At 38.9% G+C, this 72,089-nt stretch overlaps 2 protein-coding genes across 2 annotated transcripts in view; one reads left to right on the plus strand and one right to left on the minus strand.

Annotated features, from left to right (window-relative positions):
• Window positions 1-943: 943 nt before the first annotated feature.
• On the plus strand, window positions 944-38,168 carry LOC106091908 (myotubularin-related protein 9). Its single transcript, XM_013258611.2, has 8 exons — window positions 944-1,550; window positions 1,607-1,857; window positions 1,911-2,208; window positions 36,442-36,688; window positions 36,748-36,976; window positions 37,050-37,462; window positions 37,522-37,619; window positions 37,678-38,168. Exons 1-8 carry the CDS (start codon window positions 1,401-1,403, stop codon window positions 37,747-37,749), a joined length of 1,758 nt encoding a protein of 585 aa, XP_013114065.1. The 5' UTR covers window positions 944-1,400; the 3' UTR covers window positions 37,750-38,168.
• A 32,941-nt stretch (window positions 38,169-71,109) lies between these two features.
• The window catches only part of LOC106094486 (signal recognition particle subunit SRP68), a 2,163-nt gene continuing 1,183 nt past the window's right edge, over window positions 71,110-72,089 (minus strand). Inside the window, exon 3 of the mRNA XM_013261713.2 lies at window positions 71,110-72,089. This exon is cut by the window's right edge and continues 473 nt beyond it. Coding sequence (XP_013117167.1) covers window positions 71,204-72,089 — 886 coding nt within the window. The 3' untranslated portion in view covers window positions 71,110-71,203.

Genomic DNA, 72,089 nt, shown 5'->3' on the forward strand with positions numbered 1-72,089 from the left:
AATTTCTAACTGTCAAAAAAATGTTGAGTTCCCGAACACAGCTTATGTCATGGTATATATCCATGACATATTTAACAGGTAGTGTGTTGTAAACAGCTGAGTACAATTTTTCTCGCGAAGTGCACTATACATATTTCAAAGATTTTTGGTTGTGTGTGTATTTTAGTTAAAGACCATTACACACAAACAACGAAAAATGGCGCGGACTAGTAACATACACAAAATCAGAGTTGCACTAATCACTGATTTTGACAGATAGTGCACTCAATATTTTGTTGTTGGGCACTGCCACTGTAGATGAATATATCTTGCATGCACGGTTGAATTATCAAGATTGGCTCACTTGTCCCACAACAATGAAATCAACTATACAACCCTGTGGTGATGGTGGCGCAAATTCCTTTTAGGATGTCAAATTTCTTGGCACTTCCTAATTGGCGTTCTAATAGTTTTTATTTGCATATGTAGCAGCCACAGCGTCAACAGATTTATAATTATGAACGTGTAAAATAAAAATCAAGCCAATTGAAATGTGAAAAAAGGAACAAGGTATGAAAAAATTTTAAATTCAAACAATGCGTTTGACATTCTAGTGGGATTTGCATACAACTCTAAAATTGGAAAATTTCATCAATACTGGTAAATTTATACAAGATACTATATACCCTGTGGGAATGGTGGCTCAAATTCCCACTAAACTGTCAAATTTCTTGACACTTCCTAATTCACATTCTAGTTTTTATTTATTTGCATAATGTAGCACCCACAAATTATAAATTAAGCCAATTTAAATGTGAAAAAATGTAAGATCCGAACAAAGCATTTGACGTTCTAGTGGGATTTGGGAACAAATCTGGAATTGGAAAATTCTATCAGCTGGGCTAATGACTTTACCTTGTATAAATTTGCCTAGGTGCTTACCTTTAAATTTTGAAATCAGAAACATACGTCAAAAGTCAAAACAATTGATGTCAACAATATTTTTTTTGTTTGAGTAGTGTTTGAACTAAATTGCAATTCGACTGTATGCGACTTTGTAGCCAAATCCTGTTGGCAGTCTTACACTTTCATATTTGATATGAAATATTACTAATATCTCGCAAAAAGTTTTTGAACTTGTGACCGTGAGCTCCCCATTGTCAATTTTGGTTTTGTATATATGTTCATGTGATACGTACTTACAAAGAGGACAAACCAACATTGATATCAGAAATAGAAATCTCTGCCTCCTCATTCTTCGCGCATATAGCATAAAATGTATAAATAAAGTAGCAGCATGAATGGTAGGTTTAATTAAAGCACAAGGATCATCAAGCGAGACGCTTGATTGTTGCTATTAACAAATATCAAGCCCTTCTTCATTCGCCCTAATTGATAAGAGTGGAATACCACATGAAAAAATGGATTTTGTCGAGTTAATACTGACGCCCAAGTTGGATGGGGTTTGTCTACACGACCACACAAATGCCGCCATTGAGGGGCGTTTATGCATCACCGGTCACCACTTGCTGCTCAGCAGTTCTCGGCAGGAGAATAGCCAAGAACTTTGGGTATGTTTTATTGTAACAAAATAGCGCTGTTAAAAACATTGCAATACATATTTCAGTTGATGCACAAAAATATAGACTTCGTCGAAAAGAAGCCGTTTTTGGTACAGAATAATGTGGTCGGTGGAATAATAACATTGAAATGCAAGGATCTACGTATAATCTCACTGCGTATAAAATTAGCAAAGGACTTTTTTAACGTTGCCTCTTCATTGGAGGCTTTGAGCACACTGAACAAGCCGGAATCGGAGTATCCCTTTTTCTATAGGCCCATGTACACAATTTTGGAAGATGGTTATACGATGTTTAGGTCTTTATAATGGCCTAGTGTTGGATAAGCTTTTTGACAAGTATTTTTTGTAGGCCAGAATTGGAGTTCTCTAAACTGATATCCTCCGTGTCGGGTGCCAATAACTGTGGAAATGCCGAAAGTTGTTATAATACAAGTGCGGTTTCGCCAGTATCTCCAAATGGACATGACAACACTGATGGCTCCTGTGAGTGGCGAATTACTCACATTAACAAAGACTTCAAGATATGTCCCTCTTATGGTTCCATATTAGTAGTGCCTAAAACTATAACGGACGAGCAAATCTCACAATCGGCAGCTTTTCGAGATGGCGGCAGATTTCCAGTGCTCAGCTACAGACATGAAAACGGGGTAAGTTTTTGTTATTCAATAAAATGAAAAAGCTAATTTGATAATTAGTTTCCGCTCAAAGTTAGCTCTTTGCTGCATATTAGGATAAATGTAGCGTAACTGTAAAGGGGCAATTATGTTTATTACAAAACGTGGCATTTGGCATTAAACCGCGTTTACACTGTTCTTTAAATCCGAATTTAATAGCTCGATCATCTGTTTTCCATTTATAAAATCATCTGTCGAGAGCCTTAAATACGGATTTAATGAGCAGAAATATTGAAGAATAAATGAAAATTTAAATAAAAACAAAGACCTTGAGCTTGAATTAAAACAAATATTTTAATAAATTAAAAAGGTCGCATACAAATATACTGTGAATAAACATTCTGACTTACTATTATCATTGAGCTTCAAATTTGAATCGGATGGCACTCATTGATATGTGAAGTTTGCCCCAATGTTGTTGTATATTATAAGTTGAGACCTCTTGAAAACTTGGAAACTCCCGGCACGGGATAGCTGTGAGAACCACACAGGCTGGAACATTGAGGACCGATCTGTGTTCATTGAAGCTTAGCTGCGAGCCACCGGGCGCGTTCACAGGTTGCGGATAGTGGAATGCTCCATACGGAGTAGCTATAACGGCAGTCGCGGACAATCAGCGGTATCGAGCAAAGAGTCTCAGTGAGAGGCTATGTGCCTATGATGCTCGATATGACAAGGTGAGTTATTGGCGCCTTTAAAAAAATAACCAATGGATACCCTGTTTCTTTGGACCAGAACAAGCTTGCTCAGGATCGCCACCTCCACATAAAAATGTGGCTATATCCCTTAGAGTGCTGGGAAAATTTTCCTAACCGCAATTGCCACGTCATCAGCATACGCGATCACTTTTACGCCTTTTTCTTCCAGAGACAATAATATATTGTTAATGGAGTAGAGGAGACAGTACACTTCCTAGAAGTGTTCCTCTGCTTACCCATCTTTTTAGATCCACAGATCGATCACAAGCCTGCCGTAATACATCTTTTTGTAAGTAAGCTATTAAAAAACGTTCTTACGGTAGAGTTGATGCCTAGAAACTCCAACTCCTTCATGACTGATGTCCGTTTTACAATATTGAAAGCACCTTCAATGTCAAGAAATGCTACCATTGTATATTCCTTGACAGCGAGAGAACCCTCTATGTAGCCGACTAGGTCGTGAAGGGCTGTTTCAGTGGATTTGCCTTTACTATATGCATGCTGCTGCCGCGGGATCTTTGCCCTAAGATATGTTTCCATCAACCTCTCAAGAGTCTCCAGCATAAATGATGATAGACTAATAGGACGAAAATCTTTCGCCTTCGTGTGGAAGGGTTTTCCTGCTTTCGGAACGAAGATAAACCTCGTGTCCCTCCATCCCACAGGTATATATGACATTCTGTTACAAGCAGAGTATATCTCCCTAAGCCAGGCAACCAGTCTATCAGATACAGCTTGTAATTCAACCGGTAATACATCAGTTAAAACTTCTTATCGCCCAAAAGATTTTCGATTCAGACACAATTTCCATAACGGCCTCTGACGAATGCATATCAGTAACAACCCCTTCTGGCGCCACGTTGTCCATTGCAGAATTTCCCGAGAAATGTGTATCAACGAGTAGTTCTAGTGTTTCCTCACTAGACATTGTCCATACATTCTCCGACTTCTGAATATACCCCACCGTAATAGGTCTCGAGGACAGAATCTTCCTTAGCCTAGATGCCTCAGATGTATCCTCCACGGAGCTGACGAATTCTACCCAGGATTTGTTCTGAGCCTTTCTCAGCTCGCCCTTATATGTTCTTAAATCAGCCTTATAGATGTCCCTATCTATCGTGTGGTGCTCTTGTGGCTTTTGCTCTGTTGAAGAGTTTTCTGCAGTCCTTCCTTAGACCAACCAGCTCCGGGGTCCACAAGGCGGTCGCTGTTTGCCCCTTGGCTTGGCACTAGGGCATGCAGACACAAGCGAGTCATTCAGGGCCTTCGTGATCCGCTTGACCACTATATCTATATCCTCCGTAGTTTCCGCTTCCTTTTCTGTTCTAGAAGCGATAGACGTGCAGAATTTGTGCCGGAATTGATCCCAATCCGCCTTTATTCTGTTTAGCCGAGGCACCACTCATTCAGTATTTTCTCCAAGGCTGAAACTAATATAACGATGATCAGGAAAGCTGTGGTCATGCAACATTCAGTCGCATTTTTCCACTTATATCTTCCGATACAAAGGTAATATCTAGTACCTCCTGCCTGTTCCTGGTAATAAAGGTCGGTTTGTCCCCTTTATTGCAAATCGCCAGATAGCAACTTATAATATATTCAATAAACAGCTCACCCCTTTCGTTTGCCATATATAGGGAAGCCAGCCAGTGATGAGAGTTGTTTATTTCAACGCTGGCTACTACTAAATCTTCAGTGGTTAGCGAAGGAAGAAGAAAAACATTTTGACTACTCTTTGCAAGAATACAGGCGTTGTATCTCCCGTACCCGGAATTCTTAGTCCACGAACCATTCCTCTACACACCCATGGTTCCTGGATAAGAACCACGCCAAATCCCTCTGCCATCAGGAGGACCCTTAATGCCGCCGAAGCCTTACAATGGTGGAGATTTATCTGTAGAAACCGGACTATAGTCAGGATTCAGAACTTCCACCATCCTCACAAGATTCGTTAGAACTTGTCATGATGAGCTTCCGTACGCATCCAGGGGCAGGTGACTAAACTGTGGAACACTCTTCCTCAGCACACTGGGCACTCGCTGTGTGGACGATTCCTCCTTAGATGCTTCACTATCTGCTGCACTCGAAGTACTTTTTGGGCTCCGTGCTTCCCCGCTGGCGCACACCTTGAGCCCAGTCCAACCGGATAAGCCACCCACACAGGGCTTGTCGGGTCCCGTTTCGATGCCATTCCCTTCTGTCTCGATTGTGGCAGGGGGATTTTCAGTCTCCTGCAAATCCGCCAGAGTTTAGCGATGTGGTCGATAGTTCCTCAGTCAAGTGTTCAACAACAACTGCTGAGTCTTCTCCTGATTCGCCAACCCCACCGCTTCTATAAACCTTCACTTTCAACTTGTTGAATCCGTAGGATACAACACCTTCAGACTTGTTGAGGTCTGCGAGGCAGCCGGAGTTTAATTCGAATACTGCATGTCTCCGGTCACCATCAGCCTCATCCAATCTTCCAGTCGGTGGTTGAAAAATTGGTATTACATTCCTTTAGCCAAGTATCGCTTCAGGATCTGAGGGAATCCTTGGTATCCAAGCAGGCGCCATTGGTCGACAAGAAATATCTTCGTTCTTGACTAAATCTAGTGCAGAACCTGGCCAGTTCTCACGATGGCCTAGGCATTATAGGCATGCGAAGAAAGAATAGGTTCGGCCTTGTCCTTGAGACTCGAACCAGGTGTCTTCTATGTTATTGTTGTAGCAGTTTATTGTGTTCTATCTTTCGTCTGCTTGATTCTGTTGAGTGTCAAGACCCAGGAACTCTGCTACTAAGATGGGGTACGTCCGCAGGGATCTGGGTCTGAGTCGAGTGGGTCTGGCCGGGCAGTTAAACAGGTGACGTGTATCGTGCGGTCCCTGGTTACAATCGGGACATACATCTTGCACGTCGGCATCAATCCTAGCTCTGTAGGAATTGAGGCGGCTGCATCTGCCGAAACGTAATTGAGCCAGAACTACTCTGGTTTGCCGGGGGAGGTCGATTTCTTCAGGTGCAATTGGTTGCTGTCGCTCTTCAAGGACTACATTCACCCGGTAGCCAATTACCGCATCTGCTACCGTGTCTGCATGAATGTTGTTTAAACTTGCTTGATATGCCGCTTGATCTAGAGGTTCTCTCTTGTAGCGCTAAAGATCGTGTAGATTTACCTTAAGGTGATCGCAGTTCGGAAGGCGGCATTCTAACAGGCGAATATTATTCCACTGAGTGTCACAAAGTTGATGAGACCACACTGGCGCTGCATAACTTACCACAGACCGGCCAATTGCTTTGTACGTGGTCAACAAGGTTTCTTTGTCTGCACCCCAAGTGCTGCCAGCAAGTGACTTGAGGACCTTGTTTCTACTTTTGACTTTATTGCAGATTGCTGTGGCATGTGAGGAGAATGTGTAAGAGCTGTCAAATGTGACGTCAAGTATTTTGGGACACTTGATGGTCGGAATCATTTCTCCATCGACCATCACAGTCACCTCTGTATTCACCTCACGCGTATTTGTAGTGAACACTGAAGATTTGGTGGCGGATATCTTCAGATTTCTTACAGCGAAATATGAGGCAAGCTCGTTGAGGTAGACGTTCAACCTATCGCAGATGTCATCGTCCGCATATGATACGAACTCTATGCCGTCGGAAGGGGGTGGAATGGAGGATAGGTAAAGGTTAAACAGTGCCGGAGATATCACCCCACCTTGGGGAACTCCTTGTTTCACTCTACGGTGTTTCGACTTCTTATCCCTAAATTCTACAAATGACTGGCGACCACACAGATAATTCGCGACCCATCGTTTCAGGCCTGACTGGAGGGATGTGTTGGCGATGTCCTCAAATAATTTGTCATGGCTGATCGTGTCGAATGCCTTCGATAGGTCCAGTGCCACGAGGGCCGTCCTATCACATGGCCTGGTCTAATTGAAGCCACGGCAAATGTATGCGGTGATGGCATGCAATTCTCCTACGAGGCTCGGGAGGAGTAATGCCTCAAGCGTCTTTGCCACTGGTGAGAGAAGGGATATCGGTCTGTACGACTCCCCCAAACTCGCATTGGATGATTTGGCGCCACGGATGACATTCGTAACTTCGCCGCGGTAAATTGTAATGGCTGTTCATCGGCTCGGAGACCACGAATACGGCGAATGGCTCCCCTCCTGGCCCTGTCTCTCTCGGGATGCACAATAATTTGACGGTTGAACAACCTGGCGCATCTCTTCGGATCAGTTACGGTTATCTCGCCAAAAGTGACTGAGGTCCTGTCATCCCGTCTACCGGGGTTCGAGAGAGACTTAACAGTGGCCCACAGTTTGCCTACACCGGTGCTCAAGTTACATTGCTCCAAGTGTTCTAGCCACAAATTCCGCTTATGTTCGTGGACTACTTTTTTTATTTACAGATTTAGCTCGCTGATTCTGGGTTTAGCGGGGTCCATAGCTTGCGACGGGAAATTGGGCCGCACTTGGGGTATTCGACCGGCTGGTATAAAGCGAGCGGCTGCTGCGTTAATGATGTCTCGGAATTTCCCCTCGGCCACAAGCACATCGGAGGGGGTGGAAGTTCACTGAAGCGGCGATTGGTATACTCTCTGAAGCCAGTCCAATCGGCCTTCTTATAATTGATGAACGTGCGGCGCTCAGAGGTTATGAAGTCGGGTGGTCCGTTGATGGTGAGAATTATGGGGAGGTGGGCTGACCCCAAAGAGATGACGGCTTGGCAGGATACGTCACTCAAGAGATCAGGGGATGCAATGGAGATTTCTGGCGAGCTGCTGCACCTCCTCGTAATCCTAGTGGGGTCATCCTCATTCACCGTGCAAAACGTGGAGCTTTCAATCTGCTCTGCCAAAACTATGCCACGCTGGTCGTTACCTATGGGAGAAAGTCATGACGTGTGATGCGCCTAGAACCAGACGATTATGGCCAGATAGCAACCCACTTATGTCGGGATTGTAAGCCTGGCCATGAATCGGGACACAGCTACCAACCGGCGGTATGTACACGTTGTATAGCTCTATCTCGGCAGTACCCGACCTGACTGCTATCCCCATGCATTCCATATAGGGGTCACTAGCGCCTTGCGAAGGCGCGATAGGTCTATATTGCACGGAATGGTGTATTACGAAGGCCAATCTCCCGTGACAACTGTGCAAGCTGCAGGTGTTGGTCAGCTTTGTCTCCTGGATCGCTGCGACCAATATGCTCCTCCGACTCATAAAGTCCACAATCTCATCGATCTTGCCACCAAGTCCGTTGCAGTTTAACTGCAAGAACGATACACTGGCCTGGCAAAATTTGGGCTGGGATGCTGCCGTTGCGTAAATTGCCGTACGGGAGAGGTCGGGGGGGTCACATAGTCCGACGACGAGGACGCAGAAGGCGACGACGACGCTTGTGACCCACTGCTGGTTATGTTCGCACAGCACCTTGCGACATAGCCAGTATGACTATACTCCCGTAGTGAAGTGAGGCCAGAGCAAGATCGGAAATGTACCCACTCCATTGGCGCCTTTAAATAACCAATGGCCAACATCAGCGCCTTTTCCCAGGTTAAGGGCGGCTGAAGGCGAGCGTCGGATCTTGAAACAAGCTGCTCGCGATACATGTGCGACCCCACAAAACCCATGCGGTTGGGGCGCTGGGCTCGTCACCCGCACACGTAAATTTACAATTACTCTGAGAAACAAAAGAATAGAAAAAACGGACCCCCAACTTTGACGACCCACGCAAACGCAAAAAGTACCATGATTTACGGATCTGCACCCGGAATGTCCGGACTCATTATAGAGAAGGTGCAGTATACGCACTGGCTGATGTATTGGAAAAGTACAAAGCAGATATTATCGCCTTACAAGAAGTGCGATGGACCGGGAATGGCGTCACAACAACACTAAATGGTGACGAAATATACTATAGCTGCCATAACACGAGGCATCAATTTGGCTGTGAATTTGTGGTTAATCAGAGACTGAAATACCTTTTCCTCGGTGGATAAGAGGCTAACCACAATCCGCATAAAAGCCAAATTCTTGCACATCAGCCTTATCTGTGCCCATGTCCCGACGGAAGACAAGGACGAGCATACCAAGCAAATTTTAGGTGAGCGCCTAGTGAGAGAATACGACCGCTGCCCCGCCCATGATATTAAATGTAAAGATAGTCAAGGAAAATATCTTTGGTCCAACATTAGGAAAATTTAGCCTACACGAATAAACTTCCAATAATGGATTGGGGCTAATAGATTTCGCCGCGGCAAAGAACATTGAAGTTAGCAGCACCAAATTTCAACATCGAAGGATTCACACAGCCACATGGTTGTCATCCGATCATCCAGTGTGTTAGATGTACGATCGATCCGAGGAACAAACATAGATTCGGAGCATGGCGAGAAAAATACGATCCGACACTGCACGGAAGCAGGACATTGAAAGCTGCAAACACAACAGATGGCAACGGCATACTCCACACGACCGATTCAATTGCTTGATGAAAGCACTCCATGTCCCGATGATATAACGGTGCAGTATCAAACCATTGCCTACTCCATGGAAAATGCCTTGAAATCCGTGCTTAGGTACGGGAAGCCTTCCTCAAGAAGCCTATGGTATGACCAAAAGTGTCGAGATGCTACTGATGCCAGTAGCAACGCGTCAGATGAAGGAGAGGTATCGGGAGAAAAGGAAAGAGGAGAAACGTCTATTCCGCAGAAAGAAGAAGGAAATGGAAGGACGTGTGTGTGAGCGAATTGAGATTTAGAGAAGTCAGAATGATGCCCGGAAATTTTACCAAAGTTCAACCATCAAACCGATGGCTTTGGTACAGGCACATTCTCCTGGAGAGACAAAGAAGGAAACCTGCAGCAGGAGCCGACGGGTTACCCGCTGAACTATTTTAGAACGGAGGCGACACGCTGATAAAGCGCATGCATAAGCTTATCTGCGCGATCTCGCTAGAAGAACGAATATCCGATAATTGGAACCTCAACATACTATGTTCCGTACATAAGAAAGGAGACAAGACTGAATGTGCCAACTACAGAGGAATAAGTCTCCCCCTATCACATACAAGATACTCTCGAGCGTACTGTGTGAAAGATTAAAACCTAAAGTCAATGAGATAATTGGGCTCTATCAATGCGACTTTAGACCTGGTAAATCCATCATAGACCAGATGTTCACATTGCGCCAAATCCTGGAAAAAGACCTGAGAAGGGCAAATCGACACCTTCCATCTCTTTGTTGACCACAAGGCCACTTCCGATGGCCCTATACATTCAAAGGTATTTCAAGTCATGTCTGAGTTTGGTATCCCTGCAAAATTAAAAAGACTGCAGGATGACACATGCTGATACACGTTCCTCAGTAAGAATAAGAAAGAGACAGCCTATAGTGTGATCTCTTTAATATCCTGCTGGAAAAGAAAATGCATTATGCAGATGTAAATAGATATGGCACACTAATCACAAGAGAACACGTGCTACTCGCCTATGCCGACGACATTGACATCATAGGTCGGTCATTGGAAGTAGTAATTGCAGCCTTTGAAAGAAGCAAAAGAGAGTCAGTGAATCAAAAGAAAGTCAGGGTCTGGCAGCAAATGGAGATTAAACGAAATGGACGATATCAACTCCCAAAACGCCCTGTACAAAGAATAAAGAAAATGGAGAATGTTGGGAACTACAACCTTGAGAAAGCCAGCAAATTTATCTTCCTTGGCACCGCCATATCCGAAACGAATGACACTAATTTTGAAATAAAACGTTCTGTCATAGCCAATTAAAGTAAAATCACCCAATAGACACCAAAAAAATGACTTTTTCCACTTTTAACCACCGCACAGTGGGGAATTTGACCAAAAAAGCGTCGTTTAAATCAATGGACAGGCTTATCTTCATAAAATTCGGCAAGTATGGTTTATGGGTACAGATTTTAAAATTTGAAGCAAATCGATTCAGATTGATGTATTTATATCTGATATATATGGGTTAATCCTACGTGACGAACGCTACATTTTTAAGCAATTTTCGATTTGTGTCTTAACTGACCAAAACTTTAAACATTTTTGTCAACAGCCGTGAACCCTATGTAACGCACGCAAAGTGGCGAACGTTACCTTATTGCCACTGGCCTATAAAAGACAATCACTTGTATTTATTTTAACGGAATAATGTAAATTATCGTTTATTAATAACATTTATGTAATATATTTGTCCAGTAGTTTTTTTATTAATTCATTGTATACATTAATTTCAGAAATTAGTTAGTGCCTCAGAGCCGGTAGGCATTGTAGAGGCAAGTTGGCTTAACTGCTACGATAATATAATGAAAATAAAATATATAAATATATATACAATACAAAAGAAGTATGCTACTTTAATTTAGCGTAGAAAGTGATTCAACATATACCAGAAGCAATCTATCATAGCAAATGGTTTATAACAAATTCTCAAGACTTGTTAAAATATGCTCTCTTAATAAGTTCTTAAAAATGAAAAGACTGTTACAAGATTTTATTTCCTGAATTCAATAATTCAAGTATGGCCTGTAAAAGCAAAAGCGGCGAATTGGTCGTATGGCAGCTATATTTAATTATGGAGACATCAGAGTGGTATTCGTTATGGGTATTTAGAGGCATCGAAGTGCTTTGAATACAAAATTTGAGCCAAATAAGAAAAGGAACTGAATGAAAAGGTAACAATTAGGAAATGTGCTTATATGTCATACATATTTATCTGTGATCTTATTAGGATTATATTAAGAACGGGTATTTGAAGCCATAAATGTAACACGTTTACGTTTTAAGACCTCTGGGGGCTCTACAAATCTGATTTTGGCAGATAAATCTCCATCATTGTAAGGCCGCTTCGGCGGCACTAAAGGGCCTTCTGATGTCAGTGTACCACCTGTCGATTAAGGAATCCATCAGGTCAATATGGTACGTACAACCGGCTGCCATGGGATTGAGGAAATATGGGTGTGTGGGGGAATGGTTCGTGGACTAAGAATTCATGGATTTAGACTACTCAAGGGTACGGGGAATGGGAGACACAGAGTCTGTATTCTTGCAAAGAGTAGCCTAAAAGTTTGCCTTCTTCCGTCGGTAAGCACTGAAAATTCAGTAGTAGCCAGCCCTGAAAAGTCTCATTACTGGCTGGCTTCCCTTTATATGGCACACGATTCAGTGACGCCGCTTTCAAGCCTTAAGTTGCTGGTTGAAGCCACTTCTGCAGGGAAAAGGAGCTCCATTCCAGAAAGTGATGCTTATGCACAAAACTAGATATGGGGAAGTTATGAGTTGCAATGTGACGATTTGTAATATGCAGGAGGTACTAGAAGTTACCTTTGTTTCGGAAGATATAAGCGGAAGGATATGCGACTGGGAAGTGTTGGATGACCACAGCTTCTCTGATCATCGTTATATTAATTTAAGGCTTGGAGAGGATGCTGCAGAAGTGGTTCCACGGCTGGACAGAAGGAATACGGATTGGGATTAATTCTGAACGACTATCCCTTCTAGACCAGAAATGGAAGTGGAAATTGCGGAGGACATAGACATAATGGTCAAGCGGATCACGAAGGCCCTGAATGACTCGCTTGTGTCAAGCCATGGGGTAAAAAACGACCGCCATGGTGGATCCAGAAATGGTTGGTCTAAGAGAGGGCTGCAGAAAACTCTTCAACAGGGCAAAGGCCCCAAGGGCCCAACTCGATTGGGACGTCTATATGGCTAAGCTAAGAACATATAAGGGCGAGCTGAGAAAGTCTCAGAACAAATCCAGGAAAGAATTCTGCAGCTCCATGGAGGAATCATCTGAGGCCTCTAGGCTATCCTTGAGACCTATTACGGTGGGTTAAATTCAAAAGTCAGAGAAGGGAAACTCCCCAACGGACAATGTGGCCCCAGAAGAGGTTGTCACTAGTATGCATTCGTCGGAAGTTTTTGGGGAAACGTAACCTTATATCAAGTTATGGACCGATTAAGACGAATTTTGGCCGTATATTTAAGTTCATAGAAGAAATCGTTTTACAAAATTTCAGCCAAATGCCCTACAGACTCAAGAAATATGAGAGAACTATCCCCAATATCCCCTTTTCCTTAATGGAATTTCATGGGCAATTGCATTTGCATAACAGGTATAGACCGATTTCCTCCATACTTCTGGGTGTCAGAAATTGGGGAAAAAGCGCATAAGATCGATGTGCTTGGGCATCTATTCTACATTCGGCTAGATGAATAAATTTTCTCCAATGAACAATTAAAGTAAAGTACAGTAATATACTCATCCCAGTCCATATTTTGATGTAGCTACCATATACATCGATCTACATTTTAAGCCTATAAAATGCGAATATATTGAATATGGCCCATATCGGTTCAACTTTAGTGTAGGTCCCATATGAACGTACCCCCAATTGTCGGTATTTTTGCTCTGAAACCCACATTTTTGGTCCAATTTGTCTAAAAATTTTTTGCCTCTTTTTCTCGGCCTAGCGAAAGTATAATCCATGGACGAATCGACCCATATTTTATAGCAACTCCTATATAAGGACACATTTCAGAAATAGAAATTTTTGCACCGAATTTAGCGAAGTCTATATATTATTTAGAATAGATAGACTCCGATTTGGGATAGGCGGTCTTTTTCATGTTTAATGGTGACGACAACAACACAATTTGGAAAATTCTAGATTTTTGAATAATGGTCTTTTATAATGCCGGATACATAAAATCGAATAGAATGGAGATATTTTTGAGTTTCTTTTTGTGTTTAATAGATGAAGTTATAGAGAATAAAAGTTCGTTACTCATATTTGCAACATAATGTGATGTTCTATTTGGGTTTTAACATTCAGAAAAACACGAGTTGAAAGTAGGCTAGGATATATAGACCATTTTAAGCTTTAATTCATACATGCAAAAAATATTCGTTTGATATAAAGGGAATTTTCGCCAAGTAAACTTCTTTTCTGAGAAACGATGGGCTTTATTTACAATAAAAGCACATGTTTTTGCCGATAAATTCTTGCAAGAATTTGTTACAAATATAAATTTTTCCCCTGATAATACCTTTCACTCTTGATATGTAGAACATGTTATTCGAGGTCTCAACTAGTTTTTCTTTGTTTATAAATTAATTTAAAGTCGAACGTTAAAAATCGATTGCGCATATTGAAAAGGATGCCAAGGTCAATTTAATGTTGTAACGTAATTCAAACTCAAATATTTACGAATTATAAGCAGATCTCAGTTGGTAATTCAAACTATTTTCGCACATTTAAATACCTTCTTTGTGATGGACATTTTTATATCGCGTAAATGTTACCTTAAAAATTCTTGTACCTGGCAGTCATTTGTGTGTTGCTCTAATAATTTTTGTCATTGGACATATCAGCATTTTTGTTCCGAAACTTTCACTTTCCGAGTTTACCATCTGCACTCGTCATCTGCTTAATATTCTGACTGCTCTTTGCTCAGTACAAATAAAAAAGAAAAAGTTGTGTTTGAGAATGTGTCTATACCCGTGAGGAGCACACAATTGCAACTATTTGCTAGCCTATAGGAGTAGGAGAGACACAACAGAATAATTATAGGTCCAGTACACGAATAAGCGTTTGCCGCCATCGAAGCACTTTGCAATTAAAGAGTTTTTGGTTTTACAACAAAAAGGTCCTTTTATTAAAGAGTTTACAATAAACAAAGTTAGTGACGTTCAATAATACTACGTTTATGGCTAACGTTTGATGTGTTGAAACGTTAGACGGCTACAATAAAAGCAAAACTACAGATAAAAATTTTTTGTTTGGGTTTGGTCATTAGATCTGCTTGACACGTTGACATTGAACCTTCTGTGACCTTTCACTATGAAGAAATGCTTCAAATCAACGATTTTGTTCGTTTATGAAATTCTGGGTTCTTTGATAGACGAATTGAAGCCGTATTGTCAATCTTTATTATTGGAACGTCCTTATAATTTTTTATATCATTGAAAAGTCGTTTAAGCCATATCACTTATTTTGCGGCCTCACTTGAAGCTATAATTTCGGCTTCAGTTGTTGAAGTTTGCACTGTTGGTTGTCGTTGACTCACCCAAGACTCCTGCATATGTTGCAACAACACCTGTTGTCAATCGTCCTGTACTGACACATCCACCATAGTCAGCATCACTATAACATTCTAATATCTTGGGTCCTTCTTTATTATAAGCTATTCCAACATCTATGGAACCAGCAATGTATCTGAATATTCGCTTGAGCCTCTGAATATCACCAGTGTAGTTGCCAGGTGTCTTGACAGATAACCGACAGTATATGTCAAATCTGGTCTTGTTCCTAGCATCAAATACATCAGACCACCTACTGCTTGTCTATAAGGAAACTCGTTTCATGCTTTCCCTGGTTTTGAAATGCATTTGACTGTATTCTCCATTGGTTTTGCAATTGGACGACACTCTGAAAAATTAAATCTTTACAAAATTTTCTAGGCATAAGACTTTTGAGAATTTCTAATTTGATCATAGCTGTTTTTAATTTTCATACCAGGAAAGTATGATGCCTTATTTAAAACTATATTGAACTCTGATTTAAACTGTTAAAAAAAGCTCCAGTTCTTCTTTGTCTGATGCAGCTACTAACCCATCATCGACATAGAGAATAAGGATTAACTTTTACCGTCTTTCTCTCTTAATAACAAACAGTTATCTGCAGAATTTGCCTTAAATCCTAGTTTCTTTGAGAAATCACCCATTCTTTTGTTCCAATATCGGGGGGCTTGCTTCAAACCATCGTTTTAACAGACAAACTCTATTTGATCTATCGTTTAAACCTTCTGGCTGTTCCATATACACGTTCTCGTTCAGTTCACCGTATAAAAATGCTGTAGACACATCAAATTGTGACAAATGTAGTCTTTCAGTTGCAGCAATACTTAGGACAGAGAGTATAATTCCCTTTATTGCTACTGGACTTAAAGTTTCATCATAATCTACGCCTTCCTTATACTTTTCAATGCTGCCATCTGGTTTCGTTTTCACACAATATACCCATTTCAACAGAAGTGCCTTTGTTTCTTTAGGAAGATTCGTGAGTACCCAGGTTTTTCCAGGTTCTCAATCAAATCTCTGATTTCATGGCTTGTATCCAATTGATTCTTTCTTCACTTTCAACAGCGTCTGAATCTCTTGATGGAGGTTCGGTTTGACAAATAAAATCATGTGCCATCATTACCATCTCATCACTGACACAATTCGATACAATTACAGTACAAGTAATCGTACTGTAATTGTATCGTTTCACATTAAATATCGCACGTATCATCTAATTCATCTCGTTTGTGCTTTTCACGTTGAATTTCTTCAAAATCTTCTAAATCACTTGTCAAATCCTAATTTTTGTTATTGCCTTCTTGCAGTTCGGCATCTTGCTCCTCGAAATCCTCTATATCGTTGTGGCTTTCTAGCGGTTCGGAATCTTGCACCGCTTCTTCTTGAACACTTTCATATCAGTATTCATATTGTTCTTCACCTTCGTGATTATATGGACAGATGCGTATTGATATTTCTTCCCCATCTTTATTGTGGTTTTGTTCTTTCTCAGCTTCGTCTTCTTTAACTTCCTCATTAGCACAACCATTTCTGAAAATATCACATGTGTTGATATTTCTACTAAATTTCGTTCTTTAATGTAGACGCGATATCTCTCATTGCCATCATAACCAACAAGATAACCCATTGTTAACTTTTTGTTCATTTTCTTCCGACGCTGACTGGGAATTTTGATCCATAATTCTTAGGTGTTTAATTGTTTCTCCATTGACATCTTGCTTGCACTTTTCTATTGTGGAATAAAACTTGCTTGAGGGGTTTCTGCCATGTGAATCCAATACAGAAAAAAGGTTTCTATATACACGAAAAATTCCAAACATCATACAACTTCACTGTCTTCTCAGCGTTGTTTGCTTTTTTTTTTGTTTGTTTCTTTTTCGAGACGAGCTCAATGATCGGAGATGCAAATGGAAAGAGAAAGCCAAAGATGGAAACACACACCAACCACTATGGGTCGCGTTTCGTCTTTGGTTAGAAGACAATTCAACCATATTAGGTGTGATGGCTTCAAGGGACGTGCGTAGGTATGATGTATTTGAATCGTATTACAAGCGAAAGCGCATCTATGATACAATACCAACCGCAAAAAACTAGAAAAATTAAAAAAAAAATGTTTTCTTTTGATAAAATTTGAATTGTTCCTTTTCCCATTGAACATAAAATCTCTTTGCCAGCAGCTTGTATTGAATTGGTTCTTTGTTAATAATAAAAAATTAATGTTAGTTAATAAAAAGTTCCTTCGAATTTGTTACGTGCTTTGTTACGCCATTATCAACCCACCAATCGCTGACAGTTGTGCTCAAATTAACTTCATTTGACACCGAATGAAGAGCAACATTTGAGTCTGGAGTATCCAATTGTTTTGACTTACTTGGCTTTCCATCAGCTATCCACTTTTTTGCAGTCTTTAATCCAATGTCCCTTTTTTTGCAGTAGTGACAAATATCTTTCTTACCATTTGTAAAATTCATCTTTTGTTTCCGCTTTCCATTCAGAACCAAGGCTTCTTGTGCTTCCGTATACGTGGCTTCAGATTTTTTAAAATTTCATTCAAATAAACAAAGTTGCATAAGAAGTTCATCTAACGACTTCTTTATCTCGTATGGGCATCATCCTACATCTCCTTTTATTACCAAACCAGCATTGATTTCGTTCCATAAGCTTTTGAGCTTAGATATATGCGTAGAAACCTCGCTTACTGACATCCATTCAAAAGAAAGTAGCTCCGTGCACTTTTGAATAATTGATTTTAGATGTCGGTTCAAATAGCTGATGCAGCGCTCGCCACACATCATAGGCAGACTCTCTATCCATTACCTTCATGAATATCGCATACGAAATTGTGTTTATCAGACGCTTGGCATAGCTGTAAGCTTTTCCGTAAAAATCACAGCGTTTTTTGTGTTCTTTTGCTTGAGCTTCTGTTACTCCTTCTTCCAAGGGTTCCGGTTCGTAAAATATAGAAGATCCTTGACCTTCCGCTTCCAAATTGGCCAGTCCGACTCGCCACATAACGGCTTTATGTTTTTTGCAGAATTGCATTGTAATTTTCTTGATATCTTTCTACCACAAGATATTTTCGAAATTTTTTCAAAAAATTTTCTCCAATATTCTTTTTTGTTCACAGACTTTGTAAATTTTCACAATAATTATTTTCTTTTCTTCGTGGTGGCTGGGCTCATAACCTTTTAGATTGGAATATTTTATTGAAGTAAATTTTGAAAAAATAATTTCTCGAACATACAAATACATAAATTCATTGTCTAGTAACATAATAACAATGAACGATACATGTAAATATTAATTTGTTAAACACATATTTAAAAAATATTGGCTTTAGAATCGCGGTGTGGTTTGCCATAAAAATGCGACAATTTTGAATTTGAAATTTTTCTTAACACCTTCCTTTTATGAAAATACAAAGAAATAATCATATCTTGATGGCAAAAGTTTACAAAAACTTGAAGAAAATAGAAGTATCTTATTTAGAAAAATTTGCAAATTTTTGACAAAATATCGTAACGTATACTTTTCGAAAAATGCAACTTTTTGATAAAGTCTACTTGTTGCAAAGAAAATTCGACTTTTGCCGTTTTGGTAGAAGTCTAAAAGTCCACTTTTCATTCCGTCTTGAGATCCCTAGTTTCGACAGACGGACGAACATGGTTAAATCGACCTAGAATTTCATGGCGATTAAGAATATGGTTGCCCAAAAAGTAATTGCGGATTTTTTAAAAGAAAGTAAATGCATTTTTAATAAAACTTTTTACACTATACTTTTTTTACACTTTTTTTCTAAAGCAAGCTAAAAGTAGCAGCTGATAGCTGAGAGAAGAAAGAATGCAATTACAGAGTCACAAGCTGTGAAAAAATTTGTCAACGCCGACTTTATGAAAAATCCGCAATTACTTTTTGGGCAACCCAATAGATACTGTGTTGGGTCTCAGATCTATATTTCGCGGCAATGAGGAAATAAGTAAACCCCCTGTCCTATTATAAAGGGTATTCAAATGGTCGAAGATATTTTAGTTTGAATTACTAGCTACTCGATCTTTTTTCAGAAAGTACGAAACAACTCGTTCTGAGGCTGAGCTACTCGCAGGAATAGCAAAATTTGTCAGCTTAGTTTAAACAATAAGGGTAATTGCAATTTTTGCGAACGCCACCATTGAATTACATTAGGTTAGGTAGAAATGAGGGTGCAGATATTAATCCACACCATGCCACTATGGACATACACCTAAGCCAGTAATCGGCTTGTTGTGCGCTCTAAAATCTATAAAGTAACCTCTAAAAAGAAAATGTTTTCCGTTTTACATACAAAATTCTTAATTCTTACAGACTAATGACAATATATTTACAAATGTATTAACCTAAGAATTTAAAAATAATATAATTTTCCTTTTTAAACTTTCTCGATTCTCAGATAGATCTATTATATCTTTCAGTTGATTAAATTGATGACATAGGTGCCGAAAAGGACCATTATTGGCATAGTTAGTTTTATAATAAGAAATTTTCAAAAGATCAAAATATCTGGTAGGTCTGATAGGAACGTTAAAGAAAATTCGACCCAAAAGAAAGCAGGAATCTATTTGACCATGAATTAATTTTGTCAAAAGTGTAATGTTTAGCATGGTTCTACGACTTTTTAATGTAGGAAGCTTTAAAAGATTTAATCGGTACTCATACGAAGGTAATGAACTTCTGTCCCACCGATTTCGACGGAGACAAAATAGTAGAAATTGTTTTTGAAACGATTCTATCAAATCAGAATGAATATTGTAGTACGGATCACATACCACTGAACCGTACTCGAGATTACTTCTTACTAGCGACGTATATAAGTTTTTCGTCACAGAGAAATCATTAAGTTCTTTACTCCAGCGTTTCATGAAGCCAAGAGCACTTCGTGCTTTGTTTACAACCATTGAGATGTGTTGACGAAAGTTTAAGCGTTGATCTAGAAGAAATCCAATGTCTTTAAAGCTATAGACTACTTCAAGTTGATTGGAACCCAAAAAGTAGCTAGTTTTAAGGGAGGTTATTCTTGAAAATGATATGTGTTTGCATTTGGAAATATTAAGTTCCATAAAGTTCTGGTTGCACCATTCGTAAAGAGTATCAAGGTCATACTGATATAACACTGTTCATCAGAGTCTCTCGTTGATCTGAAGATCTTTACATCATCTACATACATTAAAATATTCGAGTGCTTTAAAGTAAAAGGAAGATCCTTTATGAACAAACAAAACAGCACAGGGCCAAGGTGACTACCCTGTGGAACACCTGAAGAGACAACAATTGATTTGGAAACTGCAATACCAAATTTAACTCTTTGAGTACGTCCAGTCAGTGAGTACGTAAAATGTTCGATGGAATTCCATCTGGACCGGGATTAAAAGTTATCTTCAGTGACCTTAAATTTTCAAGTACTACGTTTTCGCCAATCCCAGACACGTCTATATAAGCTGAATTATTGATTGTGTATGGATATGTTCCACATAAATCATAATAATTATCTGAACGTTTTATATAATTTATTCTTCTACTTCTTCAGCCTAGAAAGATTGGTTGTATTCCATTGTTTTCAATACCACTCCCCTATGTTGGTTCATGTCTTGTATTGTGTCCCCACCTAAGTACCGATGTCTGTTAGCAGCGTAAGCTGGACATTGCCATAGGAAATGCTCCAACGTCTCATAATCTTCCCCACATGCCCTAAACATGCTATCACTTGCCGCACCGATTTTGCATAAGTGAGCTCGTAAATCTATGTGTCCCGTTAACGTAACACCAAAAGCTATACTGACCACCTTCTTACTTCCTTTCAGTAATAGCCTCGTAATCTCATGATCTGGTTCACCCCATAGGATTTTCGCCGTCCTACCGAGCGTTTCGCTATTCCACAATGTTGCATGCGCATTCCTTTCAGTAATAGCCTCGTCTTCTTACGATTTGGATGCCCCCATAGTATTTTCGCCGTCCTACCGACCGTTTCGCTGTTCCACAATGTTGCATGCGCATTCGTCGCTCACTTCCTTAATTCGGACTGCATCGACCCGAAATGCTTCGGGTTAACCAAGTTTATTGACGGCAGTCCTCTGGGCTTCACCGCCAAATCATCTGCCTTTTCATTTCCCCTTACTCCGTTATGGCCCGGCACCCAAGCGATGCGGATTTTGCCATCCTCAGAGAAGGCGTTAATCTCCTTATACTGCAAGACTGTTCGTGACCTTACCGCCCTGGTTGTTATTGCCCTTATGGATATTTTACTGTCGGTAAAAATGTTCACACTCGACATCCTCGCGTTAGCACCACACCACTTCACGCATTCCGTGATCGCCCGGATCTCCGCCTGCAGGACCGTATTATTATCAGGCAGTCTAAGACAGATCTTAGTCCCTGGGTTCTTAATGTAGACCCCAGGCCCACTCTGTCCCTAGCTTTGATCCATCCGTGTAACATGATCATCCAGATGGCAATACTAGGGTTACGTCAATCCAAGACTGTGCCGATGGCAGCAGTGCCTCGCACTCGGCTTCAAGGTTCATCTCAGGTATCCGATCGGAAACCTCTTCCCTTCCTTTCAGGTTTCTTATCGTCGCCTCGATTATACAACGATGGTGTGAGCTGCTCCCATCCTCAATCCATTCTCCCATCGCCTTAAGTCTCATAGCCGCAGTGGCTGCCTCACACTTAATCTGTATGTCAATGGGTCGGATATCTAGAATAGTCTCCAGAGCCCTAGTGGGCGTGGTCCTCATCGCTCCGCCAATGCCAAGACAACATGTTCTCTGAACCTATTGTATGGTCCTTATGTTGCACTTTTTCTCCATAACAGTCCACCAAACTACTGAGGCGTAATATCGAAATCGTCTTATTGAGGAAACGTGGTGCGTTAAATTGGCCCACCTTCGTCTTCCTCGTGAACAGGCATATTTCAGCCTTCTCTGGGTCAACATTGAGACCTCTGGGTCTAGCCCAGTCATATGCCATATGCAGGACCCTTCTTCGATTTTATACACAACCTCTTGCAGGGCAGTCTCCACCGACCTTTCCTTGACTTAGACATGCTGTTTGTATTTGAGCAGTTAGCTGGATTTCCTACTCTTTATTATGGTTTCCACAATACGTTCCATGGTTTTGAGTAGAAAGGACGTAAGGCTTATGAGTTTGTAGGCCTTTAGTGTCGCATAACTTGCCTTGTCGAGCTTGACATTGACATGTTCGTCAATGTCTTCTATGCTTGGACAATCTAAATTATCTTGGCCAGGTCTTCTTCTGAGTAGCCTTCCGAATTTTGTCCAGTTGGTTTTCAACTTATTCCATAAGCTTATCGGATTTGGTGCTGGCCGTGCTATTCTAAACCTAATGTAGCGATGGTCAGAGAAATAGTGTTCCATGGAGACCCTCCAATCCTGAACCTCATCGATTAGATTTTCCGAACATATCGTCACATCTAATACCTCCTCCCTAATCCTATTAACAAAGGTAGCGGTTTTACCAATATTAAGTGTTATTAGATCGTTAGTATTCAAGAACTCTGCCAGGGCTTTGCCCCGCTTATTAGTGTTGGTACTACCCCAAGAAATGTGGTGAGAGTTCGCATCGCACGCATCCTTACCAGCCGTTGCAGCTCCGACGTAGGTGGCGGTGTCGGAGAGTCGAAAGGTAGATAAAGTGACGCCAGGTATGCTCCACCGTCTCACCACTGTTGCATCCGACGTTGACAACTCTGGGGAAAATATATAATTAAAATTTTTATGACAAATAACGCAGGTCCTCGGCCGAGTACCAGTGTTATCATAGAATAATTGGTAGTTGTAGTTTAAGTACATTAAAGTTCTCATTATATTTTATGTTAAGACCTTCATAAGTTGACAATTGGTATAGGTATTAGCGGGTTTAAACATACTGTACACACTAAATTTTAGCAAAATCGTACAAAAATTGCTGCTTTACGGGCTTATGAAGTTAATTTTATCATGTTAGTATCGCTTTCTTTCAACTCTGATCCTTTTTTAAATTATTTTGCAAAATAAATCATTAAAATCGGTTAAGTAGTTTTAAAGTTATATCCTCCAGAAGGAAGATGAAAGTGCTCAACTCCAACACCCTATATATACAATTCCAATGGAATCCTTAATCGGAAAGGGCTGCTGCCTCAGTGTACAACTGCACTGCTTCAACAACTAAAACCCTATATTTAACCCTGTGTTCTATGGGGGCCAACAAAAATTTTTTACTGAAAGCTTATGTCCTCCTTTACAAATGCCTAGATCATTTCGTACCGATCAGATTAAACGTTTACGCGTTATGAATTTTCGCTTCCACTGTGACAACTTCGTTTATTTAACGCTTGTTGCTTTTGCGAACAATAGTCCAGACGAACGAACGACAATCGCTCGAAATGGAGGAAAAAGTAGGCAACACAGAACTCATCCAGACGTGCATTTTTTTTATCTAAAGGCTGAAACTAATACGTTCTTTTTTGGGAAAAAATGTCTCTAAATCTTTCTTTCGGTGGTTTAAAAACTTTACCACATTTGATTTTTTTTGGGTTTTTTTGGCCAAATGTTGCCTTTTAAATATAAAAATTCATATGGCAGCAACCAATTTATCAGCAGCTACGTACATGTTTACATACAAATGTGAGTGTGTGGACCACACTCAAATTCATATATGTTGTTGCAATTTCAACCAAAAACTCACCCCTTCGAAATTAATAAATAATGAAACACAAAACTATTTGAAAAGAAACGAATTCTGCTTTTATTTGTAAAAATAATTAGATTTTGTAGTATTTTTGTTGGTATAAGTTACATAAACACAACTTTCCAAAAGCCTTTGCCAGCATCTCCCACTTGCATAAAAATAATTTTGATGTAATAGCAAGGCCAAAAGCACAACACTTTCACAATCGTTATTACTTCGTGCAATAGTTTGTTATGAAAGAAGCATTTATTTTTTATTTATTTCAGAAGTATATTTTTTTATATTTGTATATTTATATAAAAATAGTTTCTTATATATGCATCCACAAACAATATTTTTTTCCACCCCGTGATCGTGGAAAAAAATGCTCATATGTACTCATATGAGCAAGATCACTAACACTAACAAACACTTAGTTACAATTAGAAGATTGGCGATCGCGTTTATTTTAGATAAGAAAACTACTTTTTGCGCAATAACTGTGATTGTGCTCTTCTTGGTCCTCGTGAAATGCAAATTTTCACTAGAAGAAAAAGCAGCTTATATTTTTTATATGGAGTTTCACGGCGATAACCGAATATAGTACCAACCTTAAAGAAAAACAAATAAATAAATTCTTAAATTTTCAAATAAAACAATAAATTGATAGGCATCACACATACAATTTTTGCAAACAAGATGCCTTTCTAAATCCCTCAAGATATGAACTTCGATGTCGTTGGGGAAGAGGCATCAACCGAGGGCAACAACAATATAGCCGCGCAAACATCATCAAATGTCAATAATGCTTACGTTTTTGTTCGACTTGTCGTTTAATAAATTCTTCGTTTAAAGTGAGATACATTAACCGAAATCCTTTTTTTTTCGTTTGAGGCGCCTACGTTCGACGTTGACAAACAGGTTATAAAAGACTTGATGCGTTCTTGCTTACAGCCTTGTACTGACTTCGACTTTTCACACGAACAACTGTCAAAACGCACTACAAAAAAATGGTGACGAAGATAATGCGAACACATTCCGTACAAGTGGTACTGAGTTTTATGAGAAAAAATAGTGGCGAGTTGTCGCTGCATCAGGATAAATTTCGCACAATTTTAATTGCAAATGTAATTAAATGCTGCTCACTAAATTGTGTGTTGTTGTTTGTATTCTTCCATAGAAAAGAGTCCGTCGGATTTCGCAATAATTTAATAGGCATTTTCGCTGTGATCGAAGTTAGTACCAGGCTTTAAGGCTGGTGCTATATTCGTTTTTCATGGGTGAAAAATATATATTTTTCACGTTTACTTTTTGAAACACTACAAAAATCTCAATGATAACATGATACTTTAATGAAAAAATTATGCGTCCTACTGAATAAAATCTGCAAGTTTTTTTGCTCCAAAATCTATTACCTAAAAAGAGTAATCATGAAAAGATTTCTCACGCAAACAGCTAATACAGTCGGCCAATTTGACGGTATTAAGATATCAATTTTGTATTTATATTCATTTACCTGCACACATACAAACACGAGCGAAATTTTCTTTGGTTGTGTTCTAGGCAAATTTTACCAAGGTTGTGTTGAGAACAATATCATTTTTGAAATGACATCTTGATGACGAATAGCACCATATGATATGTGGTTGTTGTACAAATGAGACCACTTTTAATGGTTGTCGTCATGGTACAATTAGGAGGTATCGTCATCTAACAACAACGAAAATCTACCTCCAACGAAACTACTTAGTGTTGCAAATGCCGTAAATTGAAATGTTCAAGCGGTGTTAGAAATAAACTTAGTTTTAGAAATTATCTTCTTCAAATGTGTTTTATATTTGTATTTTCATCATTATAACACTGTTTTGTTGTGGGGAATATCGGAACAAATAGAACACGTTTTTAAGATTTTAGATAAAAATCACAGCTGTGCTATCAAGCCTTTGATATTTAGATTTACTGCAAAATCAAAACAAAACGATCGGGATCGGGACAATATGGAACTCAAATGAAAGTTATTTGAGAGTAGAGTACGAATATCATATTACAAATTTTATCCCGGCCGGCCCAAGCCCAAAAATTACTGTAAAGAGTAATTTTAGACGATCATGCCAATATTATGAGGTCCATTTTATGACATTTAAAATGGTGTCCGAGAAATGGGGCAGCTCGAACACCCTCAACTAGTCCCCAAATCGTAATATTAGCTGATCATGATAATATGGGGTTCAAATGAAAGGTATTTGAAAGTAGATTACAAATATGAAACTAAAATTTGTGCCCAATTATCTGGGTGGCGCTTTAACTCCTAAAACCACCCCAAATAGGTTATCTGACAAATCATGACATTCATGTGAACATCAAGTGATGTATATTTTAAGTATAATGCGAACCTAACATACAAACCTACACAATCTGAAACTTTCACAAATTTGTGTAAGTTGGTCTGGAAGGAGCAATAGGCCATACAATTTATTGATATCGGAAGGGGACGGACCATGACATAATTACCAGGTAGTATACCGTTAACAGCTGCGTACAATTTGTTCTCACCAAGTGCACTATCTGTCAACGAGTTTTGGTTGTGTGTGTGTATTATAGTTAAGAACCATACACACACAAGCAACGAAAAATGGCGCGAACTAGTAGCATACTCAAAATTAGAGTTACACTCATCACTGTTTTTGACAGATAGTGTCAATAGGAAATGGTTTGTCCATGATAATATGGTGTTCAAAGGGAAGGTATTTGCAAGTAGAACACGAATTTGGTATCCGCTCCTGGGGTCAAATGCCTGGGTGTCTATCACACCCCCAAACACCAACAAATAGGACATACTTACCGAACATGGCAATATGGGGGTGGGCGGGCTTCAAAACTCTTAGTAATAGAATTGGATACTAAATCCGTGTTCTACTTTTAAATACCTTTCTTTTGAGTCCCATATTGCCAAGATCGATAAATATGCCTGACCCAGACACCTGAAAATAGATATCAGTTTCGTGCTCTTCTTTTAAATAACTTTCATCTGAGTCTCAAATTTTATGCGCGGGCTGTATGCCTGATTGTAAGGGGTTTTATGAGAATGGCGGCCCCCAGATATTTTGACACATATTTTAATACCATTTTCGTATTCTACTTACCAATAATTTTCATTTGAGTCCCATATTGCCATTATTGACCAATAGGGGTGTTTTGGGGGGGTGGGGACGGCCCCCTAGATACTTGAACCCAATTTTTAACATCAAATTCGTACTCTACTCCCAAATATCTTTCATTTCAGTCCCATATTGTTCCGATCGGTTCAATTTTATTTTTGGGCGGTGCTATTATGGTATGGGGGAGGATATAGGCTATTGCTCCTTCCAGACCGTATTCGTAATCTACTCCTGAATACCATTCACTTGAGTCCCATATTATCATGATCGTCGAATATATCTATTTGAAGGGGTTTTGTGGTCAGGGCGAACTTGGACACAATGTTTGATATCAAATTCGTACTCTACTTCAAAATACCTCTTATTTGAGTTCCATATTGTGCCGATCGGCCCACTTCTGTTCTGGGTCCGATATCAAAAAATATATAACCTCTTACTCCTTCCAGATCAACCTGCACAAATTGTGAACATTTCAAGAGAATCGGTTAAGCCGTTTTTGAGTCCATGCTGAACATGCCTCTTATTAAAATTTCACATTGGCCTATATGTTCGGTTGGAGTTCTTTTGTATGCAGGGCGGCTCCCCAGACACTTGGGTTCAAAATTCTTTTGGCATTCACCTTTTCCCATTCTATGGTGGTGGGTACAACAGAAATTAACGAAGTATTTAATCCTTGGAATCCCTTTGAAAGCTTCACACCATTCGCTGCATATTCGTTGCCTTTAAGAGTGTTAAGTGAGATAGACAAAAGACATGCAATGCAATGCATGGGTTTCGTCATATTCAGCCCAATTCTGAAAACTCCCAGGGAATCAATTTCTCCCTCGAATAAAATCCTCCTATTCTGATTGAATGGAGAGAGGAAATTTTTGGGAGAGGCAATTTCGAATTCTCGAAAACAGCTGTTTTGCTTCAGCTGTTTTATTTTGGCTAAACATTTTACTATTATTTTTTGGAAAAAGAACATAAAATGGAAAAATAAGCAAAAATAAGTTATAAAGGTTGATAAAAAAGTTTACAAACATGTTTACTGTTGCTTTTGTAATGTTTGTTTTAATTTTTGTATTTTAATAGTGCACAATTATGGCCTACAGCTTGTCACAAAATTTATGTGTTGTGATAACAACTTTCCGTCTTCATCCAACAATTGTTGACTTAATTAGATGCTTCAAGAGTGGTCTGGTAGACAGATTAATTGTGGCGTGTTGTCCCTGGTTGCATGCGGGGCACACATCCTGAATGTTAGCGTTTTCCCTTGTCAAAATGAGTTAAGTTGGATAAATCGTATGAATGCTGTGGTGTGGTCTGCCTGATACGCCGTTTTATCTAAAGGCCTACTTTTATGGAACTAGAACTTAAAGATCTAATCGACATTTCCGGGCGGCAGCCGCTTTTCTTGGTGATTGGGACGGCTGCTGGACATAGTGCTGCCGGAAAGCGACTTATGGATTTATTCTTACTCCTGCAGAGTAAATGCTGGCAAATCTGGCGCCAAGTATCTTTGAATAATTACCCACTAACATTCCATTAAGGAACAGGCAGAAGACTTCTTGCACATCATTGAGTGCCGCCCGATTCTATTTTAAGCTCAATGATAAGGGACTTCCTTTAAGTATCCGACTTGGTACGGAGTGCCAATGAAATTGAGAAACTTAAGAAAATCTTCTATGGTGTGTACATGACATACCTAACCGAGGTTCTCCCGGTTAGGTTCTCCCTGAAAATTCAAAAATAATTTCCATATATTTTAAATTGTTCAATTTTTCAATTTTCAATTTCATCTTTATTGGTTCATTATTATGTTCATATTTACAAAGCAGAGTTATGAGATCTTATCTTTTGGATATTACTGCATATAAGACTTAGGATCAAATATATTAAATTAAAATAGCACAGTTAAGATAATGAGTTTAAAGGAAAAATAAGGGGGAAAAACCTTTCTATGAAATTCACACAATTGGAAGAAAATATATACATACTCAAAAATATAATAAAAATACTCAAGGTAAGCATACGATTTCCATGTGATAATTAAAAGGGAGAAAAAAGAAAATACCGTAAATTTATGTTAATTCGTCGCATGACCTTATCAATTATAAGTCGAATATTTTACTTTGTTGAAATAATTATCATTAAGTCTATCGACAAATGTATCAAGTTTTTCGTCATGAAGTAGCGCCGAAGAGTACCTCCAGTGCCTCCTATTTATGATTTTTAAACATTTGTTTTGCAAAATTTGCAGTTTTTTCCAGTGTGATTTTGCAGTCCTATACCAAACAGGACATCCGTAAGTAAGAGAGGGCCTTATTACACTCTTGAATAAAAGATTTTTGTTAGCATAGTTAAGTGTGGACTTCTTGTGGATTAAAGGCCATAGTGAACGAATCGTTCTTAATGTTTTTTTGCAGACTTCATCGATGTGCTTTCCAAAGTTAAGTTTTTTTATCGAGCGTAACTCAATTCTTTCAGTACCGAAGTTAAGTTTTCTGATAGGCAATCTTTTAGGAGACTTGTTAAAAGGAAAAATAATGGCCTGGGTTTTATTCGGGTTAATCTTAATATTCCATTTTGAAAAGTATTTATTACAAGCCAGCAACCCGGTTTCCATTTTTTTAAGAAGTGCAGTTGTTAACTTGCTTGTAGCTATTGACGCCGTATCATCTGCGTAGTATGCTGTTTTCACGAAAGAAGGCGCTTTAAAGTCAGCAGTGTAGATGGAATAGAGCAAGGGAGATAGCACTGATCCTTGGGGTAAGCCTGTATTCAACAATTTTGGGGAAGATCGGGATTGGTTTACGGTTACAATAAAAGATCTTGATTCCAAGAAGTCCAAAATAATTTTGCATAAGTATTTAGGCACATCATTTTTTAGCAACTTGTGGATTAGACCATTATGCCAAATTGTGTCAAAAGCCTTCTCTATGTCCAGTAAAACAAGGCCCGTAGAACGTCTCATTTGTTTGTTATTTTCGATTATTTTCTTGGTGGACTGCACTATGTTCCTTTCTGAACCCAAACTGCGCAGGAGAGATTAAGGAGTTTTCTGTGTCAAATTCGTACAGCCTAGAGTGAATGATTTTTTCAAATAACTTAGATATATTACTAAGTAGGCTGATTGGCCTATAACTGGAAGGATCAGAAGAAGGTTTATTAGGTTTTGGAATCGCAATTACTTTGGCTACTTTAAAGCTTTGAGGGAAGTAGTTAAAGCGGAGACAACTGTTGAATATAGTTACTATCACCTTCAAAGCCTTCTCAGGTAGACGCTTGAGCAACAGATTTGAGATTTCATCAAAACCCGGGGATTTCGAAGACTTTAAATTCGCAATTAAGCCAGAAATTTCTGAAATAGAAGTGGGTAGAATGAATTCTGCAAACGGGCTTTCGAGTTTGAATCGGGCAATTTCGGAGTTGCTCGAAGCATCTATGGAGTGTTTATATCCCACGGTTATATAATTAAATTTGAAGAAAACATCAGCTAATAGATCAGCTTTTCCAGAATCTGTTATGATTTTGCTGCTGCCATGAATAAGAGCCGGGAGGACATTTTTTCCTTTACCACGGAGGCTTCTGCTGATCTTCCAGAATAATTTATCCCCTGGTTTCATGTTCAAGAGCAGATTCGACCATTCTCTGTTCCGTTCGTAAGTAATAAGAAGTGGTACAATTTTTTTATAAAAAACATAAATTTCACAATTTTTTATCCTAACTCTCTTTCATTTGTTTGGGGGAATTTTCCCCAAGTTTTATCGCCTCATTCTCCCTTTTAAATCGATTCAGAATAGCTGCTTTTTTCCCTGGGAGAGATTTCCCTTTTTCGAAGTTTGTTTCGAATAAGGGAAAGGGGGTTAGGGAAAAAACTCACAGTAAATTGTTATTCAGAATAGGGGAAAAGGGAGTAGGGAATAAACTCCCAAGGAATTGTTATTCAGAATAGGGCTGATTTTCTTTCTATGTATAGTGTTGAATGCTGTTGTTTAAATGATGTGGGGTGTGAAGACAATATCCATTATTTTGACGAATGGATTCATAGGCAATGAAATTGGCATTCAAACCGTTCTCAAAATGAACAGCATTACGAATCACACTTTTACGTGACAGGGGTAGTGTGATTCTATAAAATCAACGTTATAATTTAGTTTTTTCATTATTGTTTTGACAATAATGTTTTTAACATACCGATCATCCGTAAATGATCTACCTTTTTTTAACAACACCGAAGCTTGTAGCTACTTTGCTACCTACCTCCTTCTTTAATTTTTTTTTTATACCCTCCACCATAGGATGGGGGTATACTAATTTCGTCATTCTGTTTGTAACACCTCGAAGCATGCGTCTAAGACTCCATTAAGTATATATATTCTTGATCGTCGTGACATTTTAAGTCGAACTAGCCATGTCCGTTCTTCCGTCCGTCTGTCTGTCGAAAGCACGCTAACTTTTGAAGGGGTAAAGCTAGCCGCTTGAAATTTTGCACAAATACTTCTTATTAGTGTAGTTCGGTTGGATTTGTAAATGGGCCATATCGGTCTATGTTTTGATATAGCTGCCATATAAACCGATCTTGGGTCTTGAATTCTCGTCCGATTTAACTGAAATTTTGCACGTAGTGTTTTGATATCACTTTCAACAACTGTGCTAAGTATGGTCCAAATCGGTCCATAACCTGATATATTTTCTTTTATTTCATCCCAATATTTCGGTAGACTCTGTCTACCATTTCCAAGGCTCCGTCTACCATTTTCTTTAGTAAAAGCGAATCACACAATAAAAAAGAGAAATACAATAAGAATCTTTAATTAACTATTACATTTAATGAGCTGTTACACGAACTATGGTCTATTGGCAACTGAATGTCCTCTTGCGATATACCTTCCTTGCTTGCGATATACCTTCGCGCAGCTTTTTATGTCTTTTCTGAAATTCATTCTCTCATCAGGTTGAGAAATATACCAATATACCACGGGAAATTTTCAAAATAATTACTAACATTCTGCATTGAAGACAGCAGATATTTTAAATACGATGACAAGCTGTATGAACAGATTAGAGGAAAGCTAATGGGATCCCCCGCTTCTTCCATTATTGCTGACATTGTAATGGAGGAACTTCTGAATGACACATTTGACAAAATGGTGAAACCTAGGATATTGACAAAATATGTAGACGACATTTTCACGATTTCATTTCGCAAGACTCTGAACTCCTTCAACAAATTCATCCAATTTACGAAGGAAGAGGAATATGATGGCAAACTACCTTATTTGGACTCGGTAGTTTTAGCCATGGCAACCAGCTGAAAGTAGATTGGTATCAAAAATCGACGGCCTCTGAAAGATTGATCCATTTTTATTCCAAACACCACAAAAGAGTAATTACGAACTCGGCCACGAATTTTATTAGAAGAGTATTTAGTATAGGTGATCCAGACTTTTATCCAGAGAACTAGAGGAAAATAAAGGAAACTCTTAGAGCTAACGAGTTCCCCATTTGGACAATTTCTAATTTGTAATTTATTTATTTACACCCGCACAACAAAAATATAAAATTCTTATAATTAAAGTGCGGGTAATATCTCCAACAATTGTACATAGTGAACACTTAAAACTAAGAATCTATAGCTATACAATACATCACAGTTTTTGAATGAATAACTTACGGAAAAAACTAACAATTGTGGCTTTGTAGATTGAATTTAAAAGAAAAAAACAAAAGTGAATTTATCAATTAAAGAGGAATTAATAGACTTAGTTGATCCGAAAAAAAAGAAATTAAGGTAAGTATAGAAGAATAAAAATAAATATATAAATGAGTCTTAACATTCATCAACTTAATGCAGTAAAATGTTTCCAAAGTCTGGTTTTAAATGTTGCCGAGTTACTGAGTAATTGCAGATCGTTAGGAAGAGAATTCCAGAGACGTATAGCGAATATGAACATATGCCATTCAGAAACAAGCCTCCGATACATTTTGGGAATGATATTTTTACCTCTAGTAGATCTGGCGAAATCAATAAATCCATACAGATATTGTGGTGCCTGCGTGTAGATCAGTTTATGCAGGAAAGTAAGCGATCTTAGGAACAACAAGTGCTGTAAGGAGACGCCATACAGAGATAAAGAGTATTCAGAGATGGAATCGCGCCGTCTAAAGCGAAATACATAACGAGTAACGCTATTAAAATAGGTGTTTAGCTTACGTCTACTTACCGAGTCGCAATTAGCAAACAACTCACAGCCGTAGAGAATGCCAGGAACAAGATAAGTCTTTGCCAAGAGAGACCTTACCCGCAGCGGAGTAACCGACTGAGTGGCCCAGAGAGCACGCAATTTTGAATATCCCTGACCAACGACAGAGTCGATATGATTACTCCAAGTCAGAGTGCTGTTAATAACAACGCCCAAGTTCTTTGCATGAGGAACGATTTCCAATCTAGAGTCGTTAATGAATATACCGACATCACATGAAAAACGAGACAGCCTGTTTCTGATAACCACACATATGGACTTTACAGGTTTGAGACACAGGCCGTTGGCTTTCGCCCACGTGCTGACTCTTGACAGATCATGATTAAGCAGACGCATGTTTTCAGCAATCTCATCCCTCGGACTGCCGATATATATTTGTACATCGTCAGCGTACATATGTACCTCACAATAAGACAATTGACTCGCCAAGTCGTTACTGTACAATGAAAAGAGAAGAGGACCCAGAATTGATACAGAAGACTTATAACTGACGGACTGAGTGCGGTGTGACAGGTACGACAAAATAAGACAAAAGGACGTAGAAGAAAAATTGTAAAGATGTCTTATCTTATCACATAACAAGGAATGATCCACAGTGTCAAATGCCTTAGAATGGTCAAGAAAAACAAGGAAATTTATCTTGTCACTCTCCCAATTGACCCTGATCCTCTCAGTGACCTCTACCAAGGCAGTTACGCAGCTATGATTAGGACGAAACCCGGATTGTCTCACATATAACAAAGAGTTCTCGTTGACAAAAGACGACATTTGCAAATACAACAATTTCTCAAAGACCTTTGACAAGTAACAAAGAATCGCAATTGGTCTATATTCCTTGGAATTTTTAGGCAGTGGGATGACTTTGGCATGTTTCCACGCTAATGGAAAGTAACTCGTGGTCAAAATCCTATTGAAAACATAGGTTACATGAGGAATAATAAGGGGGAGCAAGAGTCTTACAAATCTAGGATCAATGCCATCAGATCCGACAGCGTTAGACTTTACAGTCGCGACGCACTCAAGGACATCGGTGGGACCAATACAGCTGAAGCCAAAACCAGAGTCGTCATCGAGGGAGGGGGAGACATTGAAGCCATAGAAATTGGGATCAACTGGGATCTGTGGGACATTAACAAAAGCATCGTTAAGCCCATTGATGTCCAAGTTTGTTGAACATCTATTAGTATCTTTCCCAATTCCTATGTCTCGAATAACCTTCCACGTTCTCTTGGAGCCTATTGCAGAAGTAAAGCGTCTGTAATAGTAGTCTTTCTTGGCTATCTTAATCAACTTATTGACATGATCTCTTGCTAAGCGAAAGGCATCATGTAACTTAGGCGTCCTGAAACGTCTCCACCTGCGATGCGACATATTCCTCACGTGAATAGCCGAACGAATATCCCGGGAGAACCACGGTTTCGATCTGGAGGACACTTCTCTAGTCTTTAGTAAGTTCCTGTAGGTCACGGATATTTCTCTGTAGAAAGTCAGTTTGTTCATCGATAGTTTCCATACGAAATATCAGATCCCAGTCGATGAGCACAGCACTCGAAAGAACAAAAATCATGGTCGAGACGGGCAAAGTCTCTATATGAATAAGTTTCCCTAGTCCTGGTGAGCTCAAATTCATAACATAAAAAGATCAAGTCATGGTTCGAAAAACATGAGGCTGACAGTTGGTCGTATAGGAGGACTTTCGAAGTGTCACTAACAAAGTACAGATCGAGAAGCGTGCTGGAGGATGCGGAAAAATGCGTGGGAATTGTTGAAGTGACAGGCAAAAGCCCCAAGGAAGACATTTCAAACGTCAAGCCCGTGTCCTGTAGAACGTTAGAGTTGAAGTCCCCAGCAACCACAATGTCTGAGTAAGCAAGAGAAAGAGGTTCAAGGTCAGAGAAAAAATCTCGCGTATCCGTACGGTTGTTCGGTCTATAAACGCACCCCACTAGGAGCTTGGTATCGGCAGCAGATACCTCAACAAAAACATACTCAATTGGGCCACATGGGTTAGACTTTGTACATAACTGAGTATTCAGATAGTTTCTCACATACAGAGCGGTGCCGCCCCCACGACGTAATCTATCAGCTCTATGCACGCTATATTCTGAAAGATCAATAAATGCATTAGGTGTTGATTGATTCAGCCACGTCTCCGATACACACACTATATCAATATCAGAGTTCTCAAAAATAATCTTGAATTCGTCAAGCTTGTTATTCAGGCTTTGGGCATTAATATGACAGATATTTAATCCCTTAATACACTATTAAGCAAAGCTAAGCAATGTCTTGGGAAAATAATTGACGAAAAGCAGAATACAGAAGGAAAAATTTACAAATCACTGACATACATACAAGGATTCTCCGAAAGATTTGGCAAATCAAATCTATACGACAAGGACAAATACCAACTCAACAAGTAGAACTGTGAATGAATTATTCAGCAAGACAAAATGTAAAATTAAAAATGAGGAAAAATCAAACGTGGTGTATAAAATTAAATGTAATGGCGACAAGTCCAATATATGCTCGATGGCATATATTGGCACTACCATGACGAAACTAAAAACTAAGTTATCTACACATAAATCTGACCAGAAAGCCAAGGATAAATCAATCGAGCAAAAACCTGCTCTAGCATCACACTGTGCATTGTCTGGTCATAAGCCAAACTTCAACGACGTGGACATCTTGGCTCCAGAGAACAATTACAGACGAAGATTCAATCTCGAGATGTTGCATATCATCGACTTACCACCAGACAAGGGAATGAATTTCAAAAAAGACATAGAAAGCGGCGCGAATGCAGAAGAGAACATTCAGGTGCCAACAGACAATAGTTCGTGTAACAACTCATTAAATGTAATAGTTAATTAAAGATTCTTATTGTATATCTGTTTTTATTGTGTGATTCTATTCTATTATTGTTTAAATCCTCAAGCCTTGTAAATGGTAGACGGAGTCTACCGAAATATTGGAAAGAAATAAAAGAAAAACATTAAATATTTGTGTTTTCATGGACCTATTGCCGATACAATACAACAAAATTGATAAAAACTACCCTGAAATAATTATTTGATAGCAACAGGTTATTTCGTTGAGTGTTTTTGCAAAAATTATGCGTACACTCAAGCGCATGTTCATTCGTGCTGCCTGCACAACGACTGAAACAAAGAGCATAAGCGTATGTACGTGTGAATTGTGTATGAAATCTAGTGTGGAGACAATTTCAATTTTGAACACCACTGATTTAGTTACTCTGTAATACAAACATCTTAGTTATACCAAGATATAATTTTTTCTGTTTATAGGCTGCTTTGTTAAGATGTGCTCAACCATTATCCGTACAAGGTATTAAAAGATGTCGTGCCGATGAAGCAATATTGAACGTGGTATTGGGACGCAGTAAAAAAGGTTTCATTGTTGACACTTGGGGTAAAGGAAAGTCCAACACAGAAACAGATCAGCATTACTCACAGTGGAAAAAGGTAAATCGTTCAATAGGCAATGTCTCGTCCCCCTCTGCAATATTGGATAGTTTTGCCAAACTAATTGAAGGTATTGGTTGAAACATTACTGCGAAATGCACATGTGTATATATAAAATATTTCTTACAGCTTGTAATGATGTTAAGTGCTCACCTGACAAATGGTTATCACGTTTGGAAAATAGTAACTGGCTGAGTTTAGTGTTGAGTTCTCTGAATGCCGCATGTGTAGTGGCACAATGTCTTGATCAGGAAGGTAGCCCCGTGTTAGTGCACGGGGCCAAAGGACTAGATTCAACATTAATAGTTACATCTCTCGTACAAATTATTTTAAATCCTGACTGTCGTACAGTACGAGGGTAAGTGCATTGTTCATTGATTTCTCGGTTATCATTGACATATTACATAATTCTCGCATTTGATTTGCAACAGAATTCAAGCCCTTATAGAACGTGAATGGATACAGGCTGGTCATCCATTTGCATCACGCCATCGCTACTCTTGTTACACTCCATCGCAAAACAGGCAAAAGAGTTCGGGGGCAACTTTCGTCTTGTTCCTAGACTGCATTCACCAGTTGTATAAACAATTTCCATGTAGCTTTGAATTTAGTACACAATTGTTAATACTACTGTTTGAGCACAGTTATTTCTCTCAGTATGGAACATTTCTCTGTGATTCTGAAAAAGAGCGACACGAGTTGCAACTTCAATCTCGCACAACCAGTTTTTGGTCGTATTTAAATCGCCCGGAAGTGTTGAAAAATTTTCTGAACCCTCTTTATGAACCAAACCCAAGTGTGATATGGCCGTCTGTAGCCCCAATAAGTCTGGAACTGTGGAGTGGTAGACTTAACCTTTTCATTGCCAAAGAGCATTCTTCTAATCAATTCCGTTTGTTTCAGATTTGTACTTACGTTGGATTGTGGATCAGAAAAACACCGAATGGACTGCGGTACAAATACAAGAACTTATAACGAATGAAAAGGAGTTGAGAACCAAGGTCTGTTTTGACTTTTTGTCCTTACAAAGCTTTTTATTTTTTATCATATATATTTCAGGCTATAAAACTTAGGAAACAAGCTATCGAAATGGCAAATGAAGTAATAAATATGCTAAAGTCTAACAAATAAGCTGGAGTAGTATCTAATATATTCCAATTACTATGAAATAGTCAATTTTAAAGGGTGTGTGTACATATGCCATCAGTTATATCCGCATACATGATCGTCACTCGCAATCCTGTAAATTCTGCTCTACAAAATAATCTAATGAAGCATTTGTAAATTGAATCGCTTACTCATGCAAAACTACGTACATATTTTTATATTCTACAATTTTTTGTGCATACGCTAATATATGAGTTAATATTCGTATTTAAGGCTATGGAAAAAATCAACCAATCAATTTATTGGCATTTATCGTAAGCATTTTTAAACGTAATTTATTCTGTACTGAATAATATTCCAAAACTGATGAAACGAACGTACATATACATTATTGTTATATTGTCGTAAAGTGTCTTTAAATATATTAAATATGGTTCTATTAACTAACAGGATGGCATAGGATGAGCATGGCGTCATGATGGTTGGTATTTATTTATTTCACAATTTTTGTTTGTTTCTATAAGGAAAGCCAGATATCTAAGGATAAGGGCAATATAAGCCAGATATCGCAACACACACCAACCACTATGGGAGGCGTTTCGTAATTTGCTTTAGAATTACTCATCAGCCATAATTAGCGTGAAGGTTTCAAGGGCCGTACGTTGGTATGTTGTACTTATACCGAATTTATTGCGGAAAACGTCTCTATGATATAAATACCATATTAACCTGTCTATTAGCTGTACTTTTCTCAATCCATGTGTTTCTGTGTAATGGCAGATTTTTTGTCTATACAAATTACACTACTCCAATGGTATGTGCATGATTCTGCACATCTGTTGGAACTTGCATTGATGGCTTTGAACGCTAGACAACGGATCTCGCTGTTGCTCTGTATGCCCAGGTGTGCCCGACCGGGCTCTCACGAATATTCATTTGCAAGTTTTTTGCCTGTTAGGGCGAAGATCATTCATTTAATTTGGGTATATATGTAATTAATTTTATTTGGCTATATTTAATTTATTTGACTATATTTTACAAATGAATTTAGAAACTACAGAAGACATACGCAGGGTAACCAGATCAAATTGTGAAACATATAAAGTATTATATTTGGGTTTTAGGAATGTTATGTGTACTAACACCGGTATTCACAAAACTTAATGTAGATTTGAAATAGGTTTATTTGGCATATTTACCTTAATGACATATTTACCTTACTGTCAAATAAACCTATTTTAAGACTTCATTAAGTTTTGTGAATACGGCAGTAAGAATATCAATTACATTTTCGCTAAATATAAGTGACAGTTAGGCCATCGTAGGGCAGAGGTTAGCATTTCTGTCTATGACACTGTGGCTACCCCCTCCTAATGCTGGCGACATTTTAGAGGTACTATGTCATGAAAAAAATTCTCCCCAAAGAGGTGTTACACAGCGGCACGCCGTTCGGACTCGGCTATAAAAAGAAGGCCCCTTATCATTGAGCTTAAACTTGAATCGGACAGCACTCATTGATATGTGAGAAGTTTGCGCCTGTTCCTAAATGGAATGTTCATGGGCAAATTTGCATTGCATTTGCATAAGTGTCAGTGGTTTTAGAAGGACCCTAAACTTAGGTTAGGTGAGAGTCATGGCATGTGGGCGCCAAGGAACTAGTTGTTGTTATTGTAGTAGCCATCTCCTTCAAAGGAAAATCATCGGTTGCGGTTGCAACAGCTAAACCGGAATAATATTTCGGTCTCCGGTTTGCCTTCTAATTGCGAACCAGTCGATTTTTCTTTGAGAATCGGCGAGGCCTTAAGTATTTAGCTGAGAAAGGATGTGCTCAACTCCTGCTTTTGGCTGGGCATACATAAGAAAACCATGGTATTAAAATTCTGCTCATTAATGAAGTGAAATGTTGTTATGCAAAAATATATACAAAAGAGGATCTGAAACTCAATCAAATCATTTCTACGGACAGTCAGTCAAGGATTTGCTTAAATCATAACTTGGCTTCCACCGCTTTAAAGATAAAAAACAAATTCCGTTTTCTGTTCAAACAAAGATCTATTAAAAGTTTTAATCTTGTTCAATCCAACCCAGCGGCCAATGCTGTGTGCCTTAATGAAACCAAAAAGCTGTTTTCGCTGGAAGAACTTTGAAACAACTTTTCCGATGATGTACATTTGCTGGGATATCTTCGCTAGCGTAATGTGGCATCATTTGGAACTCCAAGATGTAAATGAAGTTGATGTTCTATGTTAAATTTCTGTGGACGGGTTGGTTGTTTTATCTTTGCTAAAGCAATCTAGTGTCTTATGCTTGGAGTTACTTCGTTTTTATGATCTTTAATATTGTGTTAGTACTAATTTTTTTTCAATTTTCTTTTATGTTTATTCAAATTTATTATTTTAACCTTTTATTTCTAACGCACATTTCCCTATTGCAAGTCTTTTAAGTTCGATAGCCCTACTGGAGATTTTGTCAGCGACGACTCGTTTATAAAAGATTTTAGTACTCCGCTCAATGGTAATGTAAAAATACACTCTGAAAAATGCTCATCGTAAATACCAGTGGATTCCATGGCAGCCGGTTGTACGCACCGGATTGACCCGATGGAATCTTCATCGACAAGGGCTGCCGCCTCAGTGTACGTGTTCGTCTTTTTTCGTCATGGGAGAGGCACATCCCGGAGTGCCTTCTCCGTACGCTTCTGGTCCGTGCCGGGATTGAAAAGAACCCCGGACCCTCGTTCTGTTCGGTTTGCCAGAACCGCCTTCATCATCGGTCGGTGTCGGTGAGGTGTAACCGGTGCATGGAGTGGGTACATTTCCGTTCTTGCTCTGGCCTAACTTCGCTACGGGAGTATAGTCATAATGGCTATGTCGCTAGGTGCTGTGCGAACATAGCCAGCAGTGGGTCACAAGCGTCGCCGTCGTCGCCTTCGGCGTCCTCATCTTCGGACTATGTGGCCCCCCCGACCTCTCCCGTACGGCAATTTATACAACGACAGCACCCTAGCCCTACAATTGCCAGGCCAGTACCGGGAAGTGTATCGTTCTTGGCCTTCGTTATACACCATTCCGTGCAGTATAGATCTATCTCGCCTGCGCTTGACGCTAGTGACCCATACATGGAATGTATGGGGGTAGCAGTCAGGTCTGGTACTGCCGAGATAGAGATATACAACGTGTATATACCGCCGGTTGGTAGCTGTGTCCCGATTAATGGCCAGGCTTACAACCCCGACATAAGTGGGTTGCTATCTGGCCATAATCTTCTGGTTCTGGGGGATTTTAATGCACATCACACGTCATGGCATTCTCCCCTAGGTAACGACCAGCGTGGCATAGCTTTGGCAGAGCAGTTAGATAGCTCCACGTTTTGCACGGTGAATGAGGATGACCCCACTAGGATTACGAGGAGGTGCAGCAGCTCGCAAGACATCTCAATTGCATCCCCTGATCTCCTAAGTGACGTCTCCTGGCAAGCCGTCATCTGTTTGGGGTCAGACCACCTCCCCATAATTCTCACCATCGACCGACCACCCGACTTCATAACCTCTGAGCGCCGGACTTTCATCAATTATAAGAAGGCCGATTGGACTGGCTTCAGAGAGTATACCAATCGCCGCTTCAGTGAACTGCCACCCCCCTCTGATGTGCTTGTGGCCGAGAGGAAATTCCGAGACATCATCAACGCAGCAGCCGCTCGCTTTATACTAGCCGATCGAATACCACAAGTACGACCCAATTTCCCGGCGCAAGCAGTGGTACTCGCAGATGAGTGCGATGGGATTCGTGCTATGGACCCCGCTAACCCCAGAATCAGCGAGCTGAATCAGGAAATAAACAGGGTAGTCAACGAACATAAACGGAATTTGTGGCTGGAACACTTGGAGCAATGTAACTTAAGCACCGGTGCAGGCAAACTGTGGGCCACTGTTAAGTCTCTCTCGAACCCCGGTAGACGGGATGACAGGACCTCAGTCACTTTTGGCAAAATAACCGTGACTGATCCGAAGAGATGCGCCAGGTTGTTCAACCGTCAATTTATTGTGCATCCCGAGAGAGACAGGGCAAGAAGGAGAGCCATTCGCCGTATTCGTGGTCTCCGAGCCGATGAACAGCCATCACAATTTACCGTGGGCGAAGTTACGAATGTCATCCGTGGCGCCAAATCTTCCAAGGCGTTGGGCCCCGACGGAATCTCTACATTGATGCTGAAGAATTTGGATTCACCTAGAGTTGAGTACTTTACCACTGTCCTTAACCTGTCATTGAACACTCTTATAGTTCCCGATGTCTGGAAAATGGGCAGAGTAATCCCGCTACTGAAGCCTGGAAAAGACCCGAGTTTGGGGGAGTCGTACAGACCGATCTCCCTTCTCTCACCTGTGGCAAAGACGCTTGAGGCATTACTCCTCCCGAGCCTCGTAGGTGAATTTCCATTCGCCGAGCATCAACATGGATTTCGGAGACTGCACAGCACAACAACAGCTTTGCATGCCATCACCACACGCATTTGCCGTGGCTTCAATCAACCCAGACCATGTGATAGGACGGTCCTCGTGGCACTGGACCTATCGAAGGCATTCGACACGGTCAGCCATGCCAAATTATTTGAGGACATCGCCAACACGTCCCTCCAGCCAGGCCTGAAACGATGGGGCCGCAAATTATCTGTGTGGCCGCCAGTCATTTGTGGAATTTAGGGATAAGAAGTCGAAACACCGTAGAGTGAAACAGGGAGTTCCCCAAGGTGGGGTGATATCTCCGGCTCTGTTTAACCTCTACCTATCCTCCATCCCACCCCCTCAAGACGGCATAGAGATCGTATCATATGCGGACATATCATATGAATCGGACTGCACCCATTGATATGTGAGAAGTTTTCGCCTCTTCCTTAGTGGAATGTTCATGGGCAAAATTTACAATTTATATTTTAGAACCACAACTTTGGTTAGAAAATTTAGCTGGAGGAGTTGTAGTTGATGTCCCAGTATGTGATAAATATTTCACCAAAATTGGTCCAGATTTAAATATAGCTCCCATACATATCTTTCATCCGCTATGAAGCCGCAATTTTGGTCCCAACTTAACGAAATTTTGCATCATACGTTTTATTAGACGTCCCAGTATGTGCACACAATTCCATCAAAATCGGTCTAGATTTAGATATATATATTTCATTCGATATGGCCTTTAAGGCTGTTACAGCCACAATTTAGATTCGATATTTCAGGCGGCGTGCAAAATTTAAGTCTGACTAGATTTCATCGTAGGTTCTTTGTGTTAAAAGTAGTACGTAGACGTGGTGTAGGGTATTATATAGTCGGCTCCGCCCAACTTTTGTCTTTCCTTATGGTTTTTTTATATGCACATGTTCAAGCATATAATTGTCATTCACTAGGAATATACAACAGTTTTGCGCCTACAGGCAATGATTTCAAATTCCACAATCACTATGAAGTGATGACACTTGATAGTTAAACTTTGAATTGATAATAATACATAGAAATATTACTGTAATGCCTTTTACTGGGCTCGAAAACAAATTAAAACGACATGTTTAGTAATATTTTTTTCTTAGTGAATTTGTTTGTAACACCCGGAAGGTAGAGATCTAGACCCATAGATAAGTATACCGATCGACTCGGAATCATTTCCTGATTCGATTTAGCTGCGTCCGTCTATGTTGAATTGTTTACAAAGTACAGTTCGGAATCTTCACCCAATCGTCTTCAAATTTGGCACGGGCATCATTTTTGGCCTAGAGAAAAAACCTATTGAAATCTGAAAAAATTGGATCAGATTTGAATAAAGCTCCCATATATATGTTCGTCCGATTTGGACTAATACTGCAATTGTATCGTAATTTATGAACCGTTTCTCACGAAATTTGACACAAGGAAGTCTCATATAAGTCTTGACATTACTGCTGAATTTGATAGAAATCGATTCAGATACAGATATAGCTGCTATATATACCCATCGCCCTACTTTTAATTCTAGAGCATTTGCGATCACATTTATCGATCTTCTCAACTACCACAAAATGTGCGGATTTTGGTCGAAATTGGTTCAGACTTGGACATAGCTTTCTTATATATATTCGTTCGGTTTGGTCCAATATTGCAATAACGTGATCATTTGTTAACCGATTCATATGAAATTTGGCACAAAGGATTCCCTTATGACTCCCGAAATTGTAAAAATCAATATTACTTATAGAGCGTTTGTCAGCGTATTTCTTAACAGATGTTCAATAAACTTAGATAAAGTTAGCATTAGTTCATCCTATTTGCCTAATATTGCAATAATTTGGTCGTTTGTTAACCGATCTTCACAAAATTCGTCACTAAATTTTCTTTTATGTCTCTTCTGATCACTGGTAAATTTCATAAAAATCTGTTCAGATTTAGATATAGCTCCCGTATATATGTATGTATCTCCCGATGTTCAATTTTAAGGTCTTTGCTTACCCAAACTTCAACCGATCTTTCTATGACTCCCAAAATATGTCCGGACTGTGGTCGAAATTCTACATTAGTAGACGAAAAACTTGTAAAATAGAAAGTCGATAGTTATTGGTGCAAACTAATTTTTAATAAATATAAATTTTATGATTTTGTATTTCGTGATGTAAAATATTTTTTGTATCCATGTTACAGATCGCCTGCCGATAATTGACGATGTCAATCAAAATATCGAGGAGATCGAGGAATTGCAATAAAAATGTAACCTAAAGGCATTGTTTTGCCTTTTAATCACGGATCTATAACCGAACTAATTTGCGAAAATAAAAATCGTAGGTCAACCATAAACAACATAATTAAATTACACGGAAGTCACACCGAAAGGAAATAGTATAATCATGCTATATTCGACATTTAAACGCAAGTACTCCAATATTCCAGACACATCAAAATGTCTTCGGATTTAAAAACTTCAACAACATTTCTGATAAAGTGCAAACAAACTGGTATAATCCCCAATTTTCATTTCTTATGCAACAAAGAATATCCAAACCATATTCCAACAACAAAGTAAAATCCCTCCAAATATCGAGAGCTCTCTAAACAGACACATCGATAATTTTTATTTCAAAATCATAAAACTTCTCATACAAGAAAAGCACAAACAGACCCATGAAATGATGACAAAAATTCAGAGAACGCAAGAGAAATTATTAGACGAAGATGATTTGTGAGCTGTGTTAGGTTCTTCGACATTTTTCTGTAACTTGGCCCAAATCGGTCCAGATTTGGACATAACTGCCATGTAGACCGATATCTCGATTTAAAGTCTTGGTCCCATTAAAGGCGCATTTATAATCCGATTTCACTGAAATTTGACACAGTGACTTACGTAAGACTTTTCGACACCCGTGTCGTATATGGTTCAGATCGGTTTATTTTCAGATATAAAGGGTGATTTTTTTGAGGTTAGGATTTTCATGCATTAGTATTTGACAGATCACGTGGGATTTCAGACATGGTGTCAAAGAGAAAGATGCTCAGTATGCTTTGACATTTCATCATGAATAGACTTACTAACGAGCAACGCTTGCAAATCATTGAATTTTATTACCAAAATCAGTGTTCGGTTCGAAATGTGTTCATTCACCGTAACGTTGCGTCCAACAGCATCTTTGAAAAAATACGGTCCAATGATTCCACCAGCGTACAAACCACACCAAACAGTGCATTTTTCGGGATGCATGGGCAGTTCTTGAACGGCTTCTGGTTGCTCTTCACTCCAAATGCGGCAATTTTGCTTATTTACGTAGCCATTCAACCAGAAATGAGCCTCATCGCTGAATGGTGAATGAACACATTTCGAACCGAAAACTGATTTTGGTAATAAAATTCAATGATTTGCAAGCGTTGCTCGTTAGTAAGTCTATTCATGATGAAATGTCAAAGCATACTGAGCATCTTTCTCTTTGACACCATGTCTGAAATCCCACGTGATCTGTCAAATACTAATGCATGAAAATCCTAACCTCAAAAAAATCACCCTTTAGCTACTAAAAAGACCAATATTTTGTTATACACAATTGAACAATGACTTGTGCTTATTAGTATTTGGTCCAGAACGAAACATATTTCGATATAACTCTATGGGACATAAGGTATGCAATTTTCACCGGATTTTGAAGAAAGGTGGTTTACATATATACCCGAGGTGGAGGGTATCCAAAGTTCGGCCCAGACGAACTTAACGCCTTTTTACTTGTTAGCCTTACGATTTTCAAAAATTATGGTAAAAACTTTTCAGTAAAGAAAAAATTTTGTTTGGGAATGGTTCGATAAGCACATCCTATTAATGTTATAAAGAAGGTGATCCAAATTTCTGTTATCTCGCTGTAAGATTGGCCTTTTACAAATTTATAAGGAACACAGGGCCGTCATTTGATTTCCGATTTAGTTTATCAAAGTATATTATTTATTTTTATTCCACCCAGAGTTTAGATCTCTAGTTGATGATCCGCCAGTGTTGTCGACTTCCTCTTCCACTTCCTCTATAGTTTCATTATTCATCTGTAGCGTATGTGTTGTTGAGGCAATCGTGGCGCAAAGGTAAGCCGATCCGCCTATAACGCCGTACGCCTGCTTTCAAATCCTGGCGAGACCATTGCAAAAAATGTTCCACGGGGGCAATTCCTCCTAATGCTGGCGATATTTGTGTGATACTATGCCATTTTAAACAAGTAAAAGCGTGCTAAGTTCGGCCGGGCCGAATCTTATATACCCTCCACCATGGATCGCATTTGTCGAGTTCTTTTCCCGGCATCTCTTCTTATGCAAAAAAGGATATAAGAAAAGAGTTGCTCTGCTATTAAAACGATATCAAGATATGGTCCGGTTCGGACCACAATTAAATTATATGTTGGAGACCTGTGTAAAATTTCAGCCAATTCGTATAAGAATTGCGCCCATTGGGGCTCACGAAGTAAAATAGAGAGAACGATTTATATGGGATCTGTATCGGGCTATAGACCGATTCAGACCATAATAAACACGTTTGTTGATGGTCATGAGAGGATCCGTCGTACAAAATTTCAGGCATATCGGATAATAATTGCGACCTCTAGGGGTCAAGAAGTCAAGATCCCAGATCGGTATATATGGCAGCTATATCAGGTTATGAACCGATTTGAACCTTATTTGACACAGTTGTTGAAAGTAAAAATAAAATACGTCATGCAAAATTTCAGCCAAATCGGATAGGAATTGCGCCCTCTAGAAGCTCAAGAAGTCAAATCCCCAGATCTGTTTATATGACAGCTATATCTGGTTATGGACCGATTTCAATCATACTTGGCACAGTTGTTGGATATCATAACGAAATACTTGTGCAAAAATTCATTCAAATCGGATAAGAATTGTGCCCTCTAGAGGCTCAAGAATTCAAGACCCAAGATCGGTTTATATGGCAGCTATATCAGGTTATGGACCGATTTAAACCATACTAGGCACAGTTGTTGGATATCATAACAAAACACGTCGTGCAAAATTTCATTTCAATCGGATAAGAATTGCGCACTCTAGAGGCTCAAGAAGTCAAGACCCAAGATCGGTTTATATGGCAGCTATATCAGGTTATAAACCGATTTGAACCATACTTCGCACAGTTGTTGGATATAACAACAAAACACGTCGTGCAAAATTTCATTCCAATCGGATAAGAATTGCGCACGATAGAGGCTCAAGAAGTCAAGACCCAAGATCGGTTTATATGACAGCTATATCAAAACATGGACCGATATGGCCCATTTACAATACCAACCGACCTACACTAATAAGAAGTATTTGTGCATAACTTCAAGCGGCTAGCTTTACTCCTTCGGAAGTTAGCGTGCTTTCGACAGACAGACGGACGGACGCACGGACAGACGGACGGACATGGCTAGATCGACATAAAATGTCACGACGATCAAGAATATATATACTTTATGGGGTCGCAGACGAATATTTCGAGTAGTTACAAACAGAATGACGAAATTAGTATACCCCCCATCTTATGGTGGAGGGTATAAAAACGCATTCATGTTAAAACTTCTCCCCAAAGAGGTGTCGCCATACGACACGGCGTTCGAACTGGACTATAAAAAGAGGACCCTTATAATTGGGCTTAAACTTGAATCGAACATCACTCATTGCCTTGTGAGAAATATACTTTCTATTCCTTAATGGAATGGTCGTGGACAAATTTGTCTGTGTTCGCTATGTTAATTCGCATTCTTTTGGCCTGCCCCATGCTTATTTTTAAACCAACTGCGGCGACCGTTTTTTTGGAGTAAGCTCCGCATATTTTGCATATCAGAAAACGTGTGGGTGAGGTATATATATGTCGTCGGCATAGTCAATATCTTCAAGTCTCTTTAAAAGTTCTCACGTAATGCCACTTTTGTGAGTGGTCGTTATCTGCATTACAATACACAAATACAAAAGACGCAAGCTTTTAGACATTTCTGTTGTCGTTTATTAGGCCTTCATGGTCTTCATTGAGTGTTTGCCTTCAGTGTTGACCTTCAGTCAATCGACTCTTCTACAATAACCCTTAAGCTTTTAACCCATTAACGGCGAATAGCTAGAGAAATTCCCAAACAAAAGAGCTGGCTTAGAAAACTTCTAGCTCGAGTTAGGTAAGAGATATCTCAATAAAGATGGGAATAAACAAGTAAAAGCGTGCTAAGTTCGGCCGGGCCGAATCTTATATACCCTCCACCATGGATCGCATTTGTCGAGTTCTTTTCCCGGCATCTCTTCTTAGGCAAAACAAAAGGATATAAAAAAAGATTTGCTCTGCTATTAGAGCGATATTAAGATATGGTCCGGTTTGGACCACAATTAAATTATATTTATGTTGGAGGCCTGTGTAAAATGTCAGCCAATTCGAATAAGAATTGCGCTCTTTGTGGGCTCAAGAAGTAAAATAGAGAGATCGATTTATATGGGAGCTGTATCGGGCTATAGACCGAGGAGGCTCAAGAAGTCAAGATCCCAGATCGGTTTATATGGCAGCTATATCAGGTTATGGACCGATTTGAACCATACTTAGCATAGTTGTTGGATATCATAACAAAATACTACGTGCAGAAATTCATTCAAATTGGATAAGAATTGCGCCCTCTAGAGGCTCAAGAAGTCAAGACCCAAGATCGGTTTATATGACAGCTATATCAGGTTATGAACCGATTTGAACCATATTTGGCACAGTTGTTGGATATCATAACAAAATACTACGTGCAGAAATTCATTCAAATTGGATAAGAATTGCGCCCTCTAGAGGCTCAAGAAGTCAAGACCCAAGATCGGTTTATATGACAGCTATATAAGGTTATGAACCGATTTGAACCATACTTGACACAGTTGTTGGATATCATAACGAAACACGTCGTGCAAAATTTCATTCCAATCGGATAAGAATTGCGCACTCTAGAGGCTCAAGAAGTCAAGACCCAAAATCGGTTTATATGGCAGCTATATCAGGTTATGGACCGATTTGAACCATACTTGGCACAGTTGTTGGATATTATAAGAAAACACGTCGTGCAAAATTTCATTCCAATCGGATAAGAATTGCGCACTCTAGAGGCTCAAGAAGTCAAGACCCAAGATCGGTTTATATGGCAGCTATATCAAAACATGGACCGATAAGGCCCATTTACAATACCAACCGACCTACACAAATAAGAAGTATTTGTGCAAAATTTCAAGCGGCTAGCTTTACTCTTTCGGAAGTTAGCGTGCTTTCGACAGACAGACGGACGGACGGACAGACGGACGGACGGACATGGCTAGATCGACATAAAATGTCGCCACGATCAAGAATATATATACTTTATGGGGTCTAAGACGAATATTTCGAGTAGTTACAATCAGAAAGATGAAATTAGTATACCCCCCATCTTATGGTGGAGGGTATAAAAAAAACCAGGCATAAATGTTAAGTTTGGCCGGGCCGAATTTTATATAAACTTCACCATGAATCACATTATGTCAAGTTTTTTGAATGACTTTTTCGAATATATATGAGCAACATCAAGTTATTGACCGATATGGACCGTATTTGTCATGGGTTTAAGAAGTCATAGAAAACTACGACATTTCAGGCAAATCTAGTAATAATTGCGTCCTCCAGAGGCTTAGAAAGTCAAATTAGGAGATCGGCTTATATGACAGCAATATCAGGCTATAAACCGATTTAGACCATACCTGACACAGTTGTTGGAAGTCATACAAAAACGATATATGTAGAATTTCATCCAAATTGGTTAATAATTGCGCTGTATAGAGGCTCAAGAAGTCAAATCTGGAGATCGATATATATGGCGGCTTTATAGGTTGTATTCTGTTTTTAGTTGTGAAAAGCTTTAACAAAATACATTTATTGGTTTGCCCAAAAAGTAATTGCGGATTTTTTAAAAGAAAGTAAACGCATTTTTAATAAAACTTAGAATGAACTTTAATCAAATATACATTTTTACACTTTTTTTTCTAAAGCAAGCTAAAAGTAACAGCTGATAATTGAAAGAAGAAAGAATGCAATTACAGAGTCACAAGCTGTGAAAAAATTTGTCAATGCCGACAAGTCAAGACCCAAGATCGGTTTATATGACAGCTATATCAGGTTATGAACCGATTTGAACCATATTTGGCACAGTTGTTGGATATCATAACAAAATACTACGTGCAGAAATTCATTCAAATTGGATAAGAATTGCGCCCTCTAGAGGCTCAAGAAGTCAATACCCATGATCGGTTTATATGACAGCAATATCGAACAATGGACCGATTTGGCCTATTTACAATCCTAGCCGACTAACACTTATAGGAAGTTTTTGTGCAAAATTTCAAGTGCCTAGCTTTACTTCTTCGTTAGCATGCTTTCGACAGACAGATGGACGGACATGGACTTAAAATGACGTTCAATAATATATATACTTCATGGGTTCTAGGATACCTGCATCCTATGGTGGGGGGTATAAAAATGTTCACGTTATATAAGTTATGTTGTGGTGGAAAATTGGCTTGAGGAAAATTAGAAATTTTCTACAGTTGCAAAGTTTATACAAAAAGTGTTCTCGAAATTGTTGGATCTAAGATTTTAGGAAAAAGTTAAGTGTGTTGTAGCATTTGATGGTTTCTATATTTTAAAATATGCATTATGGCCTTAGCCCTTTATCTTGTTGAAAATTTTAGCTTTGTTAACCATTTCTTCTATCGGTCAGGTCAATTTTCTTAGGTAAGTATATAACCATTCCTTTTGTCAATTTTGTTAAAAATATCCATTATACCGAAAACTATGAATGAAGGGTAACAGTATTTGAGCGCTAATGTCGGTATATGTCATAAATAACTCGTGAAAATGTCCGGACATTTAGCTTTATTGATTTTCTGATTTTAAGGCTTCTTTTTTCTTATAGATATCGGGTAGGTTGCCAGAATTTATTGGTATTCTTCTGAATACTAAAGCTTGACTTTTTTGAGGTTATACCTACTCAGAACGTTTTGACATACGAGCGCTATTTGTGTTGTTTACAGTAATTTAAAAGATCTATCTCGTCCAAAAAATGGAATTAATTTGTGAACAGTTGATACAACCCTAAGGATAGTGGGGCCAGCATACATTCAATATTGCATGAACATGTGACCGTAAAAAAAATTTTTTTGTTTCCTGATTTGGCACCGTATAACTTCTTTTTATTCCCGTACGTAAAAAATAAAATAATGGGCCAACGTTTTTCGACACCTGAAGAAGCGGTTGATGCGTTCAGAATGCATGTTTTGGAGATACCTCAATCAGAGTGGCAAAAGTGCTTCGACAATTGGTTCAAACGCATGCAAAAGTGTATAGATCACAATAAAGCGATTTTCGATGACCAATATTTGTTTTTGTTCTTTAATCCCGAAATATAAAAGGCAACCCTCGTATATAAAAGGAAACAAGTAAAAGAGTGCTAAGTTCGCACGGGTCGAAACGCGTTTGTCAAGTGCATTATAGACAAACAAAGGGTAATGGATAAGCATTTCTATGATATTGGAGCTACATCAGGTTATAGACCGAATCAGGCCATACTATGCTTGGATGTTGGAGACCATAGTAGAAGTCATTGCGCAAAATTTTGTCCTATAAGGTATCCAAAAATAAAAAGGAAAAATCGATTTATTTGGGGGCTATATTAGGTTCTGGACAGATTCGTGCCATACCTAACTCATAAGAAAAGCCATAATAAAAACTTTCACCAAAATCGGAAAAAAATACGGGTAAATTTTTCTTTACTTTAAGCGAAATATTGCTTTTAGAGATAATATTGTTGATGCATTGTCTTTAGAGAATCATTCAACAATTTTTTTTTTTCACAAAAATGTCATTGAAATAAAGAAAGCAAAGAAAATCTCCGAAAGCAAAGAAAATCTCCGATCATTGAGTAACAAGTAAAAAGGCGTTAAGTTCGGCCGGTCCGAACTTTGGATACCCACCACCTCGGGTATAATGTAAACCACCATTCATCAAAATCCGATGAAAATTGCATACCTTATGTCTCATAGCAGTTATATCGAAATATGTTCCGATTTGGGCCAAATACTAATAAATACAGTAGCTATATCTAAAAATAAACCGATCTGAACCATATACAATACGGATGTCGAAAAGCCTAGCTTAAGTCACTGCGTCAAATTTCAGTGAAATCGGATTATAAATGCGCCTTTTATGGGGCCAAGACTTTAAATCGAGATATCGGTCTATATGGCAGCTATATCCATATCTGGACCGATTTGGGCCAAGTTGCAGAAAAATTTCGAAGAGCCTGACACAATGCACTGTCCCAAATTTCGGCGACATCGGACAATAAATACGCCTTTTATGGCCCCAAAACCTAAAACCGAGAGATCAGTCTATATGGCAGCTATATCCAAATCTGGACCGATCATGGCATCAGGCCCCCCACCCATTGATGACATAGGATGCGATAGGTTGAACGTCTACCTCAACGAGCTTGCCTCATATTTCGCTGCAAGAAATTTGAAGATATCCGCCACTAAATATTCAGCCACACTGTGCACTACAAATACGCGTGAGTTGAATACTGAGCTGACTGTGATGGTCGATGGAGAAATTATTCCGACCATCAAGTGTCCCAAAATACTTGACGCCACATTTGACAGCTCCTACACTTTCTCCCCACATGCCACAGCAATCTGCAATAAAGTCAAAAGTAGAAACAAGGTCCTCAAGTCACGCGCTGGCAGCACTTGGGGTGCAGACAAAGAAACCTTGTTGACCACGTACAAAGCAATTGGCCGGTCTGTGGTAGGTTATGCAGCGCAAGTGTGGTCTCGTCAACTTTGTGACACGCAGTGGAATAATATTCAGATCTGTCAGAATGCCGCCCTCCGAACTGCGACGGGCTGTCTCCTCAGTTCTCATGTGGACCACCTCCATCGGGAGACAAAGATCCTACCAGTGCGAAGACATAACTACATGCTGTCTAAGCAATACCTTTTGGGCTGTTATCGCAGAAACCATCCAAATCATCATCTTGTGGATAGATACCCACCGCCCAGAAGCCTTAAGGTACACGATCTAGAGCGTGAGGTTCAGCGCTACAAGAGAGAACCTCTAGATCAAGCGGCATATCAAGCGGGTCTGAACAACATTCATGCAGACACGGTAGCAGATGCGGTAATTGGCTTCTGGGTGAATGTAGTCCTTAGAGAACGACCGCCACCGATTGCACCCGAAGAAATCGACCTCCCCCGGCAAACAAGAGTAGTTCTAGCTCAATTACGTTCCGTCAGATGCAGCCGCCTCAATTCCAACAGAGCTAGGATTGATGCCGACGTGCAAGATGTATGTCCCGATTGTAACCAGGGACCGCACGATACACGTCACCTGTTTAACTGCCCGGCCAGACCCACTCGACTTAGACCCAGATCCCTGTGGACGCACCCCATCTTAGTCGCGGAGTTCCTGGGTCTTGACACTCAACAGAATCAAGCAGACGAAAGATAGAACACAATAAACTGCTACAACAACAACAACCAGTGGATTAATTAAAATGCGTTTAATTAAAAATTCGTAAGGGGTTAGAAAATTAAATTTGTACAAATAAAACTAACCTTTCATGAGTATAGATGAAATTGTTAAAAACTCAGATGGTTTTAGTAATTTTACTCAACCAAATTTCTTTGGTATAAGCAAGTACTTTACCAAACATGGGTAAAAGCATATTATCGTCGACGAAACTTATTACTGAATGATTTAGTTCAAGAAATTTGGAATTTTAGTTCAGTATATGTAATTAAAATGTATAAATTTTTTATTGTTTGAGTTCACAATAACATGATCGGATGCAGGCATAATTTAATAACTGTTAGTAAGTGTTGAACTAAAATTGAATTTCATGACTGTGTCATTGTTAACTCCAAAAATATATTTTATTTTTTGCTCCCCACAAACTCGCGGAATAATGTGGGGCATTATTTTAAACATTATGGAATAATTGTTGTTGTTGTAGCCACATTTTCATGTGGAGGTGACGACGCTCGTCAAGCTCCTGTAGGTGTGCAAGCTTGTTCCGGTCCAGAGGACCGATCGCCGCGGGAACAGGGTGGCCATAGATTATTTAAAGGCGCCAATAACCGGCCTTGTCATATCGAGCATCATAGGCACTCAGTATTTGTGCAAGAGCCGGTGCTGATCGACCTCTCACTGAAACTCTCCGCTCGATACCTCTGATTGTCAGCGACTGTCGTTGCAGCTACTCCGTATGGAGCACTCTACTATCCGCAACCAGTGGACGCGCCCGGTAGCTCGCAGCTAAGCTTATCGTAACAGCAAAGAACACCACACAGATCGAACCTCATTGTTCCAGTCTGTGTGGTGCTCACGGCTGTCCCGTGTCTAGTCCGAGATTCAAACTCGGGACCTTTGTATTGAAAAGAGGAATCACATGCTCTGTGTCACAAAGCTGCCTCCATTCTATGTCAAAATGTTGTTTTAATTTACTCACTTCTACTGGTGAGACATTGTGTCTATAAATAGAACATGTCATACGTAAACAAAAAAGCATGAACATTTTTGATGAAAAAAACTTCGAAAATGTTATGCTTTTGTGTTGATAGCAAATATTGAAAGGGGAAATTAGCATCATATTCAAACAATAGCGTCTGCTTTGTAAACAGAGCTTCTTGGTTTAACTCTCGGTTGCGACAAAAGGTAGAAGAATATATAATTAATAATTGCTATGTTTCATATTAAATTTGTCTTCTCAAAAGCTGAGCCATTGATCGCATGGGGGTGGGAGTCAGGCGGAACTTATTGGCTGGTGTAATAGAGATGTGTCCTCCAATCTCCACTTGGATCGTCCAAACCGTTCGGAAAAGCTGTTTTTTATATACCCTCCACTATAGGATGGGGATGTACTAATTTCGTCATCCTGTTTGTAACACCTGGAAATATGCGTCTACGACCCAATAAAGTATATATAAAGGGTGATTTTTTTGAGGTTAGGATTTTCATGCATTAGTATTTGACAGATCACGTGGGATTTCAGACATGGTGTCAAAGAGAAAGATGCTCAGTATGCTTTGACATTTCATCATGAATAGACTTACTAACGAGCAACGCTTGCAAATCATTGAATTTTATTACCAAAATCAGTGTTCGGTTCGAAATGTGTTCAAATTTTGACAAATTTTGTTCAGCGATGAGGCTCATTTCTGGTTGAATGGCTACGTAAATAAGCAAAATTGCCGCATTTGGAGTGAAGAGCAACCAGAAGCCGTTCAAGAACTGCCCATGCATCCCGAAAAATGCACTGTTTGGTGTGGTTTGTGCGCTGGTGGAATCATTGGACCGTATTTTTTCAAAGATGCTGTTGGACGCAACGTTACGGTGAATGAACACATTTCGAACCGAACACTGATTTTGGTAATAAAATTCAATGATATGCAAGCGTTGCTCGTTAGTAAGTCTATTCATGATGAAATGTCAAAGCATACTGAGCATCTTTCTCTTTGACACCATGTCTGAAATCCCACGTGATCTGTCAAATACTAATGCATGAAAATCCTAACCTCAAAAAAATCACCCTTTATATTCTTGATCGTCATGATCTAGCTATATCCGTATGTCTCTCGAAAGCACGCTTACTTTCGGAGTAGTAAGGCTAGGCGCTTGCACAAATACTCCTTATTAGTGTAGGTCGGTTGGGATTGTAAATGGTCCAAATCGGTTCATGTCTTGACTTCTTGAGCTTCTAGAGGACGCAATTCTTATCCGTTTTGGCTGACATTTTGCACTTATGTTTTGGAATGACTTCCAACAACTGTGCTAAGTATGGTCTTAATCAGTTCATAACCTGATAAAGTCGCGATATAAACCGATCTCCCAATTACACTTCTTGGGCTTCTAGAGGGCACATTTCTTGTCCAATTTTGTTGAAGTTTCACATATGTCGTTTTGGTGTGACTTCCAACAACCCTTTCAAGTATGGTCTAAATCAGTTGATAACTTAATGTAGCTGCCATATAAACCGATCTCCCAATTTGACTTTCTGAGTCCCTGAAGGCGCAATTATAACTCGATTTGCCTAAAATTGTGGAGGTGGTGTTTTTCTATGACTTCTAACAGCCACGACAAGTACGGTATATATCGGTCAATAACTGGATATAGCTCATATATGCTTGAAAAAATCATACAAAGAACTTGATAAATGCGATCCTTGGTGCATAGCAAGTTTTTACTTGTTTTTCAATAATTTTACCTTTCTGTTTAAGTGCTTGTTCATTTTAACTAGAGTTGATGCTCAAAATTTTTTGAGTCTAGCTAATTTTAAATCGCAGTCATGAACCCAGGAGGGAAATCTACCAAATTAACTGAGATTCAGAATATCATTTCTAGTAAATATCTAAACATAGTTGGAATTACGGAGACATGGCTCATACCCTACATTTCAAGAATGTCTATTAATATTTCAGAATGATCGATTAGGAAGATCTCTATGTATCATCTTCCATTAAAACACATCGGGCATTAGTGCCCGATTTGGACGTCTTATTGTTACCGGTGATTTCAATTGCGATCTTAGTATTCGCAGAAATTATTCAAATTTCAGAGATATTCTTACGCGATCTTATATATCGCTGATGCACAACAATTTGCTTTGTTATCCCTAGAAAAACTATCTCTTTCATAGATTTTTGCTTGGTTAGGAACACGGATGACGTTGTACACAGTGGGCAACTTAATTATCTACCATTGAATTCGAATTACGCTTTTATGCTTATTCCATATAACATCTGTTATATGCGCCTTTTGATGCATATAAGCGCCCTCTATAGGATATGGGTAAACCGCGACCCCTGTCTGGGGTTGTATCAAGCCCTAATCAAAAGATTAGTGTAAGAAACGAATGCTTGTGTTACAGAAAACAAGTGAACTATTGATTCTCTAAAAAAACACGAAGCGTTTAAACTTTTTATTGAGACTAAAACGAATTATACATAAAAAAGAGAAGACACTATCCTTAAAAGCTACATTGAAAACTATTCTTAAACATTGCATTAAAAAGTACCTTACTAGCCAACCCCAAAAAAGTGGGAATAAGGAACAGAATTGAAGAAGCTTATTGAAAACTGTAGGGTGACTTGTCGCTGGTTTTCTGCTTTCTGCTTTATATTTTTTTTTACTACAATTTAGCTACAAATTTTGTTCTATTTTTTCTTATTTTCTATTTTTTTTATTTTTTTTTCTCACGCGTTTGAATAACATCAGGCGTTAGAACAATAAAATTTATTTCGACCGGTCCGGGATTCGAACCTGGGCTTCCGGATTGCAAGGCGACGTCACTAACCGCTAGGCTATTCCTATAGCGTGGGTGGGTCTGTCGGAGTTGTGGTTTTTCTCCAAGTGCTTGTATAGGACCTCCGTGGGGCTTGATCTGGGCCTTGAGATCCATATTAGCATTGGCTTGATTGTGTTGAGGAAGGTTTTATTTTTGTATTGGTTTTTAGTACGTATACGTATACGCAGTTCCCGCAACAATTTAACGAAAATTAGCTGAATTAGCGCATTATTTCCAAGGCTTTTTATTTTATAAATAGAAGTTAGGCTCAGTGAAATTGTCTATTTCAATAAATTTTCTGGAGCCATTTAAGGGGTGAGACTATTGAATCCCGTCGCTAATGATTTTTTTTAGATTCTATTTTTTTGTTGTTTTTTTTTTGCTTTTTTTTCTTTTTGATTTTTTTTTTGCTTCAGCGGGGCTACAAACATTTGAAGGGTAGGTACAGTGGGACCAATGGATAAATATGATATAACTTTGGGTTTTAGTCCTGGTCATGGATGGGCGGGCGTATTACGATGTGAACATCTCTGCATCGGTGGTAGACAAAACCCTCTCTTGAAAATTCCCCCTTTTTTTTACTTTCCTCTCTCTATTTCTCTCTCCCTCTCTTCTATCTTTCGCACGCACACTTTTAAAATAATATAGTGTAGACATCCCATAGTTTGAGTTTTCAGCCTTAAAGAACCTCCCCATTGCCGACGAGACAGAAGCCGGAAGCTAGCTGCGTGCTGCTGATTTCAGCTCAAACATTTCAGACCATCTTGGGGTTTACTAGACCTAGCGTTGTATGCTACAAAACTAAATTACGAACCCATCTTAGTTAGTATATATAACCCAAAAATAAAAGAAAAAAAAAGGATTTTTAAGGCAGGTTTTTTTTTACATTTGCGTATCTTTTACCGGAACTTTCCAGAAATGTTGTTGGTCCTTGTCCTTCCCCAATAGACAGAGCTGTATCTAGGGAGGTAAGAGGCATCCATAGCGAATTTTGCCTCGACCAAGTAGCAAACAAATGCAATTTTATATAATAACACCAAAAACAGAACAAAAAAAGTATTCATCATTGATGTGCTATCATCAAAGTCAAATTCAAATATTATTTGGGAATCCCCCTTTTCTGTTTTATTTAGTAAAGGAGCCTTTGCCCTTGACAGCAAATATTTAATTTCATTGAAAATATAGTTTTTGTCAAAATGGGTCGTAAGCAAAACGAGGTTTCTGATGAGGTAAAAGTTTTGATAATAAAACACCACAGGAATGGTTTAACTCAAAAAACTATCAGTGAAATATTAAATAGACCACGATCTACTATACAATCCATCATCAGAAAGTGGACAGAAACGAAAACTGTTGACAATAAACCAAGATCTGGTCGACCAAAAGCACTTTCAGTTGGAGATGTGCGTTGGCTAGTGCGGCAAGTTCAGAAAACTCCGAAGACAAATGCGACCATTCTTCGTAAAAACACTATGGAATTTTAGGGAAGGAAGTTACTACACAAACAATTCGAAATACACTCAAAAGGCATAGTTACAGAGGAAGAACTGCACGTAAGAAGCCCTTTATAAATAAAATAAACCGAGTGAAAAGGCTAAACTTCGCAAAAATGTATGTAAAACAGCCCGAATCATTTTGGAAAACAGTCATTTTTGCAGACGAGAGCAAGTTTAATCTTTTTGGGTGCGATGGAAAGGTCATAGTGTACAGAAAACCAAATACAGAGCTTGAAGAACGAAACACAGTTGCTACTGTAAAACATGGTGGAGGTGGTTTAATGGTTTGGGGGTGTATGGCGGCTTCAGGAGCGGGAAATCTTGAAATTATTAATGGAGTAATGGATCATAAGTATTACATTGACATTTTAAAGAGGAATTTAAAAGATAGTGCTGTAAAGCTTGGGCTTGGTAATAACTTTCAATATTATCAAGATAATGACCCCAAACATTCTGTTTTAAATACCAAGATGTGGATGCTGTATAACTGCCCCAAAGTCATTAAAACTCCTCCTCAAAGTCCCGACTTGAACCCAATTGAACATCTTTGGGAACATCTCGAACGCAAATTGAGAACGCGCAATTTTTCGAGCAAGAGTCAAATGCAACAGGTGATAATGGAGGAATGGACTAATATAGACCAAAATATAACCGCTAAATTAGTCCAATCGATGTCAAACCGTTTAAAAGAAGTTATAAGACGCGGTGGTCGAATAACAAAGTATTAATTTTTTTAAATTATGTTATTTATTTTTTTGTTTTTTTGCAATGATGAATACTTTTTTTGTTTAATTTTTTGTGTTCAGCTGTAAAATGGCCCTTTTTGTTCCAATAAATACTATTTTTTTCTTTAAAAACAATGAAATTGTGTACATATATATCACACAAGCACTACTGCATCATTAGTTTAATATTTTTTTATTCCAATTGTCTTTTGTAGACTAATTAAAAAAAAAACATTGAATGATGAATACTTTTTTTGACCGCTGTATGTAAATATATATATGTATATATATATATATATATATATATATATATATATATATATATATATATATATATATATATATATACATATATATATATTTGTATATTTGGACGTCTTATTGTTACCGGTGATTTCAATTGCGATCTTAGTATTCGCAGAAATTATTCAAATTTCAGAGATATTCTTACGCGATCTTATATATCGCTGATGCACAACAATTTGCTTTGTTATCCCTAGAAAAACTATCTCTTTCATAGATTTTTGCTTGGTTAGGAACACGGATGACGTTGTACACAGTGGGCAACTTAATTATCTACCATTGAATTCGAATTACGCTTTTATGCTTATTCCATATAACATCTGTTATATGCGCCTTTTGATGCATATAAGCGCCCTCTATAGGATATGGGTAAACCGCGACCCCTGTCTGGGGTTGTATCAAGCCCTAATCAAAAGATTAGTGTAAGAAACGAATGCTTGTGTTACAGAAAACAAGTGAACTATTGATTCTCTAAAAAAACACGAAGCGTTTAAACTTTTTATTGAGACTAAAACGAATTATACATAAAAAAGAGAAGACACTATCCTTAAAAGCTACATTGAAAACTATTCTTAAACATTGCATTAAAAAGTACCTTACTAGCCAACCCCAAAAAAGTGGGAATAAGGAACAGAATTGAAGAAGCTTATTGAAAACTGTAGGGTGACTTGTCGCTGGTTTTCTGCTTTCTGCTTTATATTTTTTTTACTACAATTTAGCTACAAATTTTGTTCTATTTTTTCTTATTTTCTATTTTTTTTATTTTTTTTTTTTCTCACGCGTTTGAATAACATCAGGCGTTAGAACAATAAAATTTATTTCGACCGGTCCGGGATTCGAACCTGGGCTTCCGGATTGCAAGGCGACGTCACTAACCGCTAGGCTATTCCTATAGCGTGGGTGGGTCTGTCGGAGTTGTGGTTTTTCTCCAAGTGCTTGTATAGGACCTCCGTGGGGCTTGATCTGGGCCTTGAGATCCATATTAGCATTGGCTTGATTGTGTTGAGGAAGGTTTTATTTTTGTATTGGTTTTTAGTACGTATACGTATACGCAGTTCCCGCAACAATTTAACGAAAATTAGCTGAATTAGCGCATTATTTCCAAGGCTTTTTATTTTATAAATAGAAGTTAGGCTCAGTGAAATTGTCTATTTCAATAAATTTTCTGGAGCCATTTAAGGGGTGAGACTATTGAATCCCGTCGCTAATGATTTTTTTTAGATTCTATTTTTTTGTTGTTTTTTTTTGCTTTTTTTTCTTTTTGATTTTTTTTTTGCTTCAGCGGGGCTACAAACATTTGAAGGGTAGGTACAGTGGGACCAATGGATAAATATGATATAACTTTGGGTTTTAGTCCTGGTCATGGATGGGCGGGCGTATTACGATGTGAACATCTCTGCATCGGTGGTAGACAAAACCCTCTCTTGAAAATTCCCCCTTTTTTTTACTTTCCTCTCTCTATTTCTCTCTCCCTCTCTTCTATCTTTCGCACGCACACTTTTAAAATAATATAGTGTAGACATCCCATAGTTTGAGTTTTCAGCCTTAAAGAACCTCCCCATTGCCGACGAGACAGAAGCCGGAAGCTAGCTGCGTGCTGCTGATTTCAGCTCAAACATTTCAGACCATCTTGGGGTTTACTAGACCTAGCGTTGTATGCTACAAAACTAAATTACGAACCCATCTTAGTTAGTATATATAACCCAAAAATAAAAGAAAAAAAAAGGATTTTTAAGGCAGGCTTTTTTTTACATTTGCGTATCTTTTACCGGAACTTTCCAGAAATGTTGTTGGTCCTTGTCCTTCCCCAATAGACAGAGCTGTATCTAGGGAGGTAAGAGGCATCCATAGCGAATTTTGCCTCGACCAAGTAGCAAACAAATGCCATCTTTCCGGCGAATTAAACGGCCTCAAAGAAAAGAAATGAAATAAAAGGAAACTAATCTTGACAACTTTTAATTTGTTGTGGTAGACGACAAATACTTACCCTACTATTTCAACATTTGGACGGGGCAGAACGAGGCGTAATTAGCAGCAGGAGCCCTGGAAAAAGGAAGAGAGAAGACGCCATTAGAATCTCTATACAGCGGTCAAAAAAAGTATTCATCATTAGCAAAATTGATAATAAATTCACTTATTTTGGGTAATTGAAGAAAATTTAAAGTAAACAAATAATGCAGTTTTATGCAATAGTTTATTTTTCGTAATATGTTTTAAAATAAATTTAATTAGCGCAAAAAATGCAATTTTATATAATAACACCAAAAACAGAACAAAAAAAGTATTCATCATTGATGTGCTATCATCAAAGTCAAATTCAAATATTATTTGGGAATCCCCCTTTTCTGTTTTATTTAGTAAAGGAGCCTTTGCCCTTGACAGCAAATATTTAATTTCATTGAAAATATAGTTTTTGTCAAAATGGGTCGTAAGCAAAACGAGGTTTCTGATGAGGTAAAAGTTTTGATAATAAAACACCACAGGAATGGTTTAACTCAAAAAACTATCAGTGAAATATTAAATAGACCACGATCTACTATACAATCCATCATCAGAAAGTGGACAGAAACGAAAACTGTTGACAATAAACCAAGATCTGGTCGACCAAAAGCACTTTCAGTTGGAGATGTGCGTTGGCTAGTGCGGCAAGTTCAGAAAACTCCGAAGACAAATGCGACCATTCTTCGTAAAAACACTATGGAATTTTAGGGAAGGAAGTTACTACACAAACAATTCGAAATACACTCAAAAGGCATAGTTACAGAGGAAGAACTGCACGTAAGAAGCCCTTTATAAATAAAATAAACCGAGTGAAAAGGCTAAACTTCGCAAAAATGTATGTAAAACAGCCCGAATCATTTTGGAAAACAGTCATTTTTGCAGACGAGAGCAAGTTTAATCTTTTTGGGTGCGATGGAAAGGTCATAGTGTACAGAAAACCAAATACAGAGCTTGAAGAACGAAACACAGTTGCTACTGTAAAACATGGTGGAGGTGGTTTAATGGTTTGGGGGTGTATGGCGGCTTCAGGAGCGGGAAATCTTGAAATTATTAATGGAGTAATGGATCATAAGTATTACATTGACATTTTAAAGAGGAATTTAAAAGATAGTGCTGTAAAGCTTGGGCTTGGTAATAACTTTCAATATTATCAAGATAATGACCCCAAACATTCTGTTTTAAATACCAAGATGTGGATGCTGTATAACTGCCCCAAAGTCATTAAAACTCCTCCTCAAAGTCCCGACTTGAACCCAATTGAACATCTTTGGGAACATCTCGAACGCAAATTGAGAACGCGCAATTTTTCGAGCAAGAGTCAAATGCAACAGGTGATAATGGAGGAATGGACTAATATAGACCAAAATATAACCGCTAAATTAGTCCAATCGATGTCAAACCGTTTAAAAGAAGTTATAAGACGCGGTGGTCGAATAACAAAGTATTAATTTTTTTAAATTATGTTATTTATTTTTTTGTTTTTTTGCAATGATGAATACTTTTTTTGTTTAATTTTTTGTGTTCAGCTGTAAAATGGCCCTTTTTGTTCCAATAAATACTATTTTTTTCTTTAAAAACAATGAAATTGTGTACATATATATATCACACAAGCACTACTGCATCATTAGTTTAATATTTTTTTATTCCAATTGTCTTTTGTAGACTAATTAAAAAAAAAACATTGAATGATGAATACTTTTTTTGACCGCTGTATGTAAATATATATATGTATATACATATATATATATATATATATATATATATATATATATATATATATACATATATATATATATATATATATATATATATATATATATATATATATATATATATATATATATATATATATATATATATATATATATATATATATATATATATATATATATATATATATATATATATATATATATATATATATATAAATATATATACTATTTCCGCCTTGCGTTACCTTTATCTTTTTGGAATCTATGATGAGATTATTATGGGTATGAAAACAGTTTTGCGGAAATAAAGACAACTTGAAAAATGTCTATAACGTTTACTGGAAATGCTGTCTTTTATTGAGATCAGGTAGATCTTTGGCTAGAAGGGGATAGGAAGGGGCTAAGATGACGAGGTAGGTACGGTGCAGCTCCGACTCCAGGGGGAGGGCATAATCCTCGCCAGAACACCAGGCGAGAAGGCTTCCTGCAGGTAGGTGTGTTGCTTCCTCTTGTACGTTAGACTTTCTAGTTTAGTATTGGGTTGCCCAAAAAGTAATTGCGGATTTTTTAAAAGAAAGTAAATGCATTTTTAATAAATCTTTGAATGAACTTTAATCAAATATACTTTTTTACACTTTTTTCTAAAGCAAGCTAACAGTAACAGCTGATAACTGACAGAAGAAAGAATGCAATTACAGAGTCACAAGCTGTGAAAAAATTTGTCAATGCCGACTATATGAAAAATCCGCAATTACTTTTTGGGCAACCCAATAGTTTCTTTTTCGGCCCAAACATTCCATCGAATGACGTTTATTTATTCCCGTACGTAAAAAATGAAATGAGAGGCCAACGTTTTTCGACACCTATAGAAGCTGTTGATACGTTCAGAATGCATGTCTTGGAGATACCTCAATCAGAGTGGCAAAAGTGCTTCGACAATTGGTTCAAACGCCTGCAAAAGTATAAAGATCTTAATAGGGAATATTTTGAAAGGTTAGGTTAGATTTAGGTGGCAGTCTGCCATCAGACTCACTTAGACGTTTTCGTCCATTGTGATACCACAGGAACAGAAGAAGGAAGATGCCTTCTGGGTCCTACCGTTGAACCATCAAGATCGCTTTAAAAAATCCAATAACTTGCGAATGTTCACATCCGCTAAATCAGACAGGTTCTCAAAGAAATGAGAACCTAGTGCGGGACACACACACAGAAGTTGTTCTATAGTCTCTTCTTCTTCTTTGATGTCCCTACAGTTTCTGCGTCGTTGCTGGCAACCTTCAGTCTGTCAGCATGTTTTCCGATTAGACAGAGACCTGTCATGACGAACACAATGATTGAGACGTCTGTTCTAGACAATGACAGCAAAGCAGTAGATCTCTTCAAGTCTAGATGAGGCCACATAGTTTTGGAATGCTCACAGCCCCCTCTTTGTGACCATCTATCATTCGTTGCCCTTCGGGCCTGGTCCTGAAAACTTAGCTTACATGTTACAAGAGGCATATCCACAGATTCCAGTGTCCCTGGAGTGTGTAAGGTAGTTCCTAGTCTCGCAAGTTCGTCTGCTTTAGAATTCCCTGGGATATCTCTGTGGCCCAGCACTCAGAACAGGTGAATTTTGAACTGTTCAGCCATCTTGTTGAGAGTACTGCGGCAGTCGAGGGCGGTTTTTGTGTTTAGAAATACATTCACCAGGACTTTAATGACTGTCTAAGAAGATATTTATGTCAATCGTCGTAATGACATTATATCTTAGCCATTCCACCACTTCCTTAATTGCAAGGATCTCTGCTAGATACACACTGCAGTGGTCAGGTAACCTTTTCGATATGACCAGATCTAGATCTTTAGAGTACACCCCAAAGCCCACCTGGTCTTTTAGTGTGGAACCATCCGCATAGAAGTCTATGTGTCTTCTGTTACCAGAGATATTGTAGTTCCAATCAGTTTATCAGGAATAGTGGTACAGTAATTTTTATCAAAAAGCTGCTCAGGTAGAATGTAATCCACACTGTCTGGAATATCGGATATTGTATCAAGGATAACACAATGCCCTTAACCGCCACATGACCAATGAGAAAGCTTCCTTAACCTCACGGCAGTGGTCGCTGCAATTTGGGTAGCCACAATGTCCAGAGGCATAAGATGTAGCATTAAATTCAGTGCATCAGATGGTGCCGTCCTTAATGCAGCAGTGATGCGCAAACAAGCCATCCTTTGGATCCGGTTAAGTATTGAGCAGTAGCTATATTTTCGAAGCACCGTCCACCAGACCACAACACCATATAGCATTGACAACTGCAGTATATACCCAATGCATGACACGCGGTCTAAACCTCCAACTTTTGCCAATGGCTCTCTTGCAGGTGTATAGGGCAAGAGTGGACTTTCTTGCCCTTTCCAAAATGTTGGATTTGAAGTTCAATTTTCTGTCCAGCAAAACACCCAGGTATTTTGAGCTTTCTGTAAATGGAACATTCTCTCCACCCAAGGTTCCACTGTAGGTTACTTGTATCTGGAAAGAACTACTTCTGTCTTGCACGGATTTATATCTAGTCCACTTTCGGTAGCCCACTTTGCTGTTGCACGTAGAGCTTCCTGAAGTATATCTCTTAAAGTGCTGGAAAACTTTCCCCTAACCGCAATTGCCACGTCATCAACATACGCGACCACTTTTACGTCTTTTTCTCCCAGAGACAATAATATATTTTTAAGGGCTATATTCCAAAGTAGAGGAGACAATACACCTCCTTCAGGATTTCCTCTGCTGACCCATCTTTTTAAATCCACAGATCCCAAGCCTGCCATAATGCATCCTTTAGTAAATAAGTTTCTTACGGTAGCATTGATGCTTGCGGTAGAATTGAAAGCACCTTTAATGTCAAGACAGCGGGAGAACCCTCTATGTAGCCGACTAGGTCGTGAAGGGCTGTTTCAGTGGATTTGCCTTTACTATATGCATGCTGCTGCCGCCACATGCGATCTCCAGGGATCTTTGTCCTAAGATATGTTTTTATAAACCTCCCAAGAGCCTTCAGCACAAAGGATGACAGACTTATAGGACGAAAATCTTTCGCCTTCGTGTGGAAGGGTTTTCCTGCTTTCGGAATGAAGATGACCTTCGTGTCCCTCCATCCCACACGTATATATGACTTCTGATACAAGCAGAATATATCTCCCTAAGCCAGGGAACCAGTCTATCAGACACAGCTTGTAATTCAACCGGTGATACATCATCAGGGCCTGGCGACTTAAAGGAGTCGAAACTTCTAATCGCCCAAAGGGTTTTCGGTTCAGACACAATTTCCCTAATAACCCCCGACGAATGCAGACCAGTGACAACCTCTTCCGGCGCCAAGTTGTCCATTGGAAATGTGTATCGACGAGTACTTCTAGCGTTTCCTCACTAGACATTGTCCATACATTCTCTGACTTCTGAATATACCCAACCGTAATAGGTCTCGAGGACAGAATCTTCCTTAGCCTAGAGGTCTCAGATGTATCCTCCACGGAGCTGCAGAATTCTACCCATGATTTGTTCTGAGCCTTTCTCAGCTCGCCCTTATATTTTCTTGGCTCAGACTTAAAGATGTCCCAATCGTGTGGTGCTCTTGTGGCTTTTGCTCTGTTGAAGTGTTTTCTGCAGTACTTCCTTAGATTAACCAGCTCTGGGGTCCACCATGGCGGTCGCTGTTTGCTTCTTGGCTTGGCACTAGGGCATGCTGACACAAGCGAGTCATTCAGGGCCGTCGTGATTCGCTTGACCACAATGTCTATATGCTCCATAGTTTCCACTTCCTTTATTGGTCTAGAAGGGATAGACGTGCAGAATTTGTGCCGAAATTGATCCCAATCCGCCTTTCTTCTGTTAAGCCACTACTTCATTATTTTCTCCAAGGCTGAAATTTATATAATACATACATACACTTCCCAGTCGCATATACTTCCACTTATATCTTCCGATGCAAAGGTAATATCACGCACCTCCTGCCTGTTCCTAGTAATGAAGGTCGGTTTGTCCCCTTTATTACAAATCGCCAGATTGCAACTTATAATATATTCGATAAGCAGCTCACCCCTCTCGTTGACATCCGAACTTCCCCATATCTGTTGATGTGCATTAGCATCACTTCCTACATTGAGGCTTTTATTTCCCTACAGAAGCGACTTCAACCAGCGACTTAAGGGTTGAATGCGGCATCTCTGAATCGTGTGCCATATATAGGGAAGCCAGCCAGTAATTTGAGTTTTTTATTTCAAGGCTGGCTACTACTAAATCTTCACTGCTTAGCGACGGAAGATGAAAAATATTTAGACTACTCTTTGCAAGAATACAGGCTCTATGTCTCCCATTCCCCGTACCCTTGAGAAGTTTAAATCCCGGAATTCTAAGTACACGAACCATTCCTCCACACACCCATGGTTCCTGGAAAAGAACCACGTCAAATCCCCCTGCCATCAGGAGGACCCTTAGTGCCGCCGAAGCGGCCTTACAATGGTGGAGATTTATCTGTAGAAACTGTTGTGTTAGCCTCGTCTTCTGACTCCACCAGGAGTTCATCCTCACAAGATTCGTTAGAACTTGTCATGATGAGCTTCCGTACGGGGCAGGGGCAGCTGAGAAAGCTGTGGAACCACTTTTCCCCAGGACACTGGGCACTTGCGGTGTGGACGATTTCTCCTAGATTCTTCACTAACTACTGCTGTCGAAGTACTTTCTCAGTTCCGTGCTTCCCCGCTGGCGCACACCTTGAGCCCAGTTCAACTTTGTGACCCACCCACACAGGTCTTGTCGGGTTCGATGCCATCCCCTCCTGCCTCGTTGTGGCAGGGGGAATTTTCTTCTGCCATATTTTAGCGATGTGGTCGATAGTTCCTCAAGCAAGTGTTCAGCAACAACTGCTGAGTCGTCTCCTGATTCCCCAACCCCACCGCTTCTATAGACCTTCCGTTTCAACTTGTTGAATCCGTAGGATTCAACCCCTTCAGACTTGTTGGGGTCTTCGAGACAGCCTTAGTTTAGTAAGAATACTGCATGTCTCCGGTCATCATCACCCTCATCCGATCTACCAATCTTCCAGTCAGTGGTTGAAAGATTGGGATTACATTCCCTTAGTCTTCCAAGTATCGCTTCAGGATATGAGGGAATCCTTGGTATCCAAGCATGCTAAATCTAGTGCAGCACCTGGCCAGATCTCACCAATCTTTTTTAGCGCACAACGATACATTTCAATTGCGCGTTGATCGCCGAAGGCAATTAGCCTGTATCGGCCTAGATACCAGTATACTGATGACAGTCCATTGACTATCCCACTCTAGTTATTCTTAGGTGTGTAGCCCTGTTCTTCTCCCTTGTCGACAACTGCCATCACCAAACTGTCCCTAGCGACATAGGCTACCCCTCGTCTTACGGGTAGGGTCTTATACTAGGGAACCTATATGAACTCTAAAAATCCGTGATCTTAGAAAACTTCGAATGATTCGTTTTATATGGTTCGGAAAATTGTATCGTATGAGTTTAAAATTTTAATCCATCATGCCACACAGTGTCAAGAGCAGCTTTAATATCAAGCAGTACCATGCCAGTAGAGATCTGATTTTCCAAATTGGACTTGGCTATATTCGCTACACTAACTAAGGGGTGCACAGTGCTGTGACCTCTGCGAAACCCAAACTGTTGAGATGGTAAAATATTATTATCTTTAACAAAGTCGGTCGCCTTAATTACCCTTTCCAGTACCTTACGAATAGACGACAATAGACTGATTGGGCGGTATAATGACGGGGTATCCGCTGGTTTATTTGGTTTCGTAATGGCAATGACCTTTCCCTCCCTAAAACTGTCTGGAAAATATCCCTGCTTAAGACATCCATTTATAAAATTAGTCAAAAATTTAACTCCGTTCCTTGGAAGAGATCTTAGACATCTGTGGTTAATGCCAGCAAAAACTTTAGTGAAAGTCGTAGGTATAAATGACTGGTATGAACTGGCTTATGAAGTGCCTCAGTCACATCAGATTCAGTTAGGGAATCGCTATACAATGATTGTTATAAAAAGTCTTACCCAGGATTTGGCATTTCTCTGTCGTGGTAATGAAACGCGACACGTTTTCTTTCAATATAGGAATATTTTTGTAAACAATTTTATGATCTTCGCCCTAACAGGCAAAAAAACTTGAAAAAGTAGTTTTAGAGAAATATCAAAATTTTGTCTTTAGAGAAAATTTTAAATTGTGGTCGGCTAGTTGAAGATTTGGTGGGTTTTTTAAACACCGCTCCCTTACTTCCATTTTTTAACAAATCACGCTCATTTTGAATGATAGCTATGTGTGTGTGCGTCATCTATTCAGTTGCGATCCATGTGAGCCTCGTGAGAATTGCTCAAAATGTAGAATACGACCATTTATGCTCATTTGCAAAAACACTTAGTTGCTCAACGAATCATAAAATGGCATTTCATGTTTTAAAGGCTGAGTCGCAAGCGTCAACAACGACACTTCATGGTCGGAATCTTTTCTCAATGGACTATCACATTCAGCTCATTATTCACCCTACGCGTATCTGTAGTGAACAATGTGGCTGTATATTGGGCGGCAGATATCTTAAAATCTCTAATATTTGTGGCCTTCGATAGGCCCAGCGCCAAGCGGTTCATCCTATAACGGAGATCGGTCTGAACGACTCCCTAGATCGGGTTCCATCCAGGCTTCAGTAGCGGGAGCACTCTGCTCATTTTCCAGATATCGGGTATACTCATTCGTGTGACTAATACCAGTTTTTTCAAGAGGCGAAATGGAAAGTGAGCCCTAGAACACAACAGAAAATATGTCATATCGACGATTGGCACAAATATTTTTTCAGTCCTAAAATCCGCCTTTGAATGTCGTAGTTTTCTCAACGATGGCAGAAGAGGTTAATTTTGGACCTGTTCCACAGAGATATCCCAGAGTATTGAACCGATCTGGCTGATTCGATGGTGGGAAGTAGATGGCATCCTCATCTTCCCTTGCACATCGTGATACCATTTTTATCTGTGTTCTAGTTTTCACTTTCCATTTTACTTGAAAGATCTTGATAGGTAGCGCGAATAAATAAATATATATATATATATATATATATATATATATATATATATATATATATATATATAAATGTATATATATATATATATATATATATATATATATATATATATATATATATATATATATATATACATTTATATATATATATATATAATATATTAAGAAAAAAAGAACATATATTTTTAGTTTATTTTTATCCACAATATGTAACAAATAATTGAAAAACTCGTAAATATATTTATTTGTTCACTTCACCATTATACCGCGCATACACGGAAGTACATAGAAATACAAATTTTTTTGAAAATAAATTACTTGTTGCCGCCCCATCCTAGGAACCCTTTAACGAAACCAGATATTCCCTTCTTTCCTGGAGATTGTAGTTTATCTTCCAAAGATGGGAATTCAACATAATTTAAAGCCAAATCAAAGAACAGTGGTTTGCAGGGAATGGCTTCCATTTCTGGAACCATTTTAAAAACATTCGGATTCTTTGTATGCAACGACTGATCTTCTTTGTATTGGGAGAGACGCTCAAATAACGATTTCGTTGATTTTTGTGATTTGGAAGTGAAAATAGGATCGTCTTTGTTGTCTTCCTCCAATACACTGTAAGCGTGGGCAGAAAACTTGCAACTATCAATCGTCGAAATAAGCTTCTTTAGATCATTGTCCAATTGAAAATCGCCATTAGTTTTGCCCTTCAGAGCCTCTGACGCATATTTAGAAGAGCGTTCATATAGAGCTACAGCTTCTTTCCATTTCTTCATGTCAACCAAGGTTAGAGCGATGTAGTAGCAGCGGAATGCCTTAAATGTAAGCGCCAGATTTTCAACTTCCAATTGATAATTTTGGTCCTCCTCCATTCCCGTAATTTGTTGCATTTCTGTGACATTTTGGAGAATAATTTCGTATAAGCGTGTCAAATCTTGTGGTCGCACTCGCTTTCCTTCGCCTGCGCCTATCTGAGACTTCTGGTTGGGATCATCAAAATTAGATTTTGCTTGGTCTACTAAACAAAGATTGCGTTGCAAAGTTCGACTATGACGAATATATGAAAGGTAAGCCAATAAGTATTGAACACCTGAAACTGTTTGTCCTGTAGTTAATGATCGCAATTTTGGATCTTGTTTAATTTCTTCCTTTACAGCTTGTATTGCATCCTTGCAATCCATAAGTGTGCGCTCTATGAGCTCA

Source organism: Stomoxys calcitrans, chromosome 1 (genome assembly GCF_963082655.1).
Source record: "Stomoxys calcitrans chromosome 1, idStoCalc2.1, whole genome shotgun sequence".
Taxonomy (NCBI): Eukaryota; Metazoa; Arthropoda; class Insecta; order Diptera; family Muscidae; genus Stomoxys; species Stomoxys calcitrans.

Coding starts and splice junctions, on each gene's coding strand:
- LOC106091908 (XM_013258611.2), top strand. CDS start 1,401: ATGGATTTTGTCGAGTTAATACTGACGCCCAAGTTGGATGGGGTTTGT. Junction 1,551..1,606: donor AGAATAGCCAAGAACTTTGG/GTATGTTTTATT, acceptor TACATATTTCAG/TTGATGCACAAAAATATAGA. Junction 1,858..1,910: donor GATGGTTATACGATGTTTAG/GTCTTTATAATG, acceptor TATTTTTTGTAG/GCCAGAATTGGAGTTCTCTA.